Raw genomic sequence first — 71,498 nt, 5'->3', positions numbered from 1 at the left:
ATGCCTAAACTGTCTATTTAAATGTAAAGAAATGGAAGTAAAGTAAAGCAACAACATGGGTGCCACACTAGGCCCAACGAGAAAGTTGCAAAAGACTGGCTAAAGAGTAAATATCTCGACATCCTCCCACATGGCTGTTGAGGAGGATCAACTAGCCTCTGGTTTTCTTCCAAGGGAGGTTCAAACTTCAGCCCCTCCCTAACTCTGGGAAAAGTAGCAAATGTCCAAACAGTGCTTTCACTGCTCTGAGGCCCTGTTCTTCCCGGGCGTTCTGTGTAAACACCTTCACTGCCATCAACTCTCAAGGAAAAAAAGGCTGGGTGGAGAAGCATCTCTCAGAACAGGGTGGAGAGATCCAGCCCTTATCACCAATTCCTGCTCCAGAAAAAGATGAGACTGGCCTCCTGGCCTGCAACTACCTTCCTCACCCTGCACAGGCAGGAGACTAAGTCCCCGGAACCAAGGGGAGGGTAAAAGAGGGAGGTTCCTCAGATGAGGAGAGAAGGAAGCATACAGGGCTCATGGGAGGCGGGGGAGAGGAGCAGCCCATCTATCCTGACCTGTAGACGCGACCCCGGGGCCTGCTGTTAAAACCACTGTAGAATCGAGAGCGGGAACTGTTGTAGTTGGTGGTCCGGGCACGGTATCGGGCTCGCGGGAAACCCCGGTCTGTTGTGCTGATGCCTGGTCTGTTGGTTCGTTTTGGGATCACCTGAGAATGACACGTACAACACGATGCCTTAGAGCCAACCTGGAGAGCTTACAGAGAACCAGAACAGCAAAGGGCACAGGGCTTACCTTGATTTGTCTTCCTCTAAACAGGGACTCATCTAAGGCCAAGGAAGTCCTCACTGACTCTTTGTCTGAGAACTCTATATATGCAAACCTGAAAAGGGTAATTGCCACTTCATCTGAGGATACAAATAGCAGCTCACAGGTCAAATCCAACTTGCAGGCATGCTTTGTTTGAGTACAGTGTGTTCATATTTTTAATTATTTGTCCAAAAAATTCTTAATGGAAGATTTTAATCAAAATTTGCAGCTACTCTTGAAAAATTATAAGATAGGATACGGAGGGCCTGGTTTTCCACAAGGCAGAAAAAGGTGGGGGCCAAGCAGAAGGCGCCCCCCCTTATAGTTCATGATCCCCCCACACCCAGCCCCCATCTCTGTTATCTGTTGGGCCCCTGAAGGCAATTTTATGTGCAATCCTTGATATGTATCAACATTAACACCTATCTTAAAAGATGGACTACTTACTTTAACATCTAGGTTACTTACTGCTCAATATAAAACATAATTTATCCATTTTTTAAGTGTGACTAAAACGACCTCAACTTCCCCACTTACCCTTTGGGATGGCCACTAAATTTGTCACATAGTATAGTAACACGGTTGACTGAACCACAGCCATGAAAGTGTGCTTCCAGCTCTTCTGCTGTTGCACCATAGTCCACCTGTGGGGGGTACATTTCACAGGTAACAGGGCAAACTCCCATCTCCACAGGTACCCTGCCTAGCCTTTGCACTGGGCCATCCATACACACCAAAGCATATCAATATCTAGTTCTCTAAGGAACTAACCTCTTTTCCTTCCAACCCCAGAGCCTCTGCTAATCACCGTTACCTTTCACCTCATTCCAACCCTCCCTCCACCCCTTAAATCCACCACCTATCCTGGAAATGGTTCCTTTCAAGACTCCTAATAAATAATCCCCCAAACTAAGAGCTTTCCCCAACCCCAGTCAAGGCTCTGGTACATACATTGCCAACATAGATGGAACGGGCATCAGCCTCCATCTTCTCCTCAATGGACATGATCACTGGGCCAGCTTTGAAGAAAAAAGGATCAGGAAAAAAACGCTTGTTTTCTACTCGGCCAATCTATGCACCACTACCACCACCACAAGCAGCAGCAAAGGTAAAGATTTTGGTCTGTTCTGTTCCCTGCTGTACCCATTACCTAGAAAAGTCTAGCATGCAGTAGGTGCTCACTAAATACTTGAAAAATTAAGGAATAGATTAATACAGTCTTAAAAATCAAAGAAAACAATATAGGAATTCCCTCCTGCCCCCAAATCAAGTCCCTATTGAGTAGCTTCGGTTAAAATGATTTGAAAAGTGAACAAAATTAAGTCGGCTGAGGCTGGACATTTCTGGATTAGAGGAGAAGCCCCCTGAAGCTGAGCACTTTATCTTAGGACTCCTAACTAAAGGTCTCCAACTGAAAGAAGAACTATTGGACTTGAAGGTCAAATACCAGCTGGCAACCTCCAAAAAGGATAGTGGAAGACTAAGAACAAAGAGCAACACATTTGTAACAGGGACAAAGGGAGGCACAAGACTACCATCACCAAAACATAGGCCCCGTCTCACAAAGGTCAGAAAAACACACAATGGACTATGACTGCAGCAACTGCCCAGTAATTGCTCAGACAAGCAGCTCCAAGGTTCCGAGCATCTAATTCCATATAAACCGTGCTCCGATAACCCTTCCAATCTCAGTACCCGGGTTCCGCGTGCAACCGCCAGTTACTCACCGTTGCCTGGAGGTGGACTCATATTCATCTGCTTCTCTACCTCATTCTGTAGCTCCTTTAGCTTCTCAGCTTCTTCCTCCATCTCCCTGACTCGAGCTTTGATCGCTTCCAGCTCCTACAATGAGTGGGGAGGGTATGGAGAACAGCTTAAGAGGAACCAACGCAGGGGCTCTACCCTGCTCTCCTTCCGCGCGCGGCCCCAGCCATGCTCGGCCATTTCTCTCGCCCCACGCGAGGGTCATAATGAAAAGAAAACCAAGCTACCTTCTCTAGAACAACACTAGGCACCCATGACGCCCGAATCAACCCGGCTGGGCCCCTTCTGGCGGTCGAGGCTGCCTCCCCAGCCCGGCCCCAGCCACGTTATTCCCCGCCCACCCCCATCCCCCGCCCGCCTCCCGCTCGCCTGAGCTCTGGGCCTCCCGTGACACGGCCGGCCGGTCGCCGGCCTGCTCGCTCGCCCTCCTTCCCTCACCGGGTCCTCAATGGCGCCGTCCCCCGGGTCACCCTCGACCAGTCCCGGCTCCTCCTCCTCCTCCTGGCTGCCGGGGGCTCCCGAGCCAGGCCCAGGGCCCGGAGCTCCCGGGGGGGCACGGGGCCGGGGCGGCTCCTCTTCGGGCTCGGGCTCCGGCTCGGGCTCCAGCAGCAGCTCCTCAGGCTCCAGTTCCTCAGACTCCAAGCCGTTCCCGTAGTCCCCTGCGCCCCCCGGGGCCCCCTCCCCGGCCTCCCCACCGGCCCCGGGCACAAGATGGCGCCGCCGCCCCGGCCCGGAGCCCCGACCGCCCGCAGCCCCCGCTGCTGCTGCCGCCGCCGCCGCCGCCGCCATCGCCGCTCAGACTGGGGCCAGCCGCCCAGCGATTGGAGAGCTGCGCCGGCCACGCCGAGGACTCATTAGTCAAGCAGCCTGCCCGTCACCACGAACTAGGACTCCATTGGGGAACATTACTTGGCAATCAAATAAGACCCCACCCCTAAGGCGGGGGGATTGCGCCAAATCCTCAAATCCCGGTAGGAGAAATCGGTCGGTCAATCAACACACGTCCCACCTCCTCTCAAGTCCTTAGGTAACAATACCGCCTAGCTGTGAGACATTCCTGCTTCTCTCCCGCCTAAGGGCGGGTCCGCGAAGTATGACGCTCGGTGATTGGCCGCTGGCAAGGCGAGTGGAAAGGACCAATCTTCCGATCGCCTCGCCGAAGTGGCCCAGCCTCAGATGCCGATTGGCTCGCGAGATTCGAAGGGCTGACACCCGTTTCGTGACAGGTGAACCTTGCCCCCGAACGGACGGCCGGGCTCCCAGTGAAAGCTGAGGTCACATGACTGGTCTTTAGGAGGCCGCCATCTTGATGCTGCTGTTTGCCAACTAGTGAGCTCTTGGAAGGCAGAGGCCGGAAATAGTGTGGCGGTTTCTGGAAACTCGTCTTCTACCAGGAATGCACCAGTAGATGGGATGTTGCTGGAAATGGAGGGTTCTGAATGGCGCTCTCTAGGAAGGAGCTTATCTTTCCCACCCAGGTTATTGGCACCAGCATCCACCAGGTCTCCCCAAACCAGAAAGCAGGGAGGAATCCTCACTCCAGTACTAGTCATGAGCCCTGTGTGTGCTGTCTTCCTGCACAGGCATACTTTCCAAGCATTCTGCTCATGCCCCAGTTTCATTTCTTCTCTTGCTTGGACTGTTTGGTGCAGCCGCTTAATGGGTCAGCTTCCAGTGGGTCACCACTCCAATCCATACTGGCCAGGTTAACTCTCAAAACTCCTTACTGAGGCCTTGGAGACCTCCAGACCAGGCTACTTCGTGAATGTTGTTTCCACACTCTTCATTCCAGTGGGTGTATCTGCACCCAGGTCTGTGCCTCTGTACATGCAGCCCTTCTTCATCCAGACCACTGCAAGCCCCATCATCACCTCCCCTGTGAAGCATTCCACTAACTGGCCTCCCCTCCTCTCCCATGACAAGCGGGCCTGCCTCCACTGTGCACTTAATCATTTTGTGCTTCCTTTCCTAACTAGAGCTTGTGAGAGCTTGGAGATGAGAGGCTGGATTCTATCTACATTTGCATCTCCACCGTGGGGCAATATGCCTAGCACATAGTAAGTATCCAAATAAATGTTTGTTGACCAAAGGATACATTGACTGGGGATCTGGGTGCCACCCTTCATATACAAGGCTTTCCCAGACCCCCAGAGGAATTCCACCTCACCGTTGCACTCAGATACCAATGAGACCTAGCCCTGGAAAGCAGGGTTGCCATAGTTTAGTGGTGATACTACACATTTATTAAAAAGGAAGGAACGGCAGTGCTAAGTTTGCAAGAGGGATAGTTGCAGCCAGACCAAGCTATGGTTTGAGAGCCAGATTCACATGAGCCCAACCAAATAGTTACTCAAACAACCTGGAGAGGATGTACATGACTTGGGTAGAGGGATTTGAACAAGAGGAGATTCCTGCTAGCAAACCAAAAGTCAAAAGCTTCACAGTATACCCCACTCTTCCCCTCACCCTCATTTTTTCACACAAATCCTTACCTCAGGAACAGGAGAACTTGGAGCAGAGTCACAGTTGCTTAAAATTTCACTGAAAATTACTTCATCAGCCATCTCAGCTTCAGTGGTCTGGGAGAACTAAGTTGAGCATCGCAGACAAGCTCTAAAAGACTGTGAGTTTGCTGGAAGAAAAATCTTTTCTACTGATTTTAACCAAATTAAGACTTGGATGTTTATTGATACCTAACTTAAACTAAGAAAGCCAATTAAGGGCAATGTGATTTTTAAAATAATGCCTTTGAACCCCAGTTTTGTTGAGCACTTGATTTTGTAACAGGCAGCATCCTAGACTCCTTGTTATGTTATCTCATTGAACTCTCATAACAACATTATGAAGCAAATAGTCCCAAAACCATAACCTTTTTTAGGGATGAGGAAAGAATGAAGTAACTCCCCAAAGTCATAACTAATTAGAAGTGAGCAGGGAATCCAAAACCAGATTTCAAAGCTCAGATCAAAATTTCTATAAGGTCTGTTTTAATACACAAAGATAACATTACGTACAATGCTGAAGCTGGAAAAAGACTAAATTCCAATAAGAGATAAATGTTTAGGCAAACTATAATTACATCACAAGATTATTATGCACCTATTTTTATTTTTTTATGCGCCTGTTTTTTTTACAAAAAGGTTTACACGTAGTGTGTGGTAACTTATAAAAATATTTTTTGTTAGGCCAAAGAAGTAGGATGTAAAATTGTATATAAAGTATGATTAAAATTATGTATATCTGATTTTTTAAAAAAACAACTTGGGCATTGGAGAAGAAAAGGAATAAGAACCAGTACAATCTGTTCTTTGGCAATATGCAACAAAAGTTTTTAAAATGTTGAGATTCTTAACACAGTAATTGTATTTCTTATAATCTGTTCTAAAGAAATAATCTAAAACCTAGGTAAACATCTGAGAATAAAGATGTTCATCAAAGTGAAAAAAAATGTAAACAACTTGATTGTCCAAGTGGGCACTTTTCAGGAAAATTGTTATACACACATATATGTAATTTTGTATAGTCATTATGTCTTCAAAACATTTTTAATGACAAGGACAATGCTTGCAATATAATGGTAAGCAGAATTGCAGTGTACAAAATTGTATATACAGTATGATCATAAAATATAAGCACAGACAACTGAAGGAAAAGAAATATACCAAAATGCTAATAGTGATTCTCTCTGGGTAGTAGGCTTATTATGATTGATCTTCTTTATAATTTTCTATGTTCTATGATTTTTCCCACAATATCGTATAGTATTTTTATTTAAAATTAAAAAAAACACTCCAGCTTCCAAACTTACTCTAATAAGCATGATTACTTTTACAAACACATTTTAAAAAGATACTTGAATGGTGATCTGTAATATACTTCCCTGTGTATAAGGCAGGGACACCTTCTTAATTATATTTGTATTGCCATTGGCTATCACTGTGTGCTCAATAAATGTTAACTGAATGGACGATCTTCTGTAATAAGTTTATATCCTGCCTGTTGTTGAGGCATAGAGAACATCAAAGAGATAAGTTTTCCTCTGAGAATGAATTTTTTTTTAATTGGTATGTAATGATGTAAGATTCACCCATTATAAGTATACTTTTCCTTCAGTAATAACCTATCAATAGAGGGCCATGGAGTTTCGGAAAAACTGAAACTCAGCGATGTTTTGCCCTAGAAGAAGGAAAAGTGTGTTAACAAAAGTGAATGATCTGTCGAGTTGAGAAAAGGAGAATTAAATCAGTAAAAATGGATGAGGGCATGTCCAGTTCTGTCCAGAAGGGAAAAGTTTTCTCACTAAACATATAAATACTTGGCTTCCTAATAGTTTCATCCCCATTTTTAACTCCTGCTTTGAAAATTTTACCTTCACTGGCTGCAATAATTCCCTCTAATCTAGAAGTACATTATTTAATATGGTAGCCACTCATCACACGTGGCTACTGAGCACTTGAAATGTGAATGGTGCTCTGAATTGAGATGTGCTGGAAGTGTCAGATATACACGGAATTTCAAAGACTCAGGATGAAAAAGATACTTATGTAAAATAACTTAATAATTGTTCAGTATTAATTACAGATTGAAATTATAGTAGTCTTTATATACTGGGTTTAAAAAAATACTATTAAAATTAGTTTTACCTGTTTCTTTTTGGTTTTTTTAATGAGGCTACTAAAAAACATAAAACTACATATGTCTTGCATTATATTTCTTTTTTTTTTTGACTTTTTAAAATTTTTGATTGGAGTATAGTTGCTTTACATGACTTGCATTATATTTCTATTGGACAATGTTGACACAGAACCTTGGAGCCTTGATCATTTACTTACCTCTGTTTTGGAGCCAACTCCAATTACTTTCTAATGCAAAGTCTGGCCCAACCTACCTTAACTCCCTAGGTCCAACCTTGCATGGAAGTGGGGTGGCCATTTAAGTGAGAAGGAGCCTCTCTTGGGCTGCTTAATTTCCATTCTGCTTGGTTAACTTTTAGAAAACTTTGTACCTGAAAAACTTCTTTTTTATATGTTCCTTATAAAAAAATCCTAAAATACTGATAGCAAAAAGAAAAAATCACCCATAAAATCCACCACCCAGAGATAATCACTAATGATATTTTGGCATATACCCTTCCTGAAACTTTCAATACACAAATACATATAGAGGTGTATATATGTGTGTGTATATACATATCTTTTTTAGCAAAATGGGATCATACCATATATTCTGTTTTCTAATCTATTTTCTTTTTTACCTAATAAGATAACAGAAATATTTTTCCATGTCAATAAAAATATTTTTCCAATTTCATTTTTCATGACTTTACTCAGAAGTTACCTTAGAAATGAGGCCTTCCCCACTCACTCTATTTAACATTGAAACCTATACATACACCTTCCCAATCCCGCCCTAATGAATTATTTTTCTCCATAGCATTTGGCACCTAACACGAAATGTTATGTTAATGAATGTTGTGAAATTTATTTATGTAGGTAGGTAGTTATTTAGCTTTTGTTTGTTTCCATTACTAGAATGAAAGTAACGTGAAGGCAGAAATTTGTGCCTATTTGTTCACTTCTCTACCTCAGTGCCTAGAATTGTCCTCAGCACACCTAAGATGCTTGAGTATTTGCTGAATGAATGAATGACTGAATGAATAAAAAACTAGATAGCATTCCATTATATTATGTTTTCTGGTTGATTTTTAAAATATTGTTAATTTATTTGTATCTCACCTGTATCCACATTTAAGGCAGCTTTTAAAGTTTTCAAAGGATCTGCTCTCAACTAAAAACACAGAATATTTATAATCCATCCATTTGCTAGAAAGTGTAACTAAATGTTGCCCAATTTTTATCAAAAGTATCATTTGGAGAAATAACATTCACAGAGAACTGTCTGAAGAATAAACAATCCATCTGTCCATTTAGATAGTCTGAAATTTAGCCCTATTTTAAACTGTGGCATCATAGAGCATATTTGAGCTAAACTGTGACGATCCTGATAGAACAAGCTTAGGACCTGCTGAATCCCCATTTGGTGTTTCTGCAAGAAACGGTAGTGTAAAACTCAACATCATATTTGCTGTCAGGTGTTATAGAGGCTGGTGTCCACTGTATCACTCAGTGTATTCTCAGAAGAGCCACAAAACTTTTTGCCTACCTTGAGGAACTGAAAGGTTTTATAAATCCTAGGAGGGATGTGAATCTCATTGTGTTTTCCAATTTTCTTTAGCTGCCAAGAAGCTCAGAGTTGAATTCATAGCCTACCTTTAGTATTTGGGAATACTGCTTATAGAATGCTTTTCTGTGTTAGTTTTCCTTTTTGCTGTCATTTTATTATAATATTTCAATTTTCCCTTTACCCTTACTTTAAAAATCTATATTTTCCTATTGTTTTGTCTTTTGTGTATTATAGTAAGATGCTGCAAATGCTTTTTGGAATTAGGTAAACTATAAACCAGTCAAACTGCAGTAGGGATAAATACACTAGCTATCATAGCCTGACGATATTAACTATTAAGAGCATCTAATTCCCTTTTCCCTAGAGCCATGTTCACCAAGCCACTGTCTGATTTTAACATGGCTTGTCCCGTAGATTTTTCTATGTAGAGAGAATAGAAATACAACACTGGATTCCTCTAAGCAGTGTATTTCTCACTACAATTTAATACATAAACCCAAATACCATTATATTGCATTGGATTATAGAAAGACTAGAAACTCCCACTTGTAATTTAAAATTAAGATCACTACTCCTGTCAGACATGATTTTGACGTGGTCCTAGACTGGAAGTACAGAGGGATGGGCTGAACAATTCCTGTAGATCCCATCCAGTTTAACAGTTTGCATTACAATGGCTGAAACCAAATGTCTCAGGGGAGCAGGAAAGTAAGCAAGGGCTCCATTTTTGCCAGACTTATTTTAAGTCTGAAGTAGGCAGCAGGATATTGAGGAGAAATGCTCATTATCACGTACTTCTGATTTAGCGGCTGAACCACAACAGGGGACTTGATTACATCATAAAGATTTTTGGTAGGTTTTGTTTGTTTTGTTTTGGGTTTTGTTGTGGCCATTCCAAAGTACCATATACACACACCCTCTCAATGCTTGGGTTGGCACAGATGGAGTTCTTGGCTTTGGCTAGGATGAGGGGATGGGAGAACAACTCTGATCTTCTTTTTTCTTTTTTTTTTTTTTTTTTGGCTGCATGGCGCAGCTTGTGGGATCTTAGTTCCCTGACCAGGGATCGAACCCGGGCCCTCGGGCAGTGAAAGCGCAGAGTCCTAACCACTAGACCGCTGGGGAATTCCCTCCTTTTTTTTTTTTTTTTAAACTTTTTTATCTCAATACTTTCCCAAATCCCTATTAATCTAATTCATGGCCTTAACAAGGTCATGATGAGATGCTTAGATCAAGAAATGTCCTGACCCCAGGCTATACAGTATAGAAGTCACAAACCCTGCTCAGTCCTTCTCATTAAACTTCTGGGTTTTATTTATTTTTTTTTAATACGACCATTACATATTACACAAAAATAAAAGTCAAATGAACTTGGTATTTATAAATTATTAAATAAAAATACAGGAATATATATTTATATTTATAGAGCTTTTTCTTTTCTTCTAAACTAACCAAATCTGTTCTCCCGCCGCTTTATGATTTTAAAAAAGTAAAATAGTGTATGCCCTAGAATAAGTGGGGAGTGGGATTAATAAGTGCAGGACCTAGTTGCCCTACCTCTGCTCCTTCCTTGGCCTAAGCAAAGTCCCTATTTGTCCCTTTGGGCTCTGGAGAGCAAGAAACACCCTCTCCACCTATTTAATCTCTGAAAAATGGCAATAAGATTTATTTCCCTTATTTTTAAAAAAATGAAATGGATTTAAAAATTGGGAGCCATACTCAGCCTTCTTGGCCAAGAGCTAATCCCAAGGAACTATATGGCTCTAGAAGAGAGTCGCTAGTTTTCCCTGACAGAAGAGTCTCTGGGGTTTCCATTCCCCCTCAAGCTCAGAAGGGCAGGACAGGTCAAAACTGCCCTCTGTGGTCCCATCCAAGCTATGCTTCCGGGAATCCAGACCAAGCCCTTTTACCCTTTCAGAAAACAGCCTCTCCTTCCACCCAGGTGTGAAGGCCTCAGAGCCGGGCTTTTTGGTAACCTGACCACGGTCCCTGCTACCTCTGTTTGCTAAAGGTCCCCAGGAGAGCTACCAGGGCTAGGCGTCCTGTGGTAGAGGGTAGGGGGAAGAGTCTGACCCAAACCTGGGGGAGCACAGGCTCCAATTTGGAGCTGACGGTCTAGTCAGTGGTTTTCCAACTTTGTTTTTCAGCAGCAAACCCCTTAATGCAAATAAAATCTTACCCTGAACCCCGATACGTAAGACAGCTACAGGGGAGCTGTTCTGTTTGAGGGCAAGTCGCCTGGCCTGCTCAGTGCCCCCGCCTCATCTCCCCCAAGGACTCCTGAGGCAACCCCTAGGAAACTTCGGGGCTCTGCCAAGCAGTTGGAAAACCACTGGCCTAGTTTGTCCTGAGCAAGTCAGAGACCCCCCCCACCCCAACTGCCTGCCACAGACTGGCTCTGAGTGCCTGGTACCAGCATACTCACAACAGACCAAGTGGCCCATGCAGTCCACCACCTCCCCTATAAATACCGTTAAAAAGTGCAGCCCTCTCTCAAAAGCAAAAGTCTGAGCTAAACACCTGAGGCCAATTTTGGTCCCACATTCTAGTGAGTACAACTATGTTGCCACATTCTGGGACCAAGTGAAAATCTCCAAGAGTCAACCATGGTCTAGCTAAGCTGGTCAGTGCTCAGGATCAAGGGCAGGGTTCTAGAGCACTGTGTCAGAAGAAGTCAGCATTGGAGAGCAGCAATTTTAGCACCTAGGAAAGTGCAGCAGTGAGGTCTGGCTCAGGGCATACATCTGGAGTGAAATCATGTCTTTCTCGAAAGAAAAAGCTGTCATCTGAATCTGTTCTAGAGGACAGGGAGCTCTAAAGTTAACATCCTCAGACTCTGAGGTACAAATTAAAACCCATGCAAACAGCGTGGCTTCCAAGAAAATATCCATGTTTTCTAGGTCCTGGGAGGTACTGTGGAACCCAGACACCTGGCCCTTAATAAAGCAGCACCAAAGCCCACCACATGGAATAGGCCAGTCACGGAGTACACGTCACCCTCACATTCATGGGGTTCAGAGCTGGAATGTTCCTCTCAAGACATCAACAGTCTCTCCGAGACACAGTGCAGGACCCAGACTGTATTCCAGATCTGCATTTACGTCCACACACTCAAAAGGAAAATTAGTAAGAGCCCCAATTTAGAGTTTACGTTTGGGTACAAAAGGTCCCAGAGATAGGGAACAATTTAGGCACCAGTGTGCCCCAGTGGGAGAGGAGGGCAGCAGGCAGCTCCAGCTCCCGAAGCCTCCATCCCCCGCAGGCTCCGCAGCCCTGCCTTTCTGTCAGAGCCCAGGAGGCAGCAGCAAGTGCGCGATGCACAAGGAAGGGGGACAATGAAGGAACAAGGCCAGCTACGGAACTGCTCTTCTCTCCAAAGCCCTGCTGACGACTTTCTGCAGAAAAGTGGCCAGAGCCCTCAGTCTGGATATACAGTGTTTCTCCCTCAGCCTTGAGGCAGCAGGACAAGGGGAGAGGGGAGGGGACGTTGGGAGGAGGGACAGAGAGCTGCCCCTTGTTCTCACCACTGCAAGAGGGAATGTTTTCTCCTCAAGGAATCCCACTGCCACCAGATTAGACAAGCAGCCCAGCATGCACACGAGCACCCGTGCACATGCACACGCATGTCCCAGCAGCCCATGGTCACAGCCACCTCTCCCTATCCCCTGAGAACCCCAAGCTCCCATTCCAAAGGGATGTTCCTTCTGTGTTTGCCCCAAATCTCACTCATTCAAAGGAGACACCAACCCCTTATGCAAGTCCACCTTCCTCGGGGCTGCAAATCAAGCTCTAGGTAGAGTTTCATGTGCCTACACCTATAGGCATGATCCCTCCCACCTCCCCCCAACCCTGGAATGACTCCATCTCCTGACTTTCCCAATACATGCCGCAATAGCTCCAGTTCACTCTTTCAACCGCCTGCCTGGCACACTCAGCTCTCTTGCACGCTACCTTGCCCCTTCCCATCCCCGTTCCATGCCCATCCTTTCCCCCACTTCTTCCAAGGGCATTCCTCTGCTCTGTTCCTGCTCTCCTGTCCCCCAGCCACACCTCGCCCCACCTGGCCCTGGACTTTCTCACTTGCTAGCAAAAAAGGCCCCTACAGTTACCAGGGCCCCCAGTGCCACGGCCCCCGTCAGCACTGTCCTCACTGAGGCCCAGTTCCCCTCCCGCAGACGCCGCGCCTCCTCCAGGGCCCCGTCCCCGTATAGAGCTGTGAACTCCGCCTGTGGGAGAGAAGGGAAGTAGGAGAGAAAGAAGGAGAAAGGGATATCAGGAGAGGAAAGAGTGGAGAAAAGAGGAGAGGGAGAGTTCCAGTTCCAGCCACTGCAAGCACTACCCCACCCCCAGCTCCTCTCTGGCCGAAGCTCCTGGCCGACAGCCCCTCTGATCCCCCCTGAGCGCCTGGCTCATTTGCCCTTCTCTACGTCAACTGAATCCCATCCTTTCCCTGGCCAAAAATGCTGCTCAGAACTGGCATCCTTTGCCAAGGCTTGCCTTGACCACCACCCATCCCTGATCCCTGACCCCCCCATGCCATGTACTCAGGTGTAAAAAATTTCTGATGGCTGGATGCCATTTCTCTGCAGGCACTACACTGTCTACTGTATATTCTGTCCTCTGCTTTGGACCATGAGCCCACCCAGTGATGACTGCATGGCAGCCCTGGAGTGCAGAGTCCAGTGACACCCATAGTGAGGGCATCTGATTCCACCCAAACAGGGAGACTCAGCCCCCGCGCCTCATTCCCAGCACAGCCGCCCCCAGCTCCAGCCAGAGCCCCCGTCTTCTCCCTGGAGACCAACTTTTCAGAGGGATATTCAGGGCAGCAATGGAGAAGTTTCTTACCCAGCCCCCGCTGCTGTGGATCCAGTCGGCCAGCCGCGTCTCCAGGTAGGCCACCATCCACTCCTGCACTTGTCCCACAAGTGGCTCCATCTCCTTGTTGACACTCTCAGCACACAGCGCGGCTCCAAAGACAAAGAAAGCCACAAGGCGGCCCCAGTTGGGGCCCCCTTGGAAGAGTTCATCAGAGACCTGGGTGAAGCGTTGCTGGGCCGAGCCCGGGGTCACATGCAGCTGAGCTGCCAGATCCGAGAAGGTGCGCCGGAAGCGGGTCTCGAACTCATCTCCAGCTGCCCGCATGGCTTGGTGCAGCGGGTCAGCCGCTGGGCCCTCCCCGGGGCCAGCTCCACAAACATAACCCTTCTGCCTCAGCTTATAGCCTACAAAGTCTGCCACTAGAGCCCGTGTGTCTGGGGCCGAGGCTGGGGTCGCCATCCGGGCAGCTGTAGGAGTCAAACACAAAAGACTGGCATGAATATATGGTCAGAGACCCAGAAGGAGGCATTTCAGGTTTGGCCAGCCCATGAGACAGGGAGGGAGGTGAGGGGAGATCTCAGAAACCACTGGGCCGGGAAGAGTAAGAACAAGGAAATTAGGCCATGGTGCAGGGCCAGGGCATGAGGGGCTGGCCCTCAAATTCATAATATGCCAAATTAAATGTAAAACAAGTAAATTTCACCTAAAATACTTCAGATTCTTTTCATAACAAGACAACAACAGCTCTATGACACCTCTACACCTCCCCCACCAACCCCGCCACAGTACACACCTTTTTGGCTAGAGGAAGGGGCTTAGGACCTCCCCAGAGGCAAGATGTGAAGATGCTGGCAGAGGCACAAGATGGGCGAGGAGACAGGGGCTGAAGGGAAAGGGGGAGAAGCAAAGGGTTGCCCGGGACAGAGAAGGAAGGGGACACTCACCCAGCCTGGATGGCAGCTCTTAGGACCCAGCGCTGGTGGCAAGGAGCCCCCAGCTGGGGCCTTTCATCCTCCTGCCCAGCGTGGAGCCCTGGGAAGGGGAGGGGGAGATCAGAGCTAGGTGGGGAAGACCAGGGATCAGGGTCTGAGCTGAGAAGGGCTGGGGTTGCAGCTCCCGGGACCAGGCCCCTGCCCCCAACGCTCTACCAGCTGTGTGGCCGAATCCATGTTTAATGACTGTCCTCCCGGGAAACCCAGGGCCAAGGGCTTCCTGCCGACACCATCTCTACTCCCGCTCCCCCCAGTGCAGCCCAAAGGCCCAGCTCCTCCCTCACCCCCACCCTCAGCCGGTCTCCAACCCCGCCTGCCTGCCAGGTTAGGGATCTCACGGGTCAGGCCGCTGCCAGGATCCGGCTGTTTCCTGGTGCAGGAGCTGGGAGGGAGGGAGAGAGGGAGGAAGGGAGGGAAGGAAGGAGGGAGGAGAAAGGGGGGGCGGGAGGGAGGGCCCGGCGCCGGGTGATGATGGGGCCCAGAGATGCGTCCAGAGAGAGGGGCGGGGCTGGGACGCAGGCTTGGGAAGGGCCACAACTCAGGAAGAGAGAGGGCCGCTGGAGGCCAGGAAGAGCAGGGCCAGGAGGGCATGGAGAGCCGGACGGGGCTCCTGACCCTGGAGGCTACCCAGAGAAGCCGGCTGAGGCTCAGGAAACCTTGGAGCAAATTCAGCATTTCCAGAAGGTCTCTGATGTTCCATGCACTTGTTGAACTTTTCCAGCCCTGGAATGGGTGCCCAGAAAAGAAGAGCAGTTCCCATTCCGGTGGGAACTGCCTGCCAGGTGCCTCATCCTGTGGGACTAGCAGACGTGACACAGACACCAAACACTTCACTTCCTCTTTTCTCCAGAACCTTTAACCCAGTGGTCTCTACGTGAGCTGGGGCTTTAGCCAAGCATCAGGGAGTCAGGACTTGGATCGCAAGCAGTTTCTGCAGGTAACTTTTCTTTACCTTCTTCTTTTTTTTTTTTCTCTTTGTAATTAGATTGGTTTCTTTTTTAGTTCTTTCTAGCCAACACATGAACTCATTCTCATTATGAAAAAGTCAAATAATATGGAAGTGTAGAGAAAAAAAATACAAGTCCTCAATCCTCCTCCCTCTGCCCTTCCCCCAATTCCACCTCCCTTCCTGGAGGTTGCCAATGTCAAGGTTGATGTTTATCCTTTCAGATTACATATATATATATGCACATACATGAATGTCTATCATTTATACAAGGCAGTATGTTTACACAGGGTGTGAAGCCATCTGACCACAGCTGATCCACACGAGGGCACCCTCAGGCATTCTGATTGGGGCCCACCAGCTCTTGCAGCTGGCACTTCCTTCAGCTCCATTTGGAGCGCTCTCCAACCAAAGGCCGAAAGAGGTAACCCAATTTTCCTTCCCTGCTGGTTCCCTTTGCTTCTACCTCCAGTCCAAGCCTTGGTATTCCCATCTGCCTCTATGGTAACTAGAGAAGAAAGGTCTTTTCTGTAAAGATGGTGATGACTAACACATTTTGAAGACATATTAGGTACTAAGTGCTTTCTTTACACACTTGATATTTTATTTTCACACCAATCCTTATGTTGTGTTATCCTCATTCTATGGATGAGGAAAGTGAGGCTTGGAGAGGTTACATAATTTGCCCAAAGCCACATACTGAGAAGATGGGCCTCAACCTGATTCTGATTTGAAAGTTTGTCTTAACTTTAACACTGTATTGTTTCAAGGTCCCTCTTTGCTTCAGGTAATCAATGCTGTTATCATGCCATTTACAAGGCCAAACTGAATCCACATCATTTGCAAACCCAAACTCAGTTCTCCCCAATATTCTGAACATACCACCGATTCCACTCCTTTATGACTGTATCATTTCAACCATCCTCATTTCTTCTTTGTCCTTGGGCTGATCATTCCAGCTGCCACCAGCAAGATTGCTTTCTTCTTCTTCTTTTTTTTTTTAATGTAATTTTATTTATTTATTTTCTTTATTTTTTTGGCTGCGTCGGGTCTTAGTTGAGGCACGCAGGATCTTTCCTTGTGGCGTGGGCTCTTCATTGCAGTGCACGGGCTTCTCTCTAGTTGTGGCATGCGGGTTTTCTCTCTCTAGTTGTGGCGTGCGGGTTTTTTCTCTCTCTAGTTGTGCTGCGTGGCCTCCAGGGCACGTGGGCACGTGGGCTCTGTAGTTTTCGGCACGTGGACTCTTTCACTGAGGTGCGTGAGCTCAGTAGTTGTGGCACGTGGGCTTAGTTGCCCCGCGGCAGGTGGGATCTTAGTTCCTCAGCCAGGGATCGAACCCACGTCCCCTGCATTGGATGGCGGATTCTTTGGCACTAGACCACCAGGGAAGTCCCAAGTTTGCCTTCTTTTTTATAGAATAATCTAGCCTAGTCCTTCATTTGCAGTCCTGATTTCTTCTAAGACATTTACTTGAAATAACACTTTTGTCACAGGATCCGAATAGATTTCTGTCTGCCCACCCATTTATTTACAAGCTCGGTGAGAGCAGGCACTGAATTTTATTCACTTTTATGTCCTCACACCCTAATAGACCCTCAGTAAATGTTGACTGAAGAAATCACTCGATGCCTCTGGCCAGTTATTGAGTAGGCCCAGTCAGATGTTTGAAGATCACTGCAGTGGCTGTTTAAGAAACAAAGACTGCTGGACCAACACAAATTACACCAGGTCCAAAGCTGTGTACCTCAAGGATCTTCTCAGGCCAACACTACAGAGCCAAGGAATGGCATCTCAAACCGTAGACAAGGCAACAGAGCTTTTCCCAGAAAACCTCGAGCCGTTTAGGCTGACGTGGAACCTTACCTATTCTGTCAATAACATATTTTAGCAGAGCAAGGAAGACAGTTTTTAACTGCTTGACTGTAACACAAGTTACTGTAGCATTATTTTATACCCTAAAATATGAAAAGAATGTGTCCATGGATTATATACGTATGTGTAAAATAAGAAAATAAAACTCAATATCACTTTAAAAATGAGTCCTGGCTAAACAGCATTGCTATGGTTAGTACTGGAATTAAAATGCAAGCAGGAATAAATTATATAATAAGATAGCATATGTCTCACTATTTATTTCCAACTTAGTCACTTGTGATTTTACGGTTAAACACTCCTGTTGCTTTAAATTTAGAGACTCCATTTCCACTCTAAGATTCCCCATTTCAATGCTCTGAGAATGTTAACTATTACCATGAAATGTTTTAATCCACTTATAACTAAGTGGATAAAAGAGTAGACTCTAGAGCAAGACTGCTGACTTCTAATTCCAGCTCCCCAAATATTAATTTATGTGACCCTGGGCAAGAGTCCTATCCTGTCTCTCCCTCAATCTTCTCATCCATAAAATAGGCATAATACTCCTTAGTCCTATGATGGCTGTATTATATGAGTTAGTATTTGTAAAACAACTGTACTTAGCACACTGTAAGTGCTACATAAGATCAGGAGGAAGTTAGAAAAAAACTAAACTTCACACTTTTTCCCCCACTAATATAGAAAAACATGAAGGAGTAAAAAGCAGCTCTGTGCCCTTCTTGGAGCTCCCACTGGAACTAGAACCCCGCAGCCCCAGCTCCAAGAGAGATATGTGATGATTCATTCAATAATTTGAGGGCCTACTATGTGCTGAAACTGACCATGAATCAGACACAGCCTCTGCCGTCAAAGAGCGTACAGTCAGGTTAGAGATCAGAACTCTAATCCACTTTTTTACAGATGAGAAAACTGAGGTCCAGAGAAGTTGTGCCTTGCTCAAGGTCACGCAACTAAATAGCACCAGAGGTGAGACCAGAAACTATGTCTTTCCACAACTCTCAGCTCAGAACTCTTTCAAATGGGCCACCCACCCTTTTGAGTACCACATCTCAGCTTCTGTTTGAGACTCTAACTAGCTTTCGTGACCTTCCCATGTTTTCGCCCACCATCATCCTCCCAAACCTGGAGCCTAGGGTTTGGGAAAGAAGACGTTGAGCCCTGAAGAGAAAGTTACAGGCTGGGCCTTTTGAAACTTCCCCGAAAAGAAAAGGAAAGGTTACTCTCTACTCCCTGCGTTAACTCTTCCCGTGCCGAAAGGCTGAGGCCGTTAAAAAAAAAGAAAAGAAAAAAGGCAGAGTGGTCTCACTCAGGACCTGTAGGCTGGAGTGCCCACCTCCTGCTGGATGGGGAGCCACCTGTCAGAGGGCTGTCGGCGAGGGCCGCGGGACCGGAGGGTGAGCGCCGCTGAGCGCACGCTCAGAGCAGAGAGACGCAGGAGGTGATGGTCAAATACCCTGGGAGCTGAGGTGGAGGATTCTGGAGGTGACAGCAAGGAGAGTACGCAACTGCGAAGGGCGCCTGAAGCTTCTGCGCCGACACCAGGCGGGTGGGAGACAGGAAAGGAAGGCAGCGCGGCGGCGCTGCGGGAGGGCTCCGCCGGGGCGGGGGGGGGTGCCATGTCTCACGAGCGGTCCCCCCGCACCGACATCCCCCGCAACCTGAGCTTCATCGCCGCGCTGACAGAGCGCGCCTACTACCGCAGCCAGCGGCCCAGCCTCGAGGAGGAGCCGGAGGAGGAGCCAGGCGAAGGCGGGACGCGCCTCGGGGCCCGATCCCGAGCTCCCGCTCCGAGTCGGGAGCGCAGGGCTCGCTCTGCGCCCGCCGGAGGCAGCGGTACCCGGGTGCCCCACAGCCGCAGCCCCGACACCCGTAAGAGAGTGCGTTTCGCCGACGCGCTTGGGCTGGAGCTGGCCGCGGTGCGCCGCTTCCGCCCGGGAGAGCTGCCTCGGGTACCCCGCCACGTGCAGGTCCAGCTGCAGAGGGACGCCCTTCGCCACTTCGCGCCGTGCCAGCCCCGCGCCCGAGGTCTCCAGGTAGGCGGCAGAGGTACGCCCCTTCCCCGGGACCTACCCAATTTGGCCTCGGCGGGTTTATGGGAGTGGATTTATCTAGGAGCACCCATCTCCACCCCGAACCCTGGACTTGCTCTTGCTAATCCCTTTTGGTGTCCCCATTGGCAGGTGGCTCTAGGCCACTCTCCCAGCTGGGCTCCCCTCTGACTGCCCGGACGCCGGGGTCGGCCTCCGATTGGTCCCATGCCTCGCCCTGACCCCGCCCCCTCTCTCTCCCCTCCCCTCCCCTCTCCTGGCCTCCCTCCTTCCCTTTCCTCCTTTCCCAGCAGGAGGCGCGCGCTGCCCTGGACCCGGCCAGCGAGCCTGGCTTCGCGGCCCGCTTGCGGGCGCAGCGAATCTGCCTGGAACGCGCCGAGGCGGGCCCGCTGGGCGTGGCCGGAAGCGCGCGCGTGCTGGACCTGGCCTACGAGAAGCGCGTGAGCGTGCGCTGGAGCGCTGACGGCTGGCGGACCCAACGCGAGGAGCCCGCTGCCTACGCCGGTCCGGCCCCGCCCCCGCCGCGCGCCGACCGCTTCGCCTTCCGCCTGCCGGCGCCACCCATTGGTGGCGCCCTGCTTTTCGCCTTGCGCTACCGCGTTAGCGGCCACGAGTTCTGGGACAACAACGGCGGCCGTGACTATGCTCTCCGTGGGCCCGAGCACCCGGGCAGTGGTGGAGCCCCGGAGCTCCAGGGCTGGATCCACTTTATCTGAGATGCCTGCGGCCGACGGCGGAAAAAAATCAAAGGCACCGGGGGGCTGGGGGAGCCCGAAGATTTGGTGGGGAGGAATGGGAGAAACCGAGATTGCCGGGGAGCTGCCCTAGAGAGTCAAGCCCGGGAGGGCGAGGAGGATGGGGGAAACCAAAGGGGTGTGGCGTGTGGGTAGAATCAACGAAAGTCGGGGAGGTTGGGGTGGATGTGAGTGGAGGAACCGAAGTCATAGAGGGAGACGGAAAGGGTGCTGGAAGATTAGAAAAGAAGTAAAAGGACGATAGTGACGTCCTCTTCCGTGAGTGGGCATTGGGAGAAAGTGAGTTAGTAGGTCCGTCCGGCCTAGGCAGTCAAAGGTTGAGGGTAACTCTTTGGGACCGAGGATGTATTTTGTGTGAACTAGGAGCCCACCACAGTTGAAATCATTTAGATTGCTGGCTCATTCCCTCTTACTGGCCTTAGCCACCGCAGATACCCCAGCCCTGCCCATCGTAGCTTTAACTCAGCCATAATTGCCTTGCTTAAGTCCCAGGAACTTGGCCATTGCTCCCCAGCCCCTGACATTATGACAGGATTCCCTTGTCACGCCTGCCAGCCCCTAGCTTCAGTCTTCACTGACTGGCTGGGGAGTGATGGCAGGTAGCATCAGAGCTCCTTCCTCCAGCCTCCAGGCAGCCCTGGGGATGAAAATGAAAGCAAAACCAACTCCAGGCTTGTCCTTGTAGCCAAATAATGTGGTGCCTAAGGTGTTGGTGCACTCAGGGGCTTCCAGAAAAATGCCAGCCTTACCTTTCTGGGTGCCTTCTAATGACCTCTAAGCACTTTATGGACTGTATTTGTCAAGAGACAGGTGAATCACAGGATTCCTTCTGCCACAGAAGAAAAGGAAGTCACTGACTAGCTGGATAACTTTGGGCAAGTTACTTCACCTCTCTGGGCCCGAGTTTCCTCCTTGAGAAACTGCATTTGGATTAGGTGATCTCTTAGGCCCCTTCTTGCTCTGACATTTTATGATCTGTGAGGGGCAGAGTGTGGATTAGAAGCCACATTCTCCAGCCTACAGTTGGAGTGCTTACAGTTCAGAACACACAGCACCCCAAGCGTGTGGTTGGGCCTGAGAATGGTTCTCCAGTTTTTGACACATGTTCCAGAGCCCAGGAAGCATCCAGTCTGCAGCAACCAGCCTGCAGCCTCAGGGTATTCCAGGGCCTCTTTCAAACCACGCTCATCCTCTGCCCCTTGCTTTTGCTCTTGCCCCAACAGACTTCCAGCCTGGGTGCTGTGAGACAGCTTTGGGGAGTTGCCTCTCTAGGGGAAAATGATGCTTGGGAGCCCCCAAAATGAAAGGAAACAATGTTGGGGACTTTCTTGAGTATAAAGGATTATAGGTATAAGAAACAGAAAACATTTCAAATCAAGAATCAGAGCACCTTGAAAATTAAATGGTACCAGAAGATGGCAGTCTGCTCCATACCTTGAGCAAGTGAAATGGGAAAGCTGAACTCTTCTACCCATTCACATTTATGCCTTATGTCTCTCCTGGTTAACCTCAGCTGGTTGTTTGTTTTTCCTCTCCTCTCACCCTATGTTTAAGCTCTTTGCTTTTCTCTTTCCTTGTCCCCTTCTCATCACTTTCATTTTTCTTTTAGCATATACGGTATTTACCTTCACTTTCTCTATTTCCATCTGCCTCCCTCTTCATCCTTGTTGAAGAAGAAGGAGTGGAGAACCTACTTCCTTTTCTCCAAGACCATGGTTGATCCACCTTCCTCCCTCAGGCTCCTTCTTGACAGTCTTCTAGAAGGGAGAAGAGGGAAAAGCAGTTCCTGATGCTGCAGATGAACAAGGAGCTCCCAGGTAACCAGCTCCCCACACCCATTTCTGTCTGTTACTGATTTCTCAAAATTTTCTGGATTCCCCTTTTATCACTTAGTGAGCGAGGGTACACGCACACCTGCCCATACATGCGTTCAGAATAGAGTATGGGGCTTATTACCATGCCCCTCCTCTCCAAATCTTTAATCCTTTGAAGAAAAATGGCTGAAAGAGAGAAACCCTGGGTCATTCCTCAAACAAATGCCCATTTAAGCATCATCTTTACCTGGTGGAAAAAACAAAGAATTTCATGCATCTTGTGGATCACCCTCAGGTCAAAGTTCCAGCAGAGTGACGAGAGAAAGTGTACTGAAAGCCACCAAGCAATACACTTTTTAGTCACCAATGAGGAGCCCAAAGGGGGATAATGGCGCGGGAGAGTGGGTCAAGGCTCAGTGTGTGATAATCTCTTGCGTAATGTGTATGCATTACTGTTATGTGTATCAGCAGTCGCAAGAGCTCACATTGACTTACGTAGCCACTAAAATCTGGTGTCTTGCATGCTTTATAATCCACAAAACAACCCTATGAGTTGAGTAATGTTATTCCTGTTTTAGAGAGAAAACAATTCAGAAAAGCTCAGTAATTTGTGCAAGATCACACAGCTAGTAAATGGCAGAGCTAGGACTGTGAACCCAGGAAATCTCCAGAGCTTCAGTGCATAACCATGATGTCATAATATTATCCTTTAAAAGCAAAATTAAAACCTTGCCATTAAAAAAAAAAAAAAAAAAAAAAACCTTGGCACATACCATCTCTTATTAGGAAAAGACCACAGTTTCTAATTGTGCTCTGCCTTCCCATCCTCCCAGCCTCCCCAACTGGCTTGGAGAAGGCAAAGCACCAAGGCTCCCAAGCTTCATCTGCTATTTCCAGGAGCTTGCTGCTGCCTCCTGTGCCAGTGTCCCGGCTCTGCAGGATCAGCAAGGAACCACTGCGCCTGCACCTGCGCCTGCTGGAGAACTTGGGAACCCATTTGAACTCCAGCCTTGCCATACATTGGGATTCTCTCCTGGCCCTAGCCAGTCCTCCACATTTGTTGGTATGCTGTGCCCCTTCCTACTACCCCAACTAGCCTTGAGCAGGCCAATTCCCTAAAGTTTCCACTAGAAGGGTCCGTGACTAGGACAGTTGCTGGATGGTCTGTGCTTGGGCCCTCTCTGGGAACCTGAGTATTACTAAGCAGATAAATGCAAATGGTTGGGGGCAGGGAACCAAGAAGAGTTCATTGTTCCTGAGCTTTTTCTCTAAGAAGTACCATGGCTCGGGCTTCCCTGGTGGCGCAGTGGATGAGAGTCCGCCTGCCGATGCAGGGGACACGGGTTCATGCCCCGGTCTGGGAAGATCCCACATGCTGCGGAGCGGCTGGGCCCGTGAGCCATGGCCGCTGAGCCTGCGCGTCCGGAGCCTGTGCTCCACAACGGGAGAGGCCACAACAGTGAGAGGCCCACATACCGCAAAAAAAAAAGTACCATGGCTCACCCATGCCCCTATTCTCAGCTTTACAGAGCCAAGACATGAGTCTTCTGGTTCTTCCCATACAGAGCTGCCCCAGGGCCTGGGGGTAAGCTGCTAGTCTAATCTGATATGGGAAACACTAGGAATTTGGCAGAAACTTCAGAGATTTGTCATGTGTTAGGCATTGTGGTGGGGACTTCCCTCTAAAGCCTGATGACTGTACGAATGGGGGCAATTTAGGGTATAACCTGTTATCCATGGACTGGGAAGGGCCATAAGAGAAACCATTACATGGTCAGGGGCTCGGGTCCTTGAAGCAACACAGCAGGAACACTCTTGCCCTTTCCTCTCATCCAGACCTCAGATGTCTTCCTAAGTATTCTTCCTGTTCCCTTGTTTTCTTTTATGAATATAGCTTTTATGAATATATCATTTCTCTTCACAATAAGCCCTAACTCAACTTGCCAATTTAATCCCACATTCCCTTGCTTCTAACTCCTGTGTTTCTCTGGAGCCCCTCTGGATCCTTGCAATCCGCAGGTCATAGAATCCAGAGACCTGAAAAGGCTTGTCTTTAGAGATCACTGGGTCCAGACTCCTCTAGAGATGAGGACACAGGTCCAGAGATGAGAAGGGACCCCAGCAGGGTCAGAGAATTTGTTAGTGCAACTCCAGATGGGACTTAAACCCAGGCCTCCTGACCACCTCCCATTCCCAGGCTATGAAACAGGCCTCTCTCCACAGGGTCAGACCCACGATTTTTCATGGCAAGGGACACGTCAGAAATTTTCATTTTCTGCTTCTAGTTTCCATTCCCTTCCCTGTCCAGGCAGAAAGAGAAACAAAAGGGACTGGTATGTCCCCAGCCTTGGCACTTCTTTCAGTGATATCGCTGAAGAACAGTGAAGTTGCTAAAACAAACAACAACAACAAAACAACAACAACTGAATAATCTACCCATTGAATAGCTAACCTGGAGAGGAAATGAGTTTGCTATGTGAATCCCCCTCAAACCACCGTTCTCATCAGACCCTTCCCGAGCCTCCCCACCCTCTTCACAGTGCAGCTCTGTACACTAGGCCCCAGACACACTCGTATTGTGCCTCACTTCAGCCTCCTCATGCAACTGCTCTCCCTTCTGGATAAAAGACCTCGTATTTGAAATAAAGTTGAAATATGAAAAGAAAATATAAGCTACTGAGAAGTATTGTTTGTTTGGGGCTGAGGGTGGCAAGAGACCCAGAGGCACCCTGCATTTCTTGGCCATCTTGTTTCTGGAAAGTCCTATTCCCTGTCTGCTGGAGTCCTCTGGCTATGCAAAAGTTGGATGGGAAGGAGATGTGGAGGAGTTGGGTGGCCCTGGTATGAGAGACCCCTATAGTATCACGCCACCCTTTTGGGTAGTGGTAGGGAAAGTTACCAGGCCCAGCTCATAGCTCCCTTGCACCCAGCACCAGCTGCTGCTGCAGTTAAAGGGAACAGCTCAGGTGAAGGCCCCGTGTTTCCCCTTTGGTGGGGTGCTTTTCTTAAGGGGGCCATTTAAATTACATTCTGCTCCTTAGGCACTGGAGGGAAAAGCAAAGCCCCTTTTGTCTATCAAGGGCAATCCTAAAACAAAGGACAAGAAATATGATGGAGAGGAAAAGCGAGGACCTCTGTCTATCTGAAAAAGATCAAGTTCTAACATAGTATTGACTCCCACATCACCTGAATGAAGAGAGTCCAATTATCCACCAAGTAATGAGACTGTTCCTTATAGGGAAGCCCTAGCCCGAGAATAATCAGATGCCTCATCATTACATCATAATGGCCAAGTTGTGATGTCACTGCAGAGCACCCACTCTTTAGTACATGCACTGTAATTGAAACCGGATATGCTGAAGGGTAGAGTCAGCATGAGAGGTAAGTGGGGGCTTTCCATGGGTTCCCTCCATGGCTTATCGCCTAGAGTCACTCTGTGGCCCTAATGTCTTTCCAGACTTCTCACATCTTAGTTTGGCGGTAGGTTTGTCTGAAATCTCTCTTCTGCAAACTCCTTCATTGCAGCTTTTGCTATCCCAAATCCTCAGTACTTGCAGCCGTGACTGGTCAGTGACTGGTCAGCCCTCACGTCTGTTTTTTAGGACAGAGCGCAGAACACTGGAGCAGGGTTTCCCTAACTGGGGCAGAAACTCACCATATCTGTTTCGTTAGTCCCAGGGATAGATCCAAGTTTTCGGTTGTCTGAAGCATACAACTTTTGGGGCCTTTTTCAAGTAAAATAAATATTTCAGAATGAGAAAAGATATTTTAAAAATTATAACTTTTTTTTTTTTTTTTTTTGCGGTATGTGGGCCTCTCACTGTTGTGGCCTCTCCCGTTGCGGAGCACAGGCTCCGGACATGCAGGCTCAATGGCCATGGCTCACGGGCCAAGCCGCTCCGCGGCATGTGGGATCCTCCCAGACCGGGGCACGAACCCGTGTCCCCTGCATCGGCAGGCGGACTCTCAACCACTGCGCCACCAGGGAAGCCCTAAAAATTATAACTTTTAAAAAGCCGACAAATATCACAATATCACAAAATCAAGAAAAATAACAAATTTTTAAAATTACGTATGTGGCAAACCTAAATATTTTTCCCCACAATTTTGTTTTTGGCTGCCTGCTCTTTGATAGTCTTTTTATACGATGATTATATATAATTTTTCCGTAAAGAGATGATTCTATCTCCATGATCACTTTTTAAAAAATTCTTGATAATTAAAAAAAATTTCACCTTCACACCTTGTAAGTAATAATGTCACATAATTTGGGGGGATTTTTGTCAAACTTGGAAAAACACTACCAAATGTCTTTAGTATATGTGGTGTAAGATTTTGGAGCATTTTCAAATTTGCAATAAGGAATATCATAAACTCTGAATTTTTGACATTGGGAGTATTCCTGGAAGCTGTATGTATTAAGTTTGTTAGAGCTGCCATAACAAAATACTTAGACTGGGTGGCTTAAACAATGGAAATTCTCTCACGGTTTTGAGGCTAGAAACCTGAGATCCAGGTGTTGGCAGGGTTGATTTCATTCTGAGGTTCCTCTCTCTTGGCTTGTGAATAGCCACCTTCTCCCTATATCTTCACATGGTCCTACCTGCATGTCTGCATCCAAATTTCCTCTTATTATAAGGACAGCAGTTATACTGAATTAGGACTCACCCTAAAGACCTCATTTTAATTTAATTACCTCTGCATAGACCTTATCTCCAAATATGGTTACATTCTGAGGTACGGGGAGTTAGGACTTTAACATATGAATTTTAGCAGGACACAGTTCAGCCCATAACACTATAATTACTATTTATTCACAGAAGTAACTGCAAATCACAGATGTGTAACTCCTACACCCAAACTAAATGTATTCCCAGCTCAACTTCGTTAGTCAATCCCCAAATGCCCGTGGCCTCTTCATTGCCACTGGACAAAAGGTGAAGTGTGATGGAGGAGGAGTCAGAAAGGAAAGAGACATCAGTCTTGACCAACTGCAGTTTAAATTTTTTTTTCAAATTCTACAAAAACCTATGATCATATTAACACATTGCTGGGACTCCTCCCATGCTTTGGAAGAGTTCTGTGCAAGAGAGGGCCCTTAACTTCCTCCAACTTCCTTAGCTATTAGGTCATTGTGTGTCTGGTCAGTCCTGCTATATTTCTGAGCCATGCAAAGGGAGAGGGAGTTTTCACCAAAGATTAAGGATGATGTGGTAAATCCACATTCTTCAGCACTAGTCCCTGGAAGAGCTGGGATGATTACTGTCTTGCTGAAGGTGGGACCCTCCCTTCTCTGATAATGACAAGTCTGGACCTCTTCCTCTCTTCCACTCCCCCACCCCAGTCCACTCTATCTTCTAAAGTGTTAGGGTGATAGCTGATTCACTTTGCTGTACAGCAGAAACTAACACAACATTGTAAAGTAACTATACTCCAATAAAAATTAATAAAACACAAACAAAAAATAAAGTGTTAGGGTGAAACCCACATAAAGGAGGGAGGCTTCAGCCTGTTCTCCAGAACTGGGGCAGAGGAGTTTCTTCTTTCCTTGGATTCTTCCTCCCTTAAATCTGTCTTTGATTCTTCTCCCTACACCTGAATTGGGAGTGAGTATCCTTCTGAGACAAGAAATGTGACTGAGTTGTCTACCTTTCATAATTCCCAGCCCATGATCTGTGATGCCCAGAGTGACTGACTGAACCCTCCAGGGGCAGCCACTAAATTTTCACAGTTCCTGCCAAATAAGCGTGAGCTCTTCAGGGTCAATCCACTTTCATTGTTTGGATTATAAAACTATAAGCTCTCCATCGACAGCTGAGGGCTGCCTGCTGCCTACAGTGTTTCACTTTTCCCTTCCTTCGTTACATACAAACCATTGGCGTATTGTAATAAGTCATGATTTAGGAGAAGGTCTGTATGCACCACCAGCCCTGGCTTAAACACTCAGGGATCAAAAGTTTCTAATTCTAAAGCTGAGAATATTCTTTCTGTTGCTTACTCCTATGATGTTTTTGCAGGATACTAGTTTGAAGGGCATGGCTCTTAGGAGTTGAGATTGTTACTAAATGTATTGAGGGAGAGAGGGGAGGAAGGGGCAAATGCAGGGCCAGCAACGGAAAGTGGGGCTCCAAGCTGAATTAGAGACATATTTTTCATGCTTGGCAACCTTGAAAGAGCTCTTGACCTTAGACTGGAGCAATAAAGAATCAGAAGTAGCAGTTATGGTGGTTGACTTTTAGGGGGTACAGGGGGAGTGGCGAGATCTGTGGAACACAGGGCAAAGTCTGAAATTGTTTTATAAGTTATTGTCGGTATATAAGCTATTGTGACCTAAATAATACAAGAGGAGACTAGCATGAGAAGAGTCACGTCAGAAAGTATTGTTCCCAAGTTTTAGTCAGAAGACTGAGAATCCTAACTATACAAACTTTTGGCCCAGAATTTCGGTGTGGAATACCGTTTCGGTGGAAAGACCATTTTATCGCACTCCCTTTCTTGACAACAAAAACCAAGGTCCCCAAATATGAGGCACATTTCCAGGTCCTCTTTACTAGGGTTGGGGGGGAGGCTGGTAAGTCCGAACGAGGTGACCTCCTCTAGCACTTCGTCTTTGAGAACACCTGTCTGGTGACAGCTGGACCCGGGAAGCGGCCGAAGGTGCCGGGCTGCTAGGATCCTCGTCTTTAAGGGTGTCCAAGACATTTGATCCATCTCGAGGACAAGTTCCCGGTTGCTCTAGGCGCTTCGTTTACAGTGACGCTGCTGACAGCGGTTGGGCCCTCGTCTGGGAACGCGCGTCTCCTGTGTGAGGCTGGCAAAGGGATACTGAAAAAGTCTTCCTTCCGAAGGAAACAAATGGGGAGTAGTTGTAGGCGGTCTGGACAGTTCAGCAAACTGCTGTGAATTTCTTGGGGAATTCCAGGAGGAACATTGCCCAGCGGACCCCGAAGATCCGGCGCTCACAAGGCGAGGGTGGGAGGGGGTACCATTCACCGCATCGTAGCCCGGGGGGACATCTTCTCTGCCCCACGCAGCCAATAGCCACCCCGGTTGAGGCCCACGGAGCCAATAGCCGACTTCAACCGGGGCCCACTCAGCCAATGGCCGGCCCAGTCCGTTCCGCCGAGCCCGCCCACCTGCGTTCACCAATCAGGACTCGGGCCACTTGGCACCGCCCCTGGAGCCCGCCCCACCCGTCCGCCCCGCCTCCAACTCGCTGAAGCAGGGCTGGGCTAGACGGGCGCGCTCTCGGGGGCGGGGGGGGGGGGCAGTCCCGGTCCCAGCCCTCCGCGCGGGTGGGCTCGGAGCAGGCCGCACCGGGCAGCAACCCCACTCTCACCCCGGAGGCCCCCTGCCCTTTCTCCCCCTTTCCCCCCGGCCCATGGTGCGAGGCTGGGAGCCGCCGCCCGGGCCGGACTGCGGTGAGTGATCCCCAGCCCCTTCGACTTCCCCTCCCAGCCCCTGTATGATCTCCGACCCCCGGAGCCCCATCCCCGCGCTGGGGGGAGGAGAATTCTAGGTTCGAAGTCGCCTGGTTCTCTCTCCTTTCTCCTCTGGACTTTTCGGTTCCCTGTTGTAACTGGGGGAGGGTGAGTGGGTGTGTAGGGAGGAGGGGAAGGCTGGGTAGGGACGCCCTTGGCGAGGGGAGGGTTTGAGATTCGCCTGCTTCCTGGGGCTCATCGCCCCAAGTGCAGGAACTTTTTGTTCTCTGACCCAGTTTGGAGCCTTCTAGACTGCCTGTGAAATGGAGGATAGGAGAAACGTTTCCTTCCCAGGCCTCCCCTCCTCCCCTCCATGACTACCTCCTAGCGACCTCAACACATGTACAGAAACCTGGCCTTACTCCTGGGGAGCAGTGGCCTTTGGGAATGCAAGGTTTAAGAGAAACTGCCCCTTCTGACCCCTACCCAGACATACTCAGAAAACCAACTAGGAAAGTGAGAACTTGAGTCCTCAGAGGTTCCTGTTGTTGCGTCCTAATCTGAGACTTCTAAACTGAAAGAAGACTCAAGCTGAGACCTATTTGGTAATGAGGGCCCAGATGTGATATTTTATCATATGAACCCCCTTCTCACCATACATTTGAAGCGCTTTTTATGATTAGGATAAGTAGGTGGCAGTAATTGAAAACAAAACAAAACAAAAAACCCGAAAAAACAAAAAAGCCAGTTAAAGTTGGGAATTTTTTAAATGATGCATACATATCTTAAGAACTGTCATTAAAAGTACGTTCATTTCACCAATCTCTTCGGTTAGTGTCCAGGCGTTTTCTTTATGTAAGTATGCTGATTGGCAGTCCCAATTGTCTTTCTAGTATAAACTACATAAGTGAATCTCAAATCTGGCTGCACCCTGAGAACTTTTTAAAAACTACTTATGCCTGGGCCCCAGTCCAGGCTAATTAAGTCAGAATGAGGAGGTTGATGCCCTGGTTTAAGTTTCCCAGATAATTCTAATGTGCAGCCTGAGCCTGGAGCCACTGCCTCTCATCATCTGTGATTTCCACGTTTGGTTTCTTTAAAGTGGAGTGAGAATTTAAACACTTTTGAAGCAATCTGAGTGCAGAATACTTCTGAGTTTTTAAAACCCCCTGCCCCTCCAGTCTTTTACAGTTTTCTTGCCTACTCCCAAATCAAAAAAATTTTTTAATGTACACTCCTTTGTATTATGTCTTTCCAAAGCATTTGACTTTGTTTTCATAGAAACAGTTTTTTTCTTTTGGCCGCTCTGTGCAGCTTGCGAGATCTTACTTCCCCAACTAGGGATTGAACCTGGGCCCTCAGCAGTGAAAGCACGGAGTCCTAACTACTGGACTGCCAGGGAATTCCCAGAAACAATTCTTAATGCACTAATTTTTCATAGGTTTATGTGATGTTTAATTATTATATACAGAAAAACAATGAGCCTAAGCAGGTTTGGAATTACACACAACTGGCCTAAGCACATAGGGCAGCTGAAGGAAGCAGCTGACTTTGCCACACTAGAGTAGCCTACCAGTCTCTAGTTTCCAGTGCACTATGGGTATTGATAATGTAATCCAGTAGGGGTCAGTTAAGCCAGGCTTTTGGTCCAGTTGAATACCCCTCACTTCCACTCTCTCCAACTAATATCACCAATGCCTAGTAGCTTCTAGACTAATTCAAATTCTCTTGAGTCTTCCAAACATTCTTTCCATTCATTCATAAACTGTTTCTCTTTAAGCATTACCACCATTGCTTTTATTAAGTTGGGAGGACATAAGGCAGAGTTTCTTAACCAGGGCTTCTGGGCAATCAGCAAACCCCCCGAGATTATACTTTATGTAATGTATAAGTGTGAATGTTTATGGGGCAGGGGGGCGGTAAGTCATAACTTTCTGAGAGTTTATTACTTCTGATTTTCAAAGAGGTTCATGATCAAAAAAGTTGAGAAGCACATGAATTGAATATCACTAAAAGTCCTTTAAGGCCCTTGAAAACTATCACCAAAACACATTTCATTCAGAAACATACCTCAGTTCTCTGAATAAAGATTTAGGGAATTTAGCAGGCTCATATCTGGTCTCTCACTTGAACTGTTTCCTGCTTTTAACCATAAGCCTAGGCTTGAGGGTTTTTTGGCACCGTGCAGCATGCGGGATTAGTTCCCCCACCAGGGATCAAACCCATGCCCCTTGCAGTCCTGCAGTGGAAGTGTGGAGTCCTAACCACTGGACCACCAGGGAATTCCCAGCCTAGGTTCAAGTTCTGAAGACCTCTTTTTCCTAGGATTGTGTGAACACCTACACTGGAAGCTTAAGGCAGCCCATTCTTTTCTGCCTTTTGTTCAGGGGTATGGAAAGCCCAAAGGGAAATAGGGTGTTACCCTGACTGTATTTTTTATTAGTGATTTTAAGTAGCAGTGGGGCATATCTGGCATGGATACAAGTTTAGTAATAATTCAGAATTGATAATACCACCACCACCACCTCTGCCCAGAGGAGTCCTTATTTCTCCAGCTTTCCTTCCCTTTTTCTCCCTTCTCCAAATGAGGTACAAGGACATAAGACACTATAGTGTCTTCACTGTGGTTTTGATTACTGTAGGGTCTACCCTCTTTGTTATAGTTCTCATGAGCCACTCCCTGGATAGTTTTCTCCTATATCAAAGCCAGATTCTTCCAGGGAGGTACCAGCTCTACAGCTGTGCCCTGATTTAAGCCACAATTCTGTATCAGGAAGTCTTCCACAACTTGTGTTTTGTGTCACTGGAAAACTGTAGATACATACAGTATACCAGATATGACCTTTGCATTACTGTATGTTATACTGAAATATCAAGCTGATATGGGAATCTGATAGCAAACCACATGAATGAAAGTAAAATGCTTCCTGGTGGGCTTATAGCTGTGCCTGCCTTATTTCCTGTCTGGCAGTCTTCATCCTCACACTGGACTGCTTTATTCCTTATGCTACCTTTTCCTCGTATCTAAACTGTTACTGTGACCTTAAAAAACAGGACACAGACAAGGTTAAGTGGATGTCAAGTGCTGGAGCATCAAGTGTTCTCCAGCTTAGATTTGGTGGTGTTCCTGGTGAGCCACAATTTCCAAATGGTGGTTTAGTGCCTGGCTGTGCAAGCACTTCCTCACAGCTCCTCAGCTGTGTCTGGGATGGACCTGGAGGGTAAAGGTAGAGCTACCACACTGGCAATTCACCTAGTAATCAAAAAGAACTTATATCCAAATTATGGATTCAATTCTAAAGCAGTGATTTTGCTACTTTTTAAAAGTTTCAAAATCCTTTCTGGAATTATATCCAACTCCCCAAATATAAAAAGTACAAAATCAGGGGCTTCCCTGGTGGCGCAGTGGTTGAGAGTCCGCCTGCCGATGCAGGGGACACGGGTTCATGCCCCGGTCCGGGAAGATCCCACATACCGGAAGTGGCTGGGCCCGTGAGCCATGGCCGCTGAGCCTGCGCGTCCGGAGCCTGCGCTCCGCAACGGGAGAGGCCACAACAGTGAGAGGCCCGCGTACCGCAAAAAAAAAAAAAAAAAAAGTACAAAATCAGAGACACCCTGGTTTCCTCCACTGCTCATTAGGATTAAGACTGCAATAACAGACTGAAACAGTCATTTTAAAGGATTCAGTCTTTGCCTCGCTTCCCCTGTTGTCTAAGAGGAGCATTACCTTATATCAGAATCAGCCCGTGAGGCTGAAGCAATGATAAAAGCTCTAATTTATTGAGCCTTTACTTTGGTCTAGGCATGACGTCAGTTGCATTTTTTGATTTAGTCATAAACTTGCAAGGTAGACACTGTTATGGCCTCCTTTTATTCTGATGGGAAAATAAAGCTTAGCGAGCACTCTAGGGAGTGGAGAAGCTGCGATTCACCTCAAATCTGCCTCACCCCAGACCTCCACCTCTAACAGCTCTAGGCTCCGCCTACACATGACATCTAGCACAAAGTAGGTGCTCTGTAAAAATATATGTAACTTTACATACATTCAACATTTTCTACACATGAGGAAACTGAGGCTCCTATAAGTTCAGTAGCTTTTGCCCAAGATCACATGGCTGGTGGCAGAATTGTGATTCAAACTGCAGGCTGGCCTTAATCATATTTTAACCCACTATGCCATGCTGCCTTCATTTACCCTCTTAAGGTTCTCTTCAAGCTGTACTGCCTTTAGGGTCTGCATGGCCTTCAGTTTGTTAAGATTTGCTTGTTAAAAGGGAACGGTGACACCCATTAGAATGCTTCCGAAGTTTTCTGTTCATCATATAAAATCCCCGATATTACACTGCACTATGTGTAACTTTCTGGACTTGAGATTTTTCTCAATTCATCATGTAGCATTTATATCGGAATCCTGTCCTATCCATAACATATCAGAAGTAATATTTATAAACTCAGATGGGATTCCTCTAAGAGTAAAGGATGACAGATGTTTTAAAGTCTCTAATGCTCACACAGGGAGCCGAGTTAAAATTTGGTCAACAGGGAACTCCCTGGCGGTCCAGTGGTTAGGACTCTGTGCTTCCACTGCAGGAGGCACAGGTTCCTCCCTGGTTGGGGAACTAAGATCCCAAAAGCCCCAGGCATGGCCAAAAAAAAAAAAAAAAAAAAAAAAAAAAATCGGTCAACAGAATTATTCTGGGAAATAACTTGAGCAGGTTTCCAAGAATGAAGCGTAGTTAGAGGCTTTCCCTGCAGTCCCCACACCCATGATGACCCTGGGAGCCCTGGTGCTGCTGGGTAGCTTGCAGGACCCCGTTACAGTTTATAATGAGCGAGCCCACCTGGTTCTGAGAAGAAAGCTGGACTGAAAAGATAAGAACTGAGGGCCTCCCGTCTTGTGCGGAGGGGCTGCTAAGGTCTGAGGGAGCTCTCTAGGCTCCCTCGAGAGAGACTCAGCAGTTGGAAGAGACAAAGGCTGGGGGGAGGGGAATAACCTTTGTTCTGAGGATGACAGGGGTAGGAAAGTTCCCCTCCCTCTACCCTAACCAGACCAAAACCGAGGGGGAGCAAGCCCCATTTATCCCAGATAGCTGACCTATCTTATCCTACTGAGAGTTAGAAAAAAACCCCATCAATCCCCTCCCCCTAACACTCGCCCACAAAGAAGGGAAAGAAAAGGGGGCTGGGCAGAGGGACTGTGCTATCCTACCTTCTAGATTTTCACACGTTGTATTCTTAACCTTTCCATATTCTAGAGAGAATCTAGAGATAACTCTAGAGATAATCTGTTAAGAGCTAAAGTGTTCTGGGATTACACCTCTTCTTGTTTTCTTGGTGAGTCTTAGTTTTGTCACTCTTGTTCCATTAACTTAGAGGGTGGAGTGAATTTGAATGGGAAAGATAAAGGCTATAAGGATGTTTTCCTTTTTAACCTCTGAAGTCAGATTTTGTTTTTGGTGACAACACTCACTAGTAGTCTTGTGACTTGGGATAATTTAACCTCTATGGACTTTGTTTTTTTCATACTTACAAGGGAATTATAGCAGGCTCTGATGATTCACAAGGTTATGAAAATTAAATGAGAAATTGTTATGCACTTTAAAAGCAATCCAGCACAGTACACATAGAAGTTGATTGTTTTGGAGTCCAACGTTTTGTTTGGTAGAAATTGAACAATGGGTTGAAAGAGGAGCCCCAGTGATCGAGCTGTTTCTCTTCTTATTACAGCTATCTCTGAAGGGCACAAATCAGAAAGCACCATGCCTCCTAATAAAGAGGCCAGCAGTCTTAATAGCTCCCCTGCGGGGCTCATCTGTCTCCCTCCAATCTCTGAGGAGCTACAACTTGTGTGGACCCAAGCAGCCCAGACCAGTGAGCTGGATGGCAATGAACACTTGCTACAAACCTTCAGCTACTTTCCCTATCCCAGTTTAGCAGACATTGCTCTTCTCTGCCTACGCTATGGGCTGCAGATGGAGAAAGTCAAGACTTGGTTTATGGCCCAGCGCCTCCGCTGTGGCATTAGCTGGTCATCCGAAGAAATTGAAGAGACTCGAGCCCGAGTAGTCTACCATCGGGACCAACTCCATTTCAAATCCCTTCTCTCTTTTACTCATCATGCAGGGCGGCCCCCAGAGGAGGTGCCTCCTTCTCCAGTGCCACCTCCAGAACAAGTTGGTCTTGGAGTAGTTCCCCTGACTCTTAGCGAGCCCACCCAGATGAAAGGATTGAAGGTAGAGCCCTCAGAGCCACTGAGTCACCAGAAAGCAAAGGAGCCCCCGATGGCACCTGGCAGTGGGGCATTCCCCCACCAATCACAATTTTGGCAGGATCTTCAAAGCAGTGGCCTCTCTAAGGAGCAGGCAGGCAAGGGTCCTGACCAGTCACACGGCCTAGGTACTGCTTCCTGGAACCACTCCACAGCTGTCCACCAGCCCCGTGCTCGGGATAAGCCCCCACCTGTCTCATTACTTGCCAGTAGTTGTAAGAAGGAGTCAGCATCTAATGTGACTCCTCCTTCCTCTACCTCTTCTTCCTCTTTCCAGGTACTGGCTAATGGAGCTACTGCCACCTCTAAACCCCTCCAGCCGCTGGGCTGTATCCCACAGCCACTGTCACCCAATGAACAGGCACTACGCCCACAGCTGGAGCCAGCCTGGCCCCAGGGGCTAAGGCATAACTCAGCACCCGGTAGGGTTGGCCCTGCAGAGTACCTTTCCCCAGATATGCAACGCCAGCGAAAGACCAAGCGCAAAACCAAAGAGCAGCTGGCTATCCTCAAATCGTTTTTTTTACAGTGCCAGTGGGCACGGCGTGAGGATTACCATAAATTAGAGCAGATCACTGGCTTACCTCGGCCTGAGATTATTCAGTGGTTTGGTGACACACGCTATGCCTTGAAGCATGGGCAACTAAAATGGTTTCGGGACAACGCAGTACCTGGTGCCCCTAGTTTCCAGGATCCAGCAATTCCCACACCACCACCTTCAACCCGCTCCTTGAATGAATGGGCTGAGACACCACCTCTGCCGATCCCCCCACCCCCACCAGATATACGACCCTTGGAGAGGTACTGGGGAACCCACCAACAGCTACGGGAAAGTGATATCCCTCAACTGAGTCAGGCATCAAGGCTTAGCACCCAGCAGGTACTGGATTGGTTTGACTCTCGATTACCTGAGCCAGCTGAAGTGGTGGTTTGTCTAGATGAAGAGGAGGAAGAGGAGGAGGAAGAATTGCCAGAAGATGACGGGGATGAAGAGGAGGAGGAGGAAGAAGACGATGACGATGATGATGATGTGATCATCCAGGACTGAGGGGGCACTGGGGGAGGGGAGGTCTGTTACTAAAAGACGAACCAAATTAGTAACTGTTTAAACAAAGAAACCACATTTTTTTACTTACCTTGTGGCAAAGAACTGAAAAGCTTTGTGTTTTTGAGGGTGGGGGACAGCGGGATGTAGTAAGGGTGGACCAGGGAGGATGATCATGGAGGACAAAGCAAGCTGGGGATTGGATGGGCAGAAATCCAGGCCTCCAGCCTCAATGAGAAGAGTGCTATGGGTCTGGTCCAAACTATGGGGCCGGGAAAAGGCTCTTGCTCTCCTCGTATCGGCTGTTCTTTCCCCTTAGTGTACTACAGAGAGGCCAGGCTTTGGCCTACATCTATGGAGGACTAGAAAGGAGGAGTAAAGATTCCAGTACATCCCCCAGTCCCACCCCACCATTTTCCTTGGAGTATAAGGCTGCCTTGCACCCCTTCTTTTCTCTCTGAGCACAAGTCCACACATAATGCAGCCAAGAATCTCAGTACGTCCCAGTCAATCACAAATATTTCCTCTTCCTTATACCAGCTTGACTTTATATGTTTTCCTGCTGCTTTATTGAGTCACACAGGGAGCAGAATGTTTTCATTTCTAATACTGGACCACTATGCCTTGTACCTTTTTATCTTTCCAAAACCCCCATTCTGTTCACTATTTGTCTCAGGGTAAATCTTCCCCCCGGAGCGTGTGAAAAAGTTTAATAATTGGGTGGAGAATAATTTAGACTGGATATTTATTGGAGGTGGGAATTAGGGGAGATGTCCTTTAAAAAAAAAGTAGAATTAGAATTACTGAGGGGTAGAGAGGAGAGGGAATGGTTTCTACTGTTCAGAAGGACAGTGCAAGTAGGTTCCAGGTTTGGTTTTACAAACCTGACAGTCCCTCCTGCCTAGCTTGACAGAGACTGATTTTTTTTTTCAGAGACTGATTTTTTTATCTTTTTGGTGTTGGTTTAATGTGTCCAGAAAAGAGACTTTCCCCTCACTTTATACAATCTGTCTTGGAGACAGAGGGACCATGGTCCTTAACTGAATTAATTGATGTTTTAGAATGGTTTTCATCAGTTGGGGTCAAATATAAAGGTATCAGTGGGTTAACCATCTAGAAATAAAAAAGTGGAAAGCCCCAAATTGCTAGAATAATAATAAAAAGGCCAAAAATAAAATTGTTTCTCTCACCTCCACTTTGCCACTTCTATGGTTTAGAGATAAATGGAGCCAAATCCATTAACTTTCTGATTTAGTGTGCTTTTTATTTATTTTTGAAGCGGCAGGATATACTGAGGCAAAGTAAAAGAACAAAAACTTGAAAAGTTAGTAGATCAATATCTATCACTAGGCAGACTTTTTTCTGCACCTGCTACAGCACAGGCTCTTGCTCAGAAGAGAGGGAGTTTAGAAATGCCTTTAAAATAAATTCAGTTTCAGAAAGGGTAGTGGGATCCTATTCAGCTACAAGGTCATTCCCAAGACCAAATTTATTTCTGGCAGATGCTATCTTTACATTTTTCCAATGTTTTTGCTTAAGGTATGCCTGCCAGTGGCCTACCCATTTAATCCCTCGTTTCTACCCCTTAGTACCCAAAGAAGAATAAATGTTTGATCTCAGTGGTAGTGTTCTTTGCCCATTCCACCATTTGAGAGCTTGTAATACCAATAGAGTTGCAGTAGCAATAAAAGGACATCCTCTTTATTTCATTATCTGTGTACTTTAGTAAGCCTGTGTCTCCAACCATTACCAAACAGAAAGGAAAATCAACATACTTAATAGTAACTAGGCACAGAGGAAACAATAGGCAAATAGAAAAAGTATAATAAATTAGGGCAAGGAACAGTGTTGTGGCTTGTTAACATCGGCAGTGGGAGAATATATCCAAAGCTAAAAAGTGAAATCCAGAAATAAAACATGGTTAATAAGTATATCACCCCACCGCCCACCCCCAATGATGCCAAGAATTGTTTTTATAACCTTGTTTCAAGTTGCAGGAAATAAGGGAGCTATCTGTATCTTGTGGGAGAGATATAAACATCTTCCTGAAGCTCTGACCTGACCATTTTCATAGGAAGTAATACAGGGTGTATAAGGTTAAGATTGAGAGAGAGAAGGTACAGAGTGAAACCAGGAAACAAGGTAGGGGTACATTGTCCAAGGCCATCACACCTAAATGAGTATGAGATGCTACCGTCCGTCCTTCAGCAGTATGTATAGATCAGATCTTGAAGATGGTCTATCTGGGAGTGTTCCATGCTTCTCTCCCCCTGGCTAATCCCATCTGCCTCTGTTGGTAGAGATTCTGCAGCACAGGACAGGAAGGCAGTTAAGGGTGTTTGTAACAAAAAGGGCAAGTAAGGCCCTCTCAAGTCATTATATGAAGTTTATCGTGACAGTAAACCGCTGCTGTTGCTTCCCCATAGTTTTCTCCATTTCATGAAAACTAACTTTTCCAAACTAAGATTTGATACATCTAATGTGACAAAGGCTTTGTTGCTACTTATGAAACTGGAGCATTTCCGTGGTTTATGGTGATAAAGCCGAATATTTGAAAATCAAACAGTTTTGGGAAGCCTGGAACATGACTACCATACCCAGAGATGATTACCAGGGAGGCAGAGTTCTTAGGCCTCTGGGGAAGTGGTACTTTCTTCAATAACTCTTTCTAACTTTATTATGGAAATTTTCAAAAAATACAAAAACAGTAGTATAATGCACTCACATGTACTCATCACCCAACTTCAACAATTAACTCATGGCCAATTTTCTTTCATTTCTACTTTCTCACACTGCCCCTTTCCACTAGATTAAGCTAAAGCAGAATTCAGACAATCATTTAATTTTCTATCCATAAGTATTTTAGTATGCATCTCCAAAAGATAAAGACTATTTTAAAAAACATAACCACAATTGCATCATGCCTACAAAAAGAACACTATTAACAATTCCTTAATATCAAATGTCCACTAAGTATTCAATTTTCCTCAACTGTCTCATAAATGGTTTTTTACAGTTTGTTCCAATCAAGATCCAACTGGAGGCCATTTATTTGCAGATGGTTTATATGTCTCTTAAGTCTTTTTTTCACCTGTAGATTAATCCCTCCATTTACAAGGGTCTTAGAGGGATGTTATTTCCCCAGCATTGTCTGTTAAGGCTTAGACCCTAATTCCTTGCTGATGAAAATAAAGGGAATTTTGGAACATGAGAGCAAAATATTTACCTACCTTAGTAGGTCACCAGGAGCTTGGCCTAAATATCCTCAAAACCCAAGGTGTAAAAGTGAACTTAAAAGGCAAGACTGGACTTTTCATTTAATAGAGCTCCTTACAAACCTCTCTTCTCATTCCCATGCTCTTTTCCTCTTGTTTCCTGGATCAGAATCATAGTCTCATAAATTTACAAAACATTATTCTGCTGTTGCTCTTTGGAGAAATGAAAATGGTTTTTCCTAGTTCAAGCAGTACCTCTATCCAAAATATATATTCCATTGAAAATCCCTTTCTGTGAAACTCCTGGGAATGTCATTTGTGTCCACATCCTTAGTTCACCCTGGCCAAGACCTCTCAGTTTAAAACCTTTCATTACTATGTGACCTAATTTTTTTTTTTTTTATATGAATCTAGTTTTCTTTTTTTTTTTTTTTATAGTGTTTATTTTTACTTGTTGACAGTTTGCTTTATCTATTTATTTATTTTTGGCTGTGTTGGGTCTTCGTTTCTGTGCGAGGGCTTTCTCTAGTTGTGGAGAGCGGGGGCCACTCTTCATCGCGGTGCGCGGGCCTCTCACTATCGCGGCCTCTCCCGTTGCGGAGCACAGGCTCCAGACGCGCAGGCTCAGCAATTTTGGCTCACGGGCCCAGTTGCTCCGCGGCATGCGGGACCTTCCCAGACCGGGGCACGAACCCGTGTCCCCTGCATCGGCAGGCAGACTCTCAACCGCTGCGCCACCAGGGAAGCCCAGTGTGACCTAATTTTTAAACCCCAAACCAGGAAGGTAATCTGACAGTCATATTATCAGAGTGACACCACTCTGGAAAACTGTGTACCTGTGGTTACCACACTTGAAACCACATCATTCTCCACTGGTTATATTCTATCACTTTAACAAGAGACCAGAATGAGGCATTAAGTGTGCAGGCCTAACTGTGTGAGTTTTTCATGAGCAGACCAGTTAGACTGGCCAGGGCTCACCTGTAGGGCTGGTAGCTGGAAACCAGGAAGACCCTCTAGTGTGGTTCTGCTCTCCCTCTGACCTGGAAGATGGAATTAAATAGTGAAAGATAACTACCTGGGGCAGTTTCTCAGTATTGTTATTTATGCATCAGGATAAATAAGTGGTTCTTAATCTGCAGTACACTACTCAGAAGGGAAAAGACTGTTAGCTAAGCAATTCAAGAGGTGGGTTATAAAGTCCATTCTTTTACTGTGAGGATGGGGTGGTGACACAGAGGTCTGAGATTTGAGTTTAACTATGAGCAGAAAGATGTAGAGACAATATAAAGATTTTGGTGAGCTATGAAAGATGACAGCCCCTTATCACAAGGACTGGTAGCAGAGGTACCTTTTGGGAAAACATGAGGAGAAAAAATAATGCTGGTTTTATCATTCTCATTCAGCACTAAGCTCCCAGCAATGCTGCAACATAGGGATCTCAAAAGAAACAAACAAAAAGCCAGTTTAATTCTACAGGCCAACCTTCTGGCTAAAGAGCAGAACTCTAGTCCTGGTGACAGGATGAGTGATATTTAGGCACAATCCAAAGCCTGCCTTCACTGTGAAGGAAATGGGGTAACTCTTAAAGAATATTAAGGAGTCACACTTGAGACAGTGCTTTTTTCAGGGGCTGGGGTATAAAAATCCCAACTTCTTTGCCCCTTGAAAACCTTCATTTTAGTGTATATGTCAATGGTTGAAGCTCCACTCCTTTGGGAATGTTATTTAACTTACCTGAATTATTGGGGGTGAGGACTCCTGTTTGACCTGAATCCCCACCACTTAGGGATGGTCTGAAAGAAAAAATCCCCTGTCCAGAGGAGGCAGATGAAGGTCTAAGGAGGGGAAATAAAAGCATCAGCAGAGAAAAGGAAAGGTTAAAGTAAAAGCCATGTGTAAGGGAAGGGCCTACACATTTAAACCAGAGAGGAAATGAATCCCCTGCTTGCAACTCAGAATACAATTAAGTAATTCAGATGTATGTTAGACACAGTACTGTTCAACCTTCTCTTTTGTTTACAAGGTAGATTATAAACTTCAGTGGTATAGGCCATTGGAGAAGTAACCACAGGGCTGCTGGCAGAATGTCAGTGGGAACAGATCTCAAGTGAAAGGAAGCAGTATTACTTACCTATAAGATAGGTTGTGAGTGGAAGCTGGTGAAGGGGTTTCTGAAAAGCATAAAAATGAGCCTATGAGATAATTCATGAACCAAGAAGAGATCCAGGTATTTGGGAGGCCAGGGCAAAGGAACAGGGGATCAAAGATTTTGGTATATATGTTAGACTTGGGGGCTAATGGCAAGTGAAAAAGCCCACAAGTCACCTAGCAGTGGATCATAAAGGTGCTTTCCTCTCCCTTTCATGAGTTTATGGTCAAGGATCCATCACTGCCTTGTTGCACTCTAATGTATCTGTGCCTTGGTTTCCCCTCTAAGGTGAAGATTATCAGAAAGGATGGCTAAAGACAAAGGGTCATTAAATTGGCTGGGAGTGACAGCAGTAAAAATGTAGAGTAAGGACCTCCACAGATTCTCTCCATAAAAGGAATGAGAAAACTGGCAAAAATTGTCAGAATCAACTTCTTCAGAATTCTGGAAATTAACAAAGGGCTTTTAGCAATCTGGGGAACGTTTATTCCAGAAAAATAGCTGAATGTGAGTAAGAACAGTGAGTTTTGTGACATTTTAACTTGCCCTATTCCCATTTCTCCCTCTCCAGCTCCATGGTAGCCTTGAAAATCAACAGTTTGGCAGTCATCATAGGGGATGGAATGGGGTTGGAGCTCTTTCAAAACCTCATTCCCAGAGAATTGTCATACTTGACCTGCCTAGCTGTTCACTGGAAGACTTCACTTGCAAGGCTGCCTTTATTTGACCTGACTTGGAGCCAAACTTACCAGGACTTGGAGCTTAAGAGTTCACCAAGTATGAAAAGCCTTTTCTCCAGGAGTGTTTGTTGCAAATAATTAGAGGCACTTGTTTAGGCTGCCTGAGGAGGTGAATATCAGTTGGGGCAAACAATAGGCTAACCAAAAAGCATAAAAGGAAAAGCTGTGGAATGACCTGTCCACCGGGATTTTGAAAAGGAACAACAAGTTCTTGGGAATCTAGGCCATGTGCATGCACAGGGCTGTGTGCATGCTCAGGAAAGATTGAAAAGGCCCTAAGCTCTCACCTTGGGACTACCTTGAGGTCATACAAGCAGAAAGTGAAAGCTAAGGCACAGTCGTCAGCTGAGTGTTGAAGGTGCACCCCAACACACAGTCCCTCAGCAAACACTGAAGGATTTATTGGTACTAGGTGTTTAAGGAAAGCTCTGTCCAATCATTAGCTGAACACTAAGCTAACCAAATAGAGACTTCAGTGGCCACACGAGAAAGAATACAGATTTTACAGAATCAGTTTTAGAAAGTCGCTAAACAAACAATGACAAACAGCAACAACAACAACAAACCTTGGGAAGGGAGGAAGTATCTGATTCTTAGAGTTGCCATGCTATATTATTTAGCTGTCCAGTTTTCAACAAAAAATTATGAGGCATGAAAGAAACAAGAAAGTATGACCTATGTAAAGGAAAAAAGCACAAGCAATAGAAACTGTCTTTGAGGAAGCCCAGATACATTGGATTTTAAAGACAAAGACTTTAAACTAGCGGTTCTTTTTTTTTTTTTTTTTGGCCACGTTGACAGGCATGCGGGATCCTAGTTCCCTGAACAGGGATCGAACCCCTATCCCCAGCAGTGGAAACACAGTCTTAACCACTGGACTGCCAAGGAAGTCCCTAAATCAGCTATTTTAAACATGTTCAGTTAGCTAAAGGAAACCGTGTCTAAAGCACCAAACAAAAGTATGAGAATGGTCTCATCAAATAGAGAACACTAATAAAGAAATATTATATTAAAAAGAAGCAAATATAAATTCTGGAATTGAAAAGTACAATCACTAAAATGTAAACTTCACTAGAGATATGAAGTCAGAAAAAAGAATCAGCAAATTTGAAGATAAATCAATTGAGATTATCCAGTGTGAAGAAGAGAAAGAAAAAGGAATGAAGAAAAATGAACAAAGCCTCAAAGACCTTGGTGGAATACCATCAAGCACACCAGCATGTGCAAAATGGGAGTTCCAGAAGGAGAAAAGAGAGGACCAAGGGCAGAAAGAATTATCTGAAGAAATAATGGCTGACAACTTCCCAAATTAGATGAAAACATTAATCTATACATCCAAGAAGATCAACAAATCCCAAAGAGGATAAATCAAAGAGATCCGCACCTAGACTCATCATAAACTGTTGAAAGCTAAAGGCAAAAAAAGAAACTTGAAAGCAGCAAGAGAGAAGCCATTCATCACATGAAAGGGATTCTCAATAAAATTGGCACTGATTTCTCCTCAGAAACCATGGAGGCCAGAATATAGGAGGATAACATATTCAAAATGCTGAAAGCCTGTCAATCAAAAATTTTGAATCCAGCAAAACTATCCTTCAAAAATGAAGGATAAATTAAGTCACTCCCAGATGAGTGTCAAAATTAAGAGGATTCATCACTACCAAACCTGCTTTACAAGAAATACTAAAGAGAGTCCTTCAAGCTTAAGTGATAGGACACCGGACAGTAACTCAAATCTACATGAAGAAATAATAAATATCACTGGTAAAGATAACTACATTGATAAACATAAAAGTATAAGTGTATTTTTGTAACTTCCTCCTATCTGATTTAAAAGACAACTGCATAAAACATAATTATAAATTTATGTTGATGAGAACACAATTTTTAAAGATATAATCTATATAATAACAGCACAATGGAATGGAGAGGGGAATGGAACTATATAGGAGAAAAGCTTTTGTATACTGTTGAAATTAAGTTTGGTATTAATCTGAACTAGACTGTTATAAATTATGATGTTAATTATAATCCCTAAGAAAATAACAAAAAATATAGTGAAAGAAACAAGAAAGAAAGTAAAATGGTACACTAGAAAATAGCTGTTTAACACAAAAGACAGCAAAAATGGAGGAAGTGAGGCACAAAACATACATATGACATATAGAAAACAGGGACTTCTCTGGTGGTCCAGTGGTTAAGAATCCACGCTTCCACTGTAGGGGGCCCAGGTTCAATCCCTGGTCAGGGAACTAAAATCCCACATGCTGTGTGGTGTGGCAAAATAAAAAAAGACACATAGAAAACAAATAGCAAAATGGCAGAAACAGACTTTCCTTAGTAATAATTACATTAATGTAAATGTATTAAACTCTCCAATTAAAAGGCAGAAACTGGCCAAATGGTGAAAAAAGATCCAACTATACATCGTCTGAAAGACTCACTGTAAATTCAAAGACACATATAGGTTTAAAGTAAAAGGATGGAAAAAGATATTCCACGCAAACAGTAAACAAAAGAGAGCTGGAATGGGTAATATCAGACAAATGCACTTTAAGACAACCTTGTTACTAGAGACAAAGGTCAAAATGACAAAAGGGTCAACCCATCAAGAAGATATAACACTTATATATGAACTTAACAACAAAGTCCTAAAATACATGAAGCAAAACCTGACAGAATTGAAGAGAAAAATAGACAATTCAACAACAATAGAGCTTTCAATACCCCACTTTCAATAATAGATAAAACAGCAAGACAGAAGATCAGCAAGAAAACAGAAGATTTAAATGGCACTATATACCAACTAAATCTAACAGATATCTATAGAACACTCCACCCAACAACAGCAGACTACACACATTCTTTTCAAGTGTACAGGGAACTTTCCCCAGGATAGACAATGTTTTAGGCTATAAATTTAAAAGGACCTAAACCATACAAAGTATGTTGTTCAACAACAATGAAATTAAATTAAAATCAATTAACAGGAGGAAATTTGGGGAATTAACAATTATGTGGATAATCAACACTGCTAAGTAACTAATGGGTCAAAGAAAAAAAATCACAGAAGTTAGAAAATAACTTTGAGATGAATGAAAACAAAAACACAACATACTAAAACTTAAAAGGATGCAGTGAAAGCAGTGCTCAGAGTGAAATTTATAACTGTAAAGGTCTATATTAAAAAAGCAGATCTCAAGTCAATAATGCTACCGTCCACTTTAAGAAACGAGGAGAACTAAACCCAAAAGCAGACGGAAAGAAGATGATTAGGGCAGAAATAAATGAAATAGAGAATAGAAAAATAATAGAGAAAAATCAAGAAAACCAAAAGATGGCTCTTTGAAATGATAAACAAAATTGACTAATCCTGTGGGGTGGGGTGGGGGATAAATCAGGAGGGTGGGATTAACACATACATATTACTATCTATAAAATAGATAACCCTAGCAGCACAGTGGTTAAGAATCTGCCTGCCAGTGCAGGGGACACAGGTTTGAGCCCTGGTCTGGGAAGATCCCACATGCCACAGAGCAACTAAGCCCGCGCACCACAGCTACTGAGCCTGTGCTCTACAGCCCGCGCACCACAACTACTGAGCCCACGTGCCACAACTACTGAAGCCTGCGCACCTGGAGCCCATGCTCCACAACAAGAAAAGCTACCGCAACGAGAGCACCACAATGAAGAGTAGCCCCTGCTAACTACAACCAGAGAAAGCCCGCACACAGCAACGAAGACCTAGCACAGCCAAAAATAAATAAATAAATTAATTAATTTAAAAAAAAACAGATAACCAACAAGGACCTACTGTATAGCACAGGAAACTATACTCAATGTTATATAATAACCTATAAGGTAAAAGAATCTGAAAAAAATATATATATAGATTCAGTTATATAAATATACATACATATGTATGTATATGTCTGTATTGGGTTGGCCAAAAAGTTCATTTGATTTTTTTCTGGAAGATGGTACGGATATATATATATATATATCTCAATTGCTGTGCCGTACACCTGAAACTTAGATGATACTGTAAATCAACTATACTTTAATTAAAAAAATTTTTTAAATAAATTTCCTTTTTAGAACTGTTAAAAAAATGGACTAATCTTTAGCCAGGCTGTCCAAGAAAAAAGAAGAAAGCCTCAAATAACTAAAATCAGGAATAAAAGAGAGTATTACTACTAACCTGACAGAAATAAATTGGCTAGAGCACCTACGTATTTCAAAGGGGTGAATAGGAAAGAACTGGAGGGAGGCTATCTGGTGAATTTCAAAAATGGTTATCCAAGAAGAGATCTGTGAATTTCAAAATTGCCTCTTGGGAAAGAAAGGGAAATCCTCTCCAAGTATACTCTATGGACTGACTAATGCCTTGAAAAACAGTAATAACAGTAATAGTTCTAAGGGGAAAGAGACAAGAAATTAAGTGGGTGGAACCAAAATATTTCTTCACTGGAATATTTTTGTGTTTGATACACAGTGAAAAAGCCAGATACCCTTCAGGCTAACATTGGCATCTAGTTAATCTTTCTTTTAGATCTAACTTCTACTGCCATCTTGTGGCAATTAAAATCCAGGTCAATTATTTTACTTAAAAGTTACTTTCCGTCTCCTGACCAGAGGGTTTCAGTGACTTTCTAATACTCAAGTTTCAATTTTCCCCTTATCAGTTTAAGAACAGAAATATCATTATTTGAAAAGTTGTATCTGGATACCTGGAACCACTGTCTGGAGAAAAAGTAAAATGGCATTGTATTATGCACAGAAAACCAGAAATCTGCTGGTATCTGCTCAGAATGTGTTGGCTTCTGACTCCTTCCCCTACCCTGCCCCTCTCACCAGTAAAAGAGTCTCTTGGAGTGCTCCTTCCCTGCAGCGCTCTGGCTCCCTGAGGGACAAAAAGTAAACATTAATAAATATATCCTGATTCTCTGGCTTCCATATTTCATGCTATGGCTATACGCTGAAGCATATGTTTTTCTCCCAGAGTGGGTATGTGACTCCAGGAAAGATCCACACTTTATTCCTTCCAAAATGAACATGATGGACACTGTTAATGCAGTCCACTATTTTCACCCCTATTCATTCCGAGTCATGAATTAGGTCAGCTTCTAACATCAGGTCTGAATTGCTGAAAGAGAGTCCAGGCAAGGCATCAGATAATTCATGCCAAAACCAATATAAGTTTAATATTCTTGCTTTAATCTTGGCTTTAATTTAGCATTAGAAATCTCAATCTGAAAAGATAATGTGAATATTTCTTACCTGTCCCAAGTTACTAAAGCCAGCCCTTCTATAAGGGATAGACTCCACTGAGGAGGACCGACTGTATAGGGCAAAACAAAAAGGAAAAAACAAACCTGGTATTAAACTTTTACACAGACATAAAGTCTCCTCAGTCCCTGTCTCAGCCGTATCTAGGCATTTCTTTCATCTTGCATCTTTTGCCAACAGTTCTAATGCTGCTGTGTAGCTTTCTACTCACCTGACCACTTGGCTGCTATGCTGAGAACTGGGTCGTGGAGTAACTGAAAGGGAATAAAATGCAGAATGAAAAGTTGCCATCAATGATGTGCCCTGCTTTGCCTAGCCTACATGTTGCAAGTGAGTGTCCAGGAGTACGGCCTTTTCATATCATACATAAGATTCGGAAAATCACATTATACTTTCTGAGAGGAAACCATCTTCCACATGGGAAAAGGATGTTTACTCATCTCACGCAGATATTTGGGCAAAACATGGTCTCTACCTGACTGTGATGGAGAAGTAATGCCCACTGGTCGAGGTGTGGTTGACCTGCAAGGAAAAAAAAAAAAGGCAGCTCTATTTTCTCTAAGCAGAACTTAGTGCTACCTTAGAGGATCAATCAGGTCATTATTTACAGAAATAACAGCCTCCTCTCTGAGCACAAATTGCTTACTAATCATGTATTACAGGTATTAGCCCAAAATACGGAAGCAAGCTTTCCATATGGGACCCCTTGGCTCTCCAATTCCCTAAATGAAATCTTCTCCACTTCTCTATTGCCCATAATAGAAGTTCTGAAGTCCTTCTTTCTTTCTTCCCGTAGTGCCTTACCAGGTACTCTCAACTTTACATATATCCATCTGTCCATCCATTCATACATCTGCCATTCCCTCACTCCCTCCATCCCCTCTTCCATCTACCCACAGATGTTTATTTAGTGCTCATATGTCTTAGATCCTGAACTTACAAAGATAACTAGAATATGGTTCCTATTTTTGAGAGGCTCACAGGCTAGTGGGAGAGACAAAAAGAAAAAGAGCAACATAAGTGTTATAATGGGTATGTCAGAAGTAGGGAAGTATGATAGAACACTAGACTCTAGCTTCTGTGAGTCAGGGGCCATGTCTTTTTAATCCACCAATGCAGAGCTGATATTAAAAATATATAATAACTGGTAGGGTACAGACATGTACAATTAGAATAATCGGTGATGTACACCCAACACCTAACACAGTGCTTCACCATCAGTAGGTACTTAATGAATATTTATTGAATAAATTGATATAATAGAACATCTAACTCTGCCTAATAAAGTGCTGACAGAGGATATGACACATGAGTTCAATTTTGAGGGGTGAGTAGGATTTCATAAGGTGACGGTCAAGGGTGAGCATTCATCCAAGATTTTAGTTCAGCACTTTTCAGTGAGGAGCTCTTTCTTGGAGAAGTGAAAGATGAATTCATAAACCATTCCCTCCACCTCAGAGCCCACACAGGAGCTACAGCCAAGTGCCAAGAAAGGATAGAATTCACTTTGCTGTACAGCAGAAACTAACACAACATTGTAAAGCAACTATACTCCAATTAAAAAAAAGAAAGGATAGAAATTTTCAAAGAGGGATGGTATGGGGCCTGATAAAACTGACCTGCTTCCTTGGTACCAACTTGGAGATTCCTGTAGGTGAAAAAAATGGGAGTGAAGGAAGCTGTAGCTCAATGGTCCCAATCAATGGATCTTACTCGTCAGATAGCTAAGCTGCAATGTCCTCTAGTTGTGGTTACTAAGATGCCCAATAGAAGAAAAAACAGCAACAGTGAGTGCTTCCTCAGAAAATTATTAGCTTTGGGGGGAGAAAATTTTAGTTCCTCTTCACAAAAACATATTGGGAATCCTGTAGACTGATACATGTGGGGAAATATAGAGAGCCTATGGGGAGAGCAAGGAAAACGACAGGATTACAATGTGCTAGAAGAGTTAAAAGAGTAAGATCAAAAGGAACATTATATAAACACAAAGGACAATCTTGGGAAGAGACAAATGTCCAGGAAATAGAGTTTGAGGGACAGGTAAGGTCCTGAGGTGCCTTGGGATTCTTGAAGACAAATTTTAAGTTACCACAGATATCTCTTCTATAAGAGAGCTTCCCATGTGTTATGCCATGACTCACTGATATTCGAGAATAGGTTACCACTGTGATAGATTTTGTCGTTTCATCCCTCCAAGGTCTTCTGTGGCCTCGTCCATTTACTACAGTGTGCTTGCTGTACAAATATTATCAGTTATTACCAGCCATGATGTGAAAAAGGTTAGGAAACACTAATTCTATTCAGTCAGCTAGATAGATGGGCCAAGTAAGAGAGAAAATAATAGTATGGAAAATCTGTTTCATTCACCTTTAGGATGGCTAGCAATTTCTTCAGTTCTCCATTCTCTTTCCTTAAGACTGACAGCTCTCTAGGCAAAAGATGGAAAAAGAAACAATCAGCTCCAGCAGGTCAGTGGGATAAAAAACCTGATTTTTATTATCAACATCTAGTTAATGCTTCCGGAGAGATGCCTGCCGCTATACAAGGTGTTTCTGTCAGAGATCTAGTGATTCAGGGGGGCAATGGCAGGGTTTTTGTGGTGAGAAGAATCAGGTGGACAAAATAAGCAGTCACTTGGTATGATTTCAGAAGTTTACACAGAACTGCATTTCCTCTCCACACATTTTCCCCTGGTCTGCTGATGTCTGAAAATTTCCATCAGGGATTCCATCTTTTTTTTTTTTTTTTTTTTTTTTTTTTTTTTTTTTTTTTTTGTGGTACGCGGGCCTCTCACTGTCGTGGCCTCTTCCGTTGCGGAGCACAGGCTCCGGACGCGCAGGCTCAGCGGCCATGGCTCACGGGCCCAGCCGCTCCGCGGCATATGGGATCCTCCCAGACCGGGGCACGAACCCGTATCCCCTGCATCGGCAGGCGGACTCTCAACCACTGCGCCACCAGGGAGGCCCAGGGATTCCATCTTTTAGCTTAAGATTTCCAAAACACATGGACTTCCCTGGTGGCGCAGTGGTTAAGAATCTGCCTGCCAATGCAGGGGACACGGGTTCAATCCCTGGTCCGGGAAGATCCCACATGCTATGGAGCAACTAAGCCCGTGCACCACAACTACTGAACCTGCGCTCTGGAGCCCATGAGCCACAACTACTGAGCCTGTGTGCCACAACTACTGAGCCCATGCGCCACAGCTACTGAAGCCCGTGCGCTCTAGGGCCCATGTGCTGCAACTACTGAAGCCTGTGTGCCTAGAACCCATGCTCTGCAACAAAAGGAGCCACCGCAGTGAGAAGCCCCAGCACCACAATGAAGAGTAGCCCCCGCTTGCTGCAACTAGAGAAAGCCTGCGTGCAGCAACAAAGACCCAACGCAGTCAAAAAAAAAAAAAAAAAAAAAAGAACCAAAACACACCCTCCTAGAGGTAACATTTTAAATCTGCCATCATTATTACTGTGAAAAATTCATGTCTGATTTCTCTGAAGAAGTAGTTTTCGACAGATGGAAGTAAAAGGGGAAAGCTATAAAGTAGGGAAGGCCCCTTGAGGGAAGAAAGAGAAAAATAAAATGGAGGGCTTCCCTGGTGGCGCAGTGGTTGAGAGTCCACCTGCCAATGCAGGGGATATGGGTTCGAGCCCTGGTCTGGGAAGATCCCACATGCCACGGAGCAACTGGGCCCGTGAGCCACAACTACTGAGCCTGCGCGTCTGGAGCCTGTGCTCCGCAACAAGAGAGGCCACGACAGTGAGAGGCCCGCACACCGCGATGAAGAGTGGCCCCCGCTTGCCACAACTAGAGAAAGCCCTCGCACAGAAACGAAGACCCAACACAGCCAAAAGTAAATAAGTAAATAAATAAATAAATTTATATTAAAAATAATAATAATAAATAAAATAAAATGGAGATTGAGAGACCAAAAATTCTGTACCTGACTTAACCAAGACAAACATAAACACACATGGAGCAATTTTTAGGCTTTGGAACCATAAGGAAATAAGGGCTACAGCTTCTATGGAAGAAAAAGGCTCTCTGGTGATTTCATTCGTCACTTACTTGTCCTGGTTTGTCAGTGTTTGCTGTGCCTCCTGCATGGCTGCTTCTAAGTTGGTAACTCTATGCTTATAAAAGGCGATGAGGAGATCTGTTTGCTTCTTCTGGAAAATCCACACCTACTAGGGAAAAACAGACCTTTGACATACAACCCCCATAACTCCTTTCCCCTTACTTGTAGCAACAAATGGAAACCCATCAATTCATACTCTATTACTGATCATTTTCTTCTGGAGCATCTGACCTAACTCATGATTCCCTAAAACTAGGGAAAGCCAAAGCTTTTCATTTCCAGAAAAGTGCCTTCCTAATATCTTAATGAGAACATTCTGACATAGAATGACCCTTTAAAAATATAACCATTCATCTTGAGCAAGAAGAGTGACAACCAAAAAAATGTTTCCAAGCTTAGAACTGGTTCTGACCTTACTTGTTTACTATTAGCTTGGACTCAGCTTCCACATTCCTAGCTCTACAGAGCACTGGTAACCAATTTACTTACCCTAAGATACTCACACATAGACACTTGTAGGCTGTTTATGTTGCTACAGTAAAGGGCAAAGAGGCACAGGAGATTACCTATTCCTGAATTTTATTTCTGGCCATGGGTAAATAATTTTATCTTTTGCTTTCATTTACCATTTGATATACTGATGTGCCTATCATGGGATTACTGAATCAGATCAAAAGTTAATATGTGGAAAGTATTTTAGCTTTGTCAGGTTCTACTTTTGAATACACAGCAGTATTCAGGTCTCATTTGTTTCCTCCCTACTCACACCGTAAACCTTTTTTCTTGGGTCCTTCCTAGATCTGGTACTTTTGTCATAAACTTTTTGTTCTCATCTAATTTGCAAGTTGCTTTTGCCACCTTACTAAAGAATTCTACTTCCAAATTTATATAGTCTCTACACTCTTTCCTTTCTACTCAAAAGCAAACTAAGCTAATTCTACACAGATAAGAATTCACTGTAGTCTATTTTTTTTAAGTTGTTCTTGTTTTCAATAAAAGTAAAACATATTCATTTTAGAAAATTTGAACAATGCAGAAGCAGAAAAAAGGCACTCAATCCTGGGAGTTATCTAAAATGGCAAAGGGTTGGCGAGCAATAGGTATTACGGATAGATACAATATATAGCCAAGAGACCTACTAACCCACGTGCCAAAACTACCTTGGTGCTCAAAGAGATTTGAGCAAAAAAGAATCCTAAAAATGCTTCCTTATCAAAAGCAAGGGGACTTCCCTGGTGGTCCAGTGGTTAAGACTCCACGCTTCCACTGAAGGGGGCACAGGTTCGATCCCTCGTCGAGGAACTAAGATCCTACAAGCCACGTGGCACAGCCAGGGAGTTAAGTTTTGGGTTGCACAGTTTGTGATCAAAGCCTCTCACACTGGGGCTTAAGGTTCTTCGACCTGCTCAGCAGTGATAAAGAACTCAACTACACTGTTTCAGAAGTCTTAAAAACTGACAGATAAACTTTTTCTTTTCAGGTAAAATAATCTTCAACTAAATAAAACCTTTCTTCAAAGGCACCATTGATTATCTCAGTTGTTCAGTCTTTAAATTCAAGTGAGGGATGGGAAACTGATCTGATCTATTTATGAGATCAGGCCTTGACCTGATTTTATTCAAACGATTTATATGGTAGTTATTTAAGTATGTTAGCAAAACATATGACTTCCAAGTCAGCCAACTAATGATCAGGGCCAGCTGCCTGTATTTGTAAATAAAGTTTTACTGGAATACAGTCATACCCATTTGTTTACAGATTGCCTGTGGCTGTTGTTCTGTGCTACAACAGCAGAGTTGAGTAGCTGCAACAGAGGTTGCATAGCCTGCAAAACCTAAAATATTTACTAACCTTTCAAGAAAAAGTTTGTCAGTCCCAACACTAAATTTATGAAAGTCTTTCTTGGGCTTCCCCGGTGATGCAGTGGTTAAAAATCAGCCTGCCAATGCAGGGGACACAGGTTCGAGCCCTGGTTGGGGAAGATCCCCCAGGCCACGGAGCAACTAAGTCTGTGCACCACAACTACTGAGCCTGCGCTCTACAGCCCAAGAGCCACAACTACTGAAGCCCGCGTGCCTAGAGCTCATGTTCCACAACAAGAGAAGCCACTGCAATGAGAAGCCAACACACCACAACCAAGAGTAGCCCCTGTTCACTGCAACTAGAGAAAGCCCGCATGCAGCAACGAAGACCCAATGCAGCCCTAAATAAATAAATAAATAAATAAATAAATAATTTTTTTTTTAAGTCTTTCTCTGTATTTTCGTTTATCTTTTTTTTTTTTTGGCCGCGCCGTATGGCATGTGGGATCTTCGTTCCCAAGCAGGGATCAAACCCATGCCTCCTGTATTGGGAGCGCAGAGTCTTAACCACTGGCCCACCGGGGAAGTCTCTCTGTATTTTCATTTGTGTCTTTTGCTCTGAATTTGTCTTTTTTTGTGAACCTGTATCTTTCCCTCTCTTTTTCTCAACCTCTTCTCTCTCTTTATTTCCTACTCTATTTGATGCTCGATGTTGTCTGTTCTTCCTATTTGTATTTACTTAGTGGACATTTATGTTACTTCCTCTTAATTTTAAAGTGGATGGGCCCAACAAAATGGGAGAAAATGTTTGCAAATCACATATGTAGTGAAGGACTTGTACCTAGAATATATAAAGAACTCTTACAACTAATAATAAAAAGACAATCCGACTTAAAAATGGGCAAAGGACCTGAATAGATATTACTTTAAAGATGACAAACAAATAGCCAATAAGCACATGAGAAGATGCTCAACATCATTAATCATCAGAGAAATGCAAATCAAAACCACACCGAGATAGCACTTCACACCACTAGGATGATTATTATAAAAAAAAGACAGATAAAACAAGTGTTGGTGAGGACATGGAGAAATCAAAACCCTCATACACTGCTGGTAAAAATGTAAAATGTGCAAGCACTTGGGAAAACAGTCTGGCAGTTCCAAAAGTTAAACATAGAGTTACCATTTGGTCCAGTGATCTAATTCCTATGTATATATCCAAGAGAAATGAATATATGTCCACACAAAAACTTGTATACAGGGCTTCCCTGGTGGCGCAGTGGTTGAGAGTCCGCCTGCCGATGCAGGGGACACAGGTTCATGCCCCGGTCCGGGAGGATCCCACGTGCCATGGAGCGCCTGGGCCCGTGAGCCATGGCCGCTGAGCCTGCGTGTCCGGAGCCTGTGCTCCGCAATGGGAGAGGCCACAACAGTGAGAGGCCCGCATATCGCAGAAAAAGGAAGAAAAAAAAAAACACTTGTATACAAATATTCATAGCAGCATTATTCATAATAGCCAAAAAGTGGAAATAACCTAAATGTACCTCTATGAATGAATGAATACACGAAAGGTATATCCAGCTATATAATGGAGTGTTATTTGGTCATAAAAAGGAATAAAGTACTAATGAAGTTCTAATACATTCTACAACATGGATAGACCTTGAACACATTATGCTAAGGGAAAGCAGTGCAGGATTCAGACAATAAATAAATTATATAATGTTAGAGATAAGACCTATGATGGAAAATAAAGCAGGGTAAGAAGTAGACTTGGGGCTGCTATTTGAGATATGAGAGTCAGTAAAGGTCTGACTGAGGAAGAAAAATATGAGCAGAAGCCTGAATGAGACAATTTAGACATTACTTGGATCAGTTATTCAACTTCACAGATTGGGAAAACACATTTTCAGACATTGCTGACTTCACCAAACGGGCACTTCACTCAAGTGATGATTAACTGACCCTTTTCATGTATTTTATCTTGATTACTTGACCATGTGTAATTGGTCCCATGATTAGGCAGGGTAGAATTCAGACTACATATAATTTCTCTACTGATCATTAACTAACCCTTGGTTTAGTTATTAACCAAAGGTCTGCTCTTTCTCTTGTTCATGTGACCTTGTTTACATTTCTCCTTGAGTCTCAGCTGGATTTTATCTCCCCATAATGTTAAATAGTATCTCAAATATGATGGTTCACCCAAGCAGCTAAAAACAGGATGCAATGAAAGCCTTAATTTCCCTTCCTCTATCTCCAGAGTCAGGACTGAGGGGGAGACACCAAAGAAAAATTAAATCTACTATCTTCAGCTAAACATGACAAAGGACCATCTTCACGTTTAATAAAAAAATATTCTCGTAAGAACGAGAAGAGTAGAGAAGAAAAATAGTGATAAAATCTCAAGAAATGTGCCCAGATAGCAATCCCATGAGGCTATGAAATGATCTTGGTGGAGAACTGGAGAGTGGAAGGGAAAAACCAAAGTTTTTAGAATTTAGGAACTTTCTCAAATGGTTGTCCTGTCTCCTCTTCACTTCCTTCCACAATTCTATTGCTCCTGACCAAGTCAATGGCATGACAACATATCACGCATCAGGAAAAGAAAAATATCTTCCAAAATTCAGGCAACCTATTATAAATACTAACTGAAGAATTAAATATATATGTGTTGCTAAGAGAGGTTATTGAAAAATAAGAGTGGAGAACAAGAAACCCCTTTTTGAACTTAGGTCTATAAGCAAAAGCTTGAAAGTTTGGCTACTAAATCCATTGTTTGCAGGGTCAGGCCTGTATATTCAAAGCAATTTTTAGAAGATTCATTAAATGTGTGAAGAAAGAAGACAAAGCTCTCTAGAACCTTTTTTATCCTCAAAAATTACTAAATAGAACTAGGAATCACAAGGCACGATGTCAGCTACATAGTAGTTTTTACAGCCTATCACAGATTCTGGGTGAGTAAAAAGTTAACTGTTGAGATTTGTGTCATCAGGGAAGAAAGCAAACAGGGCAGCCAATTTCTCCCCATTGTATACAAATATACGAATGCAGTTTAAAGAGAACCTCTGGAAAAGAAATAAGATGCAATTATAACTTGCTTGGAAAATCAGATTTTCTTCACTTTTATTTCTCATACCTGAGAGATGTGACTAAAATACTGCAAAGCTGTCTCCACGGGGCTTTTGAAGTACATCTTCTCCTGAGGTTTCATCTATGAAGAGAGTAAGACATCCACAATGGAATGAAATAAAATACAGGCAAATATGGTTAAAGACATAGCATCCTTTCTAAAGCACCAGGTATTATTTCACTGTGCTAAGAGGGCGATCACTATTGCGCTAGGAGATGTATACTACATATCCTAATCCTTACCTCGTGCTTCTGTGACAGTAGTCACAAATCCACAAGTAATTCTTTTATCTCTAGTTTACCTCCTTTTTTTTCAATTGCTATCTACACATTTTGTTTGTTCCTTTTTTCTTTCTTTTAAAAAAATATTTCAGTTTTTTTTTTTTTTGGCCGTGCCACGTGGCTTGCAGGATCTTAGTTCCCTGACCAGGGATTGAACCCAAGCCCCCACGGTGAAAGCTCCAAGTCCTAACCACTGGACCACCAGGGAATTCCCCCAAAATTTCAGTTCTTAGCCACTGTATTCTTTGTATAGTTCCTACACACCAGGAATGGGATAAGATTGTTTGTGACGGGGAGGAAAAACTTACATTATCAGAAAGAGCCAGATACTTGCAGGCAGTTCCACAAACAGCACATTTTTCTAGCGGGGAAAGGGGAAAAAAATGTTTGGTTCTCATGGGCATGAGGTAAGATTTTCCTAAAGTACATGATAAGAGTCAAGTAGGCTAGCTAATGAAAAGAGGGTTCTTACTGAATTCAAAATGTCACTGTGCTATAAAAGGACATCGACTTGAGCTCCATTCTCGAAATCAGTGTTTCAAACTTGTATGTTGGTGAGAAGTAAGGCTTTCACACTGTACCTCTACCCATCTCCCTTTTTTATAAATTCCCAGTTTTCTTCTGCAGGCAAGGGACAGTAGCCTCCCAGCAGGAGTACAGGGGTGTACATTTACTAGAGTCTGGGAAGAGTACCAAAGATCTCAACTTTAAGTTATTATTTTTTATTCTATCTACCTGACAGTAGGCACACATTAGGCACCATAAGAAACTCTCCAACTAGTCCTGCCTTGTTCTCACTTTGCTAATATTCCTGGATATTGTTTTGAAGCTCTCTCTCATTCTCTAATTAACCCAATCTGAAAGATGTGGAAATTAAAATTCCTAATCTTCCTGTGAAGTTAAAATTTTAGTAGTGGTGCTGGTTATTGATTAAGATAAATGCCATGTCCGGAGAAAACATCACATGACATATGCTTCACCGAGACAAACCGCTCCAAAGTGAGCTGCTGTTACCATAGTAGTAGCTTTGTTACATTAGCAGATAACTTAAAAGGGTCATGAGATTCACATAGAGAAAAAGCTTCTCCAGAGGCTACCTAACCTGACTCTTCTTTCCTTGGGGATGAAGTTTTTCCCCGTCTTCCTTCCACATTATTGCCAGAGTGAGCTAGCAAGTGCAAATCATTCTTCTATTTAAGAAAAAGACAAGACAAAGAAACTTCCACAGCTCTCCATCACCTGCAGGATAAAGTTCAGGTTCTTTAGCCTGGTATATAGAGCCTTCCATCATATGGCCACTACCTACCTCTCTAGCCTCATCTCTCACCATTTCTTACTTTATCCTTTTATGCTCTACCAATCCCAACCACATGTACTTCCCTGTACTAAGTTTAATGATGTTGTATTCCTTTACACATGCTGTTCTCTTAAACCAGAATGATCTTCCCTGCCTAATTCACTTGGCAGACTCCAGTTTATTACTCAAAACTCTATTGAAGCAACACCTCTTCTATGAAATTTTCCCTGATCAAAACATCCTAAGTCCCTCTTCTGGACCTACTACCCAGAATACATACCTACAGAATATAATACGTATCTTGTAAGTATTTTAGCATTAAGAAAAAAAGACACACCTTAAATTTGTCTCTTCTAAGACTTAACAGCTGCAAGAACTTGGTCAAATCACCTATTTGAACCAGCTCCTCATTTGTAAAATGGGTCTACTAATAATTACCTCCTGGGATTGTGGTGAGGATACATAAAATTGGTACACATGAAAATACTGTTTAAACCACAAAGGTATCACCCACCACTATCGCCATCGTCAACATTTCTAATTAAATTGATTTCACAGATTATACTACTTCCCACTAGAAATGGCTCTTGTTATCAACCACTTTCCCAATTTCTATTCATTATTTTTATTTTTTCTCTTTTCTCTGATCAGTCTGATAACCTTGTGGCTTTCCCTGCCACAGGCTTCAGAACACTGACAAGCACCTTTTGATATTCAAGTAATAGATAGTCCATTTGCTAAATCATTCCTTTTATGGATTCCTCCGATTTTCATAATCAACAGTTTCCTATTATACACACACCACCTTCGGCCTACTAAGTGATTTTTATTCCAAGTTACACAGAAAAATGGCTAATCATTATTTCTAGGTTAAAAACATTTTTGCCTGAATCTGAAAACAGTTAAATCACTCACCCAGAGTCAAACACTTTTTACAGAAAATATGGCCACAGCTGGTGACAAAGAAATGGGCCCCATCTTTTCGGAAACACAGGTTGCAGTGAAACCAATCCATTCTGCAGCAGAGAAAGAGAATAACCTGGGGCATAACATAATTATAGCTGTTCCAAAATCTACTTAACAATGTTTGCTTAGTTTCTGCTAACTTACTGGGATGTGGGCATATTATTATGGGTATTCCAATTGGATGTGAGGAAGTACGTATACCTCTGAAGTGAAAAAAGCAGACTGAAGACTATGCTATGCCATTTTCTAAAGAGAAAAAGTATACATATCTAGAAGAGTAATAGGACAATGATGATTTTTTTTTTGAATGGTGAGATCATGTGTGTGTGTGTGTGTGTGTGTGTGTTGCCTTTACACTTTTTTTGTTTTCTAACTTTTCTGGATTAATTCAGGCACTAATTTGTAATTAGAAAAAACAATCCTAAAAAAAATCTATTTCTTTCCTAACAGTTTCCTGTGATACAGCAATATGGAGCAAGGAGGAGGTTGTGGACCAAATGTACAAGATCACATATTAGCCACTTGGGACACATTTTATCTAATGGAAACATTGTTTATGAATGATGTCTCAGCTTTTCACATTTCCTTCTACTCCATAGAAACTCAGAATCATAGATCTGGAAGGAATCTTGAAAATCATTTAACATTTTTTCCAACCCCATCATTTTTCAAAAGATGTATCTGATATTCACTGAAATGTAAGATTTTAAATGAAGACACTGACATAAAAAATACAGAGCTGAGGGCTTCCCTGGTGGCACAGTGGTTGAGAGTCCGCCTGCCGATGCAGGGGACACGGGTTCGTGCCCCGGTCCGGGAAGATCCCACATGCCGCGGAGCGGCTGGACCCGTGAGCCATAGCTGCTGAGCCTGTGCGTCCAGAGCCTGTGCTCCGCAACGGGAGAGGCCACAACAGTGAGAGGCCTGCGTACCGAAAAAAAAAAAAAAAAAAAAAATACAGAGCTGACACATAGAGCTGTAATTAGTTCATACATTTAATAGATTTATGCTTAATTTCATGAATATACTACAAGAATGTAATATATATTAGTTTAATTTCATTTAAAATTAAATTGGGGGAAAAAATCAAAACAGAAGGTAAAATTTTTCCCCACTGAAGTCTTTTTTCTTTTGAAGTCTTTTCTTTAAAAAATTTTTAAAGTAGTTTATGGAGACATTTGCTCAAAGAATATTGGCTGGTTTGTGCCACACTGTAATATTTTTGTCACATAAGGGCAAGATTCACGATAAAAACTTACTGAATAAACGTTTCAATGCAAAGACATTACATAGAGGCATGAGCTTCAGATACCTATTTGTTGCTCACAGATACACTAACTTCTACCAGAAAGTGAGTCTAAAGAACTACTGAAAAGGTCACAGTTATATATGCCCTGGTTTGTTTAGGGGAAGCAAGAACAATTTTAATCAAATGCGCTGACCAAATGAACCCTTTAAAAGAAGGGCTGTTAACAGGATTTGTGAGGGCAAGACTCGTCTGATTTCTAGGGGTGATGGAGATTTAGCAGAGTCTCAGATTTACCAGTAGCTCTTTTTTAACTACATTCCCTACCTGTTTGGCCGCAGTGATCCCACAAGGCCTCGGATCTCACCGAAATCAATCAGTTCTCAAGAAATGGCGGGAAAATATACAGCAAGCCTGGCACCGACGAGAGGCAAGAGGCTGGGCGTGGCCCGCGGCGCTGTGTGAGAGGCGTGGGCGGGGCCCAGAGCTTGAGCGAGGCGTGGGCGGGGCCGAGAGGCAAGAGTGCGTTTTTTTTTTTTTTTTTTTGCGGTACGCGGGCCTCTCACTGTTGTGGCCTCTCCCGTTGCGGAGCACAGGCTCCGGACGCGCAGGCTCAGCGGCCGTGGCTCACGGGCCCAGCCGCTCCGCGGCATGTGGGATCTTCCCGGACCGGAGCACGAGCCCGTGTCCCCTGCATCGGCAGGCGGACTCTCAACCACTGCGCCACCAGGGAAGCCCAAGAGTGCGTTTTCTTAATAGTCCGGGAAAATCTACCTCATTTAAGATTGGGAACAAATAAGAAATATGATCTAATCCCATACATGCTATGGAAACAAGGTGAAAATAAACCTAATAATGTTCAAGCAGACATAACACACTAGAAAAAATGTGGTCACAAAGCAGATGAAAACTTTAACTTAGTATTTTTTCTTCTCTCTTTCTTTAACCTAATATTTTTAAGGGAAATAAAATAATAGGTGATTTGCAAGAAAAGCATAAATCAGAAATAGAAAAGCTAAAAAGTGATACGGGTAGAGAAGAGTCGCGTATTAAATGAGAACTAACCAGTCTCAGGAAAAATTTTTTTTAACTTTTTTCAGAAATAAAAAAAGCACATTTAAGGGCTGAAAGGAGAATGGCTTTTCTAAAAAGAAAGATAAAAGTTTTCAAGAGAAAGTGATATAGAGAACAAGCAAAAGAGATTTTACACACACATTTATCCTCACAAGGAAAACCAGAGCAATGTATCAGAACAAATATTTAAAACAAAATTTTGAGAAAATTTTCCTGAAATAAGACTTAAGTCTACATATTGCAAAGGCCTACAGTGTATAGGAGAAAACTGACCCAGAACAGTTTAAACCAAAACATTTTCTAGTAAAACTATTAAATTAGTCTTTAAAGATAAGGAAAAACCCCTTTGAGCATCCAGACAAAAAGTACTAGTCATTTATAAGGAAAAGAAAATTAGACTGGTGTCAGACTTCTTTACAGCATCATTTTATGCTAGAAACAATGAAACTGCATTTTCAAGATTTTCAAAAAGAAAATATGATCCAAGAATTTTATATCCCCTTATCCTGTGTTCAGGTGTAAAGGCTGCTGACAAAAAAATCTGAACATTAGCTTTTCCTGAGGAAGCTGCTAAGTAATGGTTCTCAAGCGTCTTGGTCTCAGAACTCCTTTACCTTTTAAAAAGTACTCAGGTTGTGGCGCAGCGACTGCTGCAAGATGGAAGTGGGCTCGGCGGCCGAAGATGGTCGGGATGGTCCCCGGGAGCGGCGAGGCTTGGGTGAAGCCGAGAGGCCGCAGCAGAACCACAAAGTGTGGCCTCAGTCCGGGGCAGACCGGTTACCAAAACATTCCTGCTGGTTGGATCTCTGGCTCTGCGTCCTCTTAGACGTGGTGTTGTTCTTCTTCGTGTATTTTTTGCCCTGAATGGTTTGCCTGGTACCTAAATTAAGAATTTTGGCTCCTGGAGTGGATCCTGAAAATGACTACAAACTTCTTGAACAAAGAAGACAGGATTGTGCACCAGAAGAATTTCAAACTCTAAGGGACCTTCATTTCATTTTACACATTCTGTTATTCTTTGCGGGGACTATATTAAATGGGTAATGATCTCAGACATTCATAGCTAAGTTCTTAAAACTTGGCTCTGATTCACGTTTTAAAACTTTTTACAGGTTATCTGGTGGCTTTACAGAGGCTGAACATAAAAAGTATTTATACATGAAGGTTTATTATACTCATTAGGAAATAGATTAATATTTTTCCTTTAACATTTAAAGGGTTGGGCAAGGTTTAGTATGATGCAGATAATATGAAATAATAAGGTGAAATATTTAGAAATAAATTATCCAAAAGCAAGGGAAGGATTTTGAAAAAAGGAGTTAAAAGCTATACAGAAAATGCAGGTCCACAATATATTTGCTGTAAGTGCCAGTTTAATTTTTAGATTAAGTGGACCTCTGTTATGGTTGCTAGGTTGGTACAATCTTAGAGAAAGTATATAATATCCAGTAATGGAAGGCTAGAGTGCATGTCCTCTTACCTGGATGCCTCCCCTCACTTTTAAGCTCTTGAACTCTGCAAAGTAGGACTGTGTGTTTCAAACCTAATTTTTATTGTGGTTGCATTAAGAATGTTTGTGGCCAAAACATGTTATTATAATGTCTGTAACTTACTTTAATACTCCAGCAAAGTCACCATATTTACTCATTGAGCAAATGTTTGAGCACTTACTGTGGGCCAGGTACAGCACTGAACAAAACAGACAAAAATCCTTGCCTTTATGGAGCTTACATTCTTTTTTATCTAAATATGTTAACAAGAATTTATTTCCCAGGAGTGATCAGCTAGTATTTAATCAAAAAGGTCACATTCCCAAAGCAGCTACTATAAGCCCTTCAGAAGCTATTCCTATTATATAACAGATGTTAGAAATGGGCTCTTGTCCTTGAAATTGGTGACTTTTTTTTTTTTTTTTTTTTTTGCGGTACGCGGGCCTCTCTCACTGTTGTGGCCTCTCCCGTTGCGGAGCACAGGCTCCGGACGCGCAGGCTCAGCGGCCGTGGCTCACGGGCCCAACCGCTCCGCGGCATGTGGGATCCTCCCGGACCGGGGCACAAAGCCGTGTCCCCTGCATCGGCAGGCGGACTCTCAACCACTGTGCCACCAGGGAAGCCCGGTGACATTTTATATATTGGAATTGCCTAAATATTTTTCCCGTCCCTTAGAAACAGGGCATAGATCTGGTAAACTCTACATCCTCTGTTCTTTAGAATGGCATTTAGGGTTAGTGTGAAATCTGGGATTGATTTTGGAGGCTTTTAGCCTAATGCTGACTATAAGTTTAACAATTATGCCTTCAGAGAACCTAACAAACCTGCCTGAGGAGAACTTTTTAGGCAAGGTTGAAGCATCTAGAGAAACAGAACTGGGATTTCATTGAGGGTACCAAACAGATTGTATGAATTGTTTTTGTGCTACTTGCTAATAATTTTGTCCAATAAATCTTGATTATACAGGTAAAAAAAAAAAAAGTATTGAAGTATTGAATTCCATGGCGGTCCAGCGGTTAGGACTGTGCGCCTCCATGGCCGGCACACAGGTTCCATCCCTGGTCAGGGAAATAAGATCCCCTATCCCTGGATGCTGTGTGACACAGACAAAAAAAAAAGTATTGAAGACACCCTTCCCTACAGAGCTTTGGTTTCTGTGGGTTGTATTGTATCTATCAATGTTCACCATATTATCAATTAAGATTGAAAATTTTTAAAATATTTTTTTATTCATTTGAAAACAACAATAAAAATAAACCCATTAAATGTTAACCTAACCTATGGGAAATAACTATATTTTCCCAAATAAATACTAGTGAGAAGAGAGGTATTGTTTTTGTTTTACAGTTTTATAATTTCTTACTATCTGACCTAATAGAAAGCAGCCGGATTCACACATCTGCAATCACTCTGTTACAGTGTACTGTTTTGGTTGAAGTGTGTGAAGATCTGGACTCACTCAAATACGTAGTTGGAAAAGGGAGTAGTATTTTAATAGCCTATTTAGATACTTGTGAACATTTTTCTTTGATACTAAACCAGAATTCAAGAGGTGGGAGTTTGTTAAAAGCTAGCTGCAACGTGAGATCTGACACCATATCAATGAATGTGTAACATTTTGCATTTAGACCAAATTGGTCATTTGGAAAATATTGGTTCACTGAGTTAAACACATTGACACATTTCATGATACAATACTAAATACTGACACACTTCATTATATAATATTTAAAATCACTTTTATTTGTATCACCACCTATCTCACCAGAAAAGTCTTTTGAGTATTGCGAACTTGTCAGGTTCACAGTTGCAGATACAAGTTTCCCAAAATTCTAATTTTCATCTGAAAATTTGAGATTTATCATTGTCAATAAATACTAAGTCACTTGTTTTCCTTGAAGTGACAAGCTCATTTTGCGTATTTTTGAGAAAATGTCTACCAAATACCCAAATCTGAATAAGTATAGTTTGTTTGTTACTTGTTCTTTCAGGTTAAAAAGGTGTTCCATTAAAAAGTGATTAGTTCAGCCCACAACTCAAACCATTGCATAGTTTTCCTAAATATAATCTTAATTCTACTTAAGCATTCTGGGTCATAGAAAAAGGAGAAAACTTACAAAAACATTTTATGAGATGAACTTAGCAAAAAAAAAATGATAAAGATTGCACATATACACCCAAGAAAACTACAGAACAATCTCACTTGTGAATATTGGTGCAAAAATCTTAAATAAGACAGAAAATAGAATAGAATCCAACAACATATTTTTTGTTGTTTTTTTTTTTTTTTTGCGGTACGCGGGCCTCTCACTGTTGTGGCCTCTCCTGTCGCGGAGCACAGGCTCCGGACACGCAGGCTCAGCGGCCATGGCTCACGGGCCCAGCCGCTCCGTGGCATGTGGGATCTTCCCGGACCGGGGCACGAACCCGAGTCCCCTGCATCGGCAGGCGGACTCTCAACCACTGCGCCACCAGGGAAGCCCTCAACAACATATTTTTAAAAGTATACATTATGACCAAGTGATGTTCACTACAAAAACAAAAGGATTGTTCAATATTAGGAAATCTATTAATATAACTTATTATATTAAATAATATTTCTAAGAAGAAATATACGCTAATCTCCACAGTTGCCAATAAAACATTTGTCATAATTTATATCCATTTTTGATTTAAAATTTCAATGAAGTAGGAATCAATGGATATTCCCTTAATATGATTAAAAGATGTGTGTGTATGTGTATGCAAAATCCAGCATGTTTTTTATTTTATTTACTTATTTATTATTTATTTATTTTGGCTTTGCCAGGTCTTAGTTGTAGCATGCAGGATCTTCGTTGCATCATGCGGGATCTTTTAGTTGCGGCATGCGGACCCCTTAGTTGCAGCATGTGGACTCTTAGTTGTGGCATGCATGCAGGATCTAGTTCCCTGACTAGGAATCAAACCCGGGACCCCTGCATTGGGAGCACAGAGTCTTACCCACTGGACCACCAGGGAAGTCCCCCGCATGTTTTTTACATAAAGGAACATTAGAGTCATTCTTGCTAGTCAAGAATGAGACAAGACTACCACTACCACTTAACATGGTATGGGAACACTAATTTAAAAGGATAAGATAAAAACACCTCTTTTAGCAGATTATATCATTGTATGTTGAAAAACTGGAGAGAATCAATTGAGAAATTACTGTAAATAATAAGAAAATCTAGTAAAGTAACAAGTTATAAACTTAACAGAAAGAAATACAGTAACCTTTCCATATTCAAATAATAATCAGGTAGAAGATGTAAGAGGAGAGAAGACTATTTAAAATAAAAATAAAGATAAAATACTTAGGCAATAACTTAACGAAATATATATGAAGAAAACTTTAAACCATTATTCAGAGACAAAAGTCAACATAAATAAAATAACAAGTCAACATCATAATGTTGGATAGCAAGAGTCAACATCCCAATGATGTCAATTCTTCCTAAGTTAATTTATAAATTTAACTTGATCCAAAACAAACAAAAAACACAGGTTGCTTTTCTAGAATTAAACAAATTGATTATAAATTTAATATGGAAAATATCCAAACAAACAAAAGTATCCAGGAAAACCCTGAAAATCTTTTAGTGTCATGTGGGGTGGGAAGCTAGCCACACCCAATATTAAAACATATTATAAAGTCTCTATAATTTAAAAAGTGTGCTACTGGTGCATGGGTAAACATACAGACCAGTAAGATAGAATAGAAAGTCCAGAAATAGAAACATGTACATTTGAAATTATTAATTTGTGATAGAGGTGAGGAATTCAGTGGGGGCAGGGTGGGATTGAGGTTTTTTTGTTTTTTGTTTTTGTTTTGGCCTCACTGCGAAGCCAGTGGGATGCAGGCTGACCAGGGATGGAACCTGCGCCCCTGGCAGTAGAAGCGTGGAGTCCTAAACACTGGACTGCCAGGGAATTCCCAGGATTGACTTTTTTAATAAAGAGTTGAGAAAACTGGATAGCCATTTGGAAAAATATAACATTGGGTCTGTATCTCACACTGTTCACCAAGATAAATTTCAAGTGGATCGGAAATCTAAATATAAATTGAAACATACAAGTACTGGAAGAAAACATGGGTGAACACCTTTACAATTAAGGATTAGGGGAACTCTTCCTATGATCCAAAAGTCTAGAAGCAATAAAAGAAAAGATTGATAAACTTGACTACATAGAAATAAAAGAAGACCTTTTAGATGTCCAAACTCTCTCTCTCTCTCTCTCTCTCTCTCACACACACACACACACACACACAGAGAGAAAAGCCCACTATATATGAAATAAAAAACAGTGACAAATTGGGGAATAATATCTTCAACTTAAATCACAAAGGGCTAATAGCTTTACTATACAAAGAACTTCTAAAAAGAGAAAGCCAATGACAATAGAAATTTGAGTAAAAGACATAAACAGTTCACAGAAAAAAAATTTTAATGGCCCTTGAACATATTAAAAGATATTCAACCTCACTTTTAGTTGGATAAGCAATCAGAAACTCCATCAAAGTACTACTTTCCATCTCTCAGACTGGCAGATCCAAGTATTTCATAACATATTGTGTTGGCAAGTTTAGGGGGCCACAGACACTCATATATTGCTGGTGAGAATGCCAAATAGTGTAACCACTCTGTAGTGAACATGGCCCTGTCTAGGAAAGTTACATATGTATTTATCTTTAACCCAGCAATCCTTCGAGGAATCTGTCTCAAAGATGCACTGGCAAAAATATGAGACCACTTATGAACAAAGTTATTCTTCGCAGTAGTATTTATAATAGCAAAAGATTGATAACTGTTTATCAGTGACAAATCACAGTTGAGTATTATGCACATATAAAAAGAAATGAGACAGATCTTTATACACTAATATGAGGCAAATTTATTGTTAAATGAAAATAAAAGGTGTAAAAGGTTACATAATGTGCAATTCTTTGTTGGAGAAAGGGGAAATATAGGGACTTCCCTGGCGGTCCAGTGGTTAAGAATCCGCGTTTCCAATGCAGGGGGCACAGGTTTGATCCCTAGGTGGGGAACTAAGATGGCGCATGCTGTGGCCAAAAAAAAAGGGGGGGGATATATTAATAAATGCATATCAAAAAGAAACACTAGAAGATAAAACAGAAATTACAAAAAAAATTTACCTATGAAGATAGGAAGGGAACATTATAGAAGTAAAAATATGAGAGGAGGACTTCCCTGAATTTAACTTGTTATATAATTTTATCTATAGAAATATAATTATTTTACATATTCAAAAATAGAATTGAAAAGCAACTCCTAAAAATTGGGGACTGAAACAAATGAACTTAACTATACATCAGGTTAGTAGCTTTTTTTTTTTTTTTCCTTTGGTACGCGGGCCTCTCACTGTTGCGGCCTCTCCCAGAGGCGCAGGCTCAGCGGCCATGGCTCACGGGCCCAGCCGCTTTGCGGCATGTCGGATCTTCCCGGACCGGGGCACGAACCCATGTCCCCTGCATCGGCAGGCAGACTCTCAACCACTGCGCCACCAGGGAAGCCCAGATTACTAGCTTTTTAAACAAGTTTATTGAGATAGAATTGGCATACAATCCACTGTATATATTTAAAATGCAAATTTGGTAAGTTTTGACATATGTATAAAGCCTTGAAGCCATCACTACAATAAAGATAGTGAAGATATCCATCATCCCCAAAAGTTTCTGCATGCTCCTTTGTAAACCATCCCTCCCAACCCTCCCCACACTTCTCTCCCCCGGTAACACAGGTACTTACTATCACTAGAGATTAGTTTGCATTTTCTGGAGTTTTATATACAAGAATCACACAGACTTTTTTTATCGGGCTTATTTCATTCAACATAATGATTTTGAGATCCATCCATGTTCTTGCACGTATGAATAATTCTTTCATTTTTGTTGCTGAGTGGTACTTTATGATATGTATATACCACAATTTGTCCATTCATCTGTTGATGGACATTTGAGTTGTTTCCAGTTTGGATCTATAACAAATAAAGCTGCTATAAATGTTCCTGTGCAAGTCTTTGTTTGGACATATGCCTTCTTTTCCCTTGGGGAAATACCTAGAAGCTGAATGGCTAGATCAAATAGTAGCTATGTGGGGTATATGTTTAACTTTTGAAGAAGCTGCCAAACTTTTCCAAAGTGATTGTACCATTTTCCATTCCTACAAGCAATGTATGAGATTTCCAGGTTCTCCACATTATTGTCAGCACAGAATGTTCAGTCTTTTATTTTGATTAATTCTAATAGGTGTGGTGTAGTGGTTCTCGTTGTGGTTGTTGTTGTTGTTGTTTTAATTTATTTATTTTTGGCTGTGTTGGGTTTTTGTTTCTGCAAGCGGGCTTTCTCTAGTTGCGGCGAGCGGGGGCTACTCTTCATTACGGTGCATGGGCTTCTCATTGCGGTGGCTTCTCTTGTTGAGGAGCACAGACTCTAGGCGTGTGGGTTTCAGTAGTTGTGCAGCATGGGCTCTAGTAGTTGTGGCTCTCGGGCTCTAGAGCACAGGCTCAGTAGTTGTGGCACATGGGCTTTGTTGCTCCACAGCATATGGGATCCTCTGGGACCAGGGCTCGAACCTGTGTCCCCTGCAATGGCAGGTGGATTCTTAACCACTGTGCCACCAGGGAAGCCCCTCTCATTGTGGTTTAATTTGTATTTTCCTAATGACTAATGATGATGAACACATATTCATGTGCTTATATATAAGCAAATGAATGTGCGTGAAGTGTGTGTGAAGTGTCAAAATCGTTGGCCCACTTTTAACTAGGTTGGGTTTTGGGGTTTTTTTTTTTCATATTTTGAATTTTGAGAGTTCTTCATATATTCTGAAGAAACTTCTCTATCAAATATATTCCCAGTCTTGGCTTGTCTTTTCAGTCTTTTAATAGTGGTTTTTGAAGAGCAGAGGGGTTTTTTTGTTCTGTTTTTGTTTCTTTTCTTTTTTTTTTTTTTTTGGCCACACCGTGCATCCCTGGCAGTGAAAGCACCAAATCCTAACCACTGGAATACCAGGGAATTCCCCTTGAAGATCAGGTTTTTACTTTTGTTGAAGTCCCATTTATCAATTTGTCCTTTAATGAAGCATGCTTTTGGTGTCATATCTAAGAAGTCTTTGCCAAACTCAAGGTCACAAGGATTTCCTCCCATATTTTCTTCTAAAATGCTAGAAATCTAGACTTACAGTTTTGTATTCACATTAAGAATATGATTCATTTTGATTTAATTTTTCTCTATGATTTGAGGCATGGATTAAAGTCCTTGTGTGTGTGTGTCTTTTGTTTTTGTTTTTGTTTTCTGCATATGGATATCCAATTGTTCAAGGACCATTTGTTGAAAAGATCTTTTTTCAACTAAATTGCCTTTGTCAAAAGTCAGTCGTCTATGAGAAAACAATTCCATTTACAAAAGCATCAAAAAAAATAAAATACTTAGAAATAAATTTAACCAAGGAGATGCAAGACTTGCACATAGAAAACTACTTAATATTGTTGATAATATTACCCAAAGTGATATACAGATTCAATGCAATCCCTATCAAAATCCCAATGGTGTTTTTTGCAGAAATTGAAAAACTCATCCTAAAATTCATATGGAATTTCAAGGGATCCAGAATAGCCAAAACAATCTTGAAAAAGAAGAATAAAGTTGGAGGACTCACAATTCCCAAATTTAAACCTTACTATACAAAGTTACCATTATCAAAACAGTGCAGTGCTGGCATAAGGATAGACATATAGACCAATGGAGTAGAATTAAGAATCCAGAAATAAACTCTCACATCTATGGTCAATTGATATTCAACAAGGATGTCAAGACCCTTCAATGGGGGGAAGAATAATCTCTTCAACAAACTGTGCAGGGAAAACTAGATATCCACGTGAAAAAGAATAAGGTTGGAACCTTACCTTACACTATATACAAAAATTAACTAAAAATGGATCAAATATCTAAATA

The 71,498-nt window shown here is 43.4% G+C and overlaps 5 protein-coding genes across 6 annotated transcripts in view; 2 read left to right on the top strand and 3 right to left on the bottom strand.

Annotated features, from left to right (window-relative positions):
* Positions 1–3,366, bottom strand: part of LOC307049893 (polyadenylate-binding protein 2) — a gene marked incomplete at its 5' end in the record, with an annotated part of 3,937 nt that extends 571 nt beyond the window's left edge. Inside the window, 6 exons of one of the 2 annotated variants that reach the window (XM_079699568.1) lie at positions 561–712; positions 799–886; positions 1,351–1,457; positions 1,765–1,832; positions 2,541–2,655; positions 3,016–3,366. In XM_079699568.1, the coding sequence (XP_079555694.1) occupies positions 561–712; positions 799–886; positions 1,351–1,457; positions 1,765–1,832; positions 2,541–2,655; positions 3,016–3,366 (881 nt within the window). Of the gene's footprint in view, positions 1–560; positions 713–798; positions 887–1,350; positions 1,458–1,764; positions 1,833–2,540; positions 2,656–2,946; positions 2,970–3,015 lie in introns of those variants that run through there. The other variant, XM_079699569.1, reaches the window with a different exon arrangement.
* Positions 3,367–12,836: 9,470 nt separating this feature from the next.
* LOC307049894 (bcl-2-like protein 2) lies at positions 12,837–14,040 on the bottom strand (the record flags this gene model as incomplete). The annotated part of the gene is made up of 2 exons (XM_079699570.1): positions 12,837–12,986; positions 13,609–14,040. 2 exons carry the CDS (start codon positions 14,038–14,040, stop codon positions 12,837–12,839), a joined length of 582 nt encoding a protein of 193 aa, XP_079555696.1.
* A 4,454-nt stretch (positions 14,041–18,494) lies between these two features.
* Positions 18,495–20,158, top strand: PPP1R3E (protein phosphatase 1 regulatory subunit 3E; the record flags this gene model as incomplete). Its single annotated transcript, XM_079701366.1, has 2 exons — positions 18,495–19,427; positions 19,736–20,158. The coding sequence occupies exons 1-2, from the start codon at positions 19,011–19,013 to the stop codon at positions 20,156–20,158; spliced, it is 840 nt and encodes a 279-aa protein (XP_079557492.1). The 5' UTR covers positions 18,495–19,010.
* Positions 20,159–29,392: 9,234 nt separating this feature from the next.
* HOMEZ (homeobox and leucine zipper encoding) lies at positions 29,393–36,748 on the top strand (the record flags this gene model as incomplete). Its single annotated transcript, XM_079701053.1, has 2 exons — positions 29,393–29,432; positions 35,160–36,748. 2 exons carry the CDS (start codon positions 29,393–29,395, stop codon positions 36,746–36,748), a joined length of 1,629 nt encoding a protein of 542 aa, XP_079557179.1.
* A 2,236-nt stretch (positions 36,749–38,984) lies between these two features.
* Positions 38,985–59,756, bottom strand: RNF212B (ring finger protein 212B; the record flags this gene model as incomplete). The annotated part of the gene is made up of 14 exons (XM_079699970.1): positions 59,645–59,756; positions 57,741–57,793; positions 57,158–57,232; positions 52,204–52,319; positions 50,509–50,569; positions 49,761–49,789; positions 48,617–48,663; positions 48,353–48,395; positions 48,133–48,193; positions 47,707–47,755; positions 42,095–42,134; positions 41,698–41,798; positions 40,942–41,003; positions 38,985–39,050 (listed from the first exon to the last, which is right to left on the bottom strand). The coding sequence occupies exons 1-14, from the start codon at positions 59,742–59,744 to the stop codon at positions 38,985–38,987; spliced, it is 903 nt and encodes a 300-aa protein (XP_079556096.1). The 5' UTR covers positions 59,745–59,756.
* Between the last annotated feature and the right edge of the window lie 11,742 nt (positions 59,757–71,498).

Source organism: Hyperoodon ampullatus, assembly GCF_949752795.1.
Source record: "Hyperoodon ampullatus genome assembly, chromosome: 3".
Classification (NCBI taxonomy): Eukaryota; Metazoa; Chordata; class Mammalia; order Artiodactyla; family Ziphiidae; genus Hyperoodon; species Hyperoodon ampullatus.
Note: the sequence above shows the minus strand (reverse complement) of the source record. Positions and strands in the feature narration are given on the sequence as shown.